Source organism: Carassius auratus, chromosome 29 (genome assembly GCF_003368295.1).
Source record: "Carassius auratus strain Wakin chromosome 29, ASM336829v1, whole genome shotgun sequence".
Taxonomy (NCBI): Eukaryota; Metazoa; Chordata; class Actinopteri; order Cypriniformes; family Cyprinidae; genus Carassius; species Carassius auratus.
This window is the reverse complement of record NC_039271.1, coordinates 4132756-4191289: the sequence shown is the minus strand read 5'-3', so window position 1 is coordinate 4191289 and position 58534 is coordinate 4132756. Positions and strand designations below refer to the sequence as shown.

General features: G+C 35.8%; 5 protein-coding genes across 5 annotated transcripts; 1 reads left to right on the top strand and 4 right to left on the bottom strand.

The window, feature by feature from the left end:
* Positions 1–949: 949 nt before the first annotated feature.
* On the bottom strand, positions 950–6113 carry LOC113047894 (synaptophysin-like protein 1). Its single transcript, XM_026209263.1, has 5 exons — positions 5716–6113; positions 4653–4771; positions 3651–3855; positions 3339–3530; positions 950–1942 (listed from the first exon to the last, which is right to left on the bottom strand). The coding sequence occupies exons 1-5, from the start codon at positions 5785–5787 to the stop codon at positions 1811–1813; spliced, it is 720 nt and encodes a 239-aa protein (XP_026065048.1). The 5' UTR covers positions 5788–6113; the 3' UTR covers positions 950–1810.
* An 830-nt stretch (positions 6114–6943) lies between these two features.
* On the bottom strand, positions 6944–21499 carry LOC113047893 (nicotinamide phosphoribosyltransferase-like). Its single transcript, XM_026209262.1, has 11 exons — positions 21369–21499; positions 16716–16872; positions 15724–15827; positions 15501–15629; positions 12008–12166; positions 11623–11759; positions 10736–10961; positions 10428–10547; positions 10187–10327; positions 9736–9870; positions 6944–8909 (listed from the first exon to the last, which is right to left on the bottom strand). Exons 1-11 carry the CDS (start codon positions 21426–21428, stop codon positions 8796–8798), a joined length of 1482 nt encoding a protein of 493 aa, XP_026065047.1. The 5' UTR covers positions 21429–21499; the 3' UTR covers positions 6944–8795.
* Positions 21500–25146: 3647 nt separating this feature from the next.
* On the bottom strand, positions 25147–31705 carry LOC113047892 (uncharacterized). Its single transcript, XM_026209261.1, has 12 exons — positions 31015–31705; positions 30141–30300; positions 29667–29889; positions 29445–29571; positions 28994–29292; positions 28801–28891; positions 28597–28713; positions 28423–28498; positions 28057–28314; positions 27717–27888; positions 27228–27376; positions 25147–27121 (listed from the first exon to the last, which is right to left on the bottom strand). The coding sequence occupies exons 1-12, from the start codon at positions 31393–31395 to the stop codon at positions 26937–26939; spliced, it is 2238 nt and encodes a 745-aa protein (XP_026065046.1). The 5' UTR covers positions 31396–31705; the 3' UTR covers positions 25147–26936.
* A 6534-nt stretch (positions 31706–38239) lies between these two features.
* On the top strand, positions 38240–45024 carry LOC113047891 (phosphatidylinositol 4,5-bisphosphate 3-kinase catalytic subunit gamma isoform-like). The gene is made up of 11 exons (XM_026209259.1): positions 38240–38427; positions 39343–41336; positions 41546–41611; positions 41687–41912; positions 41996–42099; positions 42314–42460; positions 42544–42634; positions 42745–42875; positions 43149–43260; positions 44017–44174; positions 44248–45024. The coding sequence occupies exons 2-11, from the start codon at positions 39351–39353 to the stop codon at positions 44527–44529; spliced, it is 3303 nt and encodes a 1100-aa protein (XP_026065044.1). The 5' UTR covers positions 38240–38427; positions 39343–39350; the 3' UTR covers positions 44530–45024.
* Positions 45025–46435: 1411 nt separating this feature from the next.
* LOC113047890 (FYVE, RhoGEF and PH domain-containing protein 4-like) lies at positions 46436–57673 on the bottom strand. The gene is made up of 15 exons (XM_026209258.1): positions 57559–57673; positions 56116–56407; positions 54958–55050; positions 53723–53868; positions 53495–53651; positions 52167–52305; positions 51899–51957; positions 51401–51547; positions 51026–51198; positions 50918–50948; positions 50027–50110; positions 49816–49941; positions 49517–49666; positions 49282–49425; positions 46436–47089 (listed from the first exon to the last, which is right to left on the bottom strand). The coding sequence occupies exons 1-15, from the start codon at positions 57639–57641 to the stop codon at positions 46829–46831; spliced, it is 2085 nt and encodes a 694-aa protein (XP_026065043.1). The 5' UTR covers positions 57642–57673; the 3' UTR covers positions 46436–46828.
* Between the last annotated feature and the right edge of the window lie 861 nt (positions 57674–58534).

Genomic DNA, 58534 nt, shown 5'->3' with positions numbered 1-58534 from the left:
TATGGAATAAAGAATATTAATGTAAAAATGTAAATTAATTTTAAAATAATAATAATTATTATTATTGATCGTTGTAATAATTGATTATTATAAATTTATCTCATTTTATAGTTTACATTTAAATAAATATTAATACATTAATGCGTTCATTAAATGAATAATTCATTAATAATTATGAATGTAATTAATAGCAATTTAATAATAATAATTATAATTATTTAATAGTAGTTGTACTATTTACACTAATATTACCTTTTAATATTTATTCATAATTCATATTACTTAATATTTGTTCTAAATTATGTAAATAATAAAATGTAATTCATTTATAAACAACATAAGTTACAACTATTAATAATTATAATTTTTATCTTTAAAAACTAGTAATAATGGTTTCACTAACAACTACTAATAATAATATTTTAAATGTAATGAAAATAATAATTAATTTTATTATTGATTCTATAATTACTAAGTTGTTGTTTTAAACATGTTATTGTTTATATAAAATGTCATTAACTCTTTCCTAAAAAGTCTTGTATTTTATTAAAGGAATTTATAAAAATTGCTACTGTTTAATTTTGTTGATTATTGCAATAATAGTAGTTTAAAATCCCTGTTTAATACAGTTATAGTTGATGTTTTAATTGTGATTCTCACATGATGTGGGTTTCAGTCATCATTGAGGTGCCGATTTTTGATCCTGTAGGTAAATAACTTAATTTAATTTCACAGGTTTCGTTACACAAGCAGTTATCATGAGAAAGTCATCGTCTCATCATCACAATAAATACATACACACTACTTTTGAATAATGAGTGTGTGTGTATTTCTTTAAGAGTTCTTAAAAGATGAACAGCTAGGAAAATCAGACAAAAAAAAAATGCCGTGCAATAAACATCAATGCATTATTTAGTTATTATTATTATTATTTAATGTACTACAGGCTGAAGCACTTCACAAAAAATAATTTTAGAAATGATTATAGGAAATAAACAGGTCAGAGTCGGACAGTCATGGGTCAGATCACCTGTAGGACATGAAAAAACACTTTTAATGCGTTCAGCCTACTGCTGTGAACTAGCCAGATAATGTTTAATTTGTTCTTTTGACAAATGCTGATCAGTGAAGTCACAGGATGAGCCGGCAAACAAAAGAGCCATTATACCAGAAGGAAGCCAGGATTTATTTGGGGAAGAAATCACACTTTCTCCCCAGAAGCACAGAGTCCTGCATGTATACAAACACTACCAAGTGCACTTCACAGTCAGTTTTATTGACCAAAAATGACATAAAAAAAAAAAAAAAAAAAAACCAAGCACAACAAGAACAGAGAGAAAACCATTAGAAATGTGATCGATGCTTAAAACTGCATAAAACTCCATAGATAACCATTTAAACGCAACACCTGAACACAAACGACTGGAAAAGACTGGAATTTGGTTTGTAAATGCAAAAATACACAGAAATGTTGCTATGCAAAACTGAAATGTATTGAGGTTGACAAATCGAACAAGATTTTATACTTGATTTGACAAGAATAGATCATATAAGTCCAAGTACATTCAAAACATGTTTTAGTTCCATTAAAAGTTCAAAAAAAGCATGCTTACGAAATATAACTAAGGTAAAAAAAAAAAAAGAAAGAAGATATTTTTTTCAAGTACACAAGAAGTTGAAGGTGTAAAACAGAACAGGAGAAGAGAGAAATATCACACATGAGAGTCATATGATATTGGTCTTCCAGGAGCATCACCGGTCACTGTGTAATTTTCATGAAGGCTAAGGTGTTCTGCTGTGGGATAATTGTTTAGTTGGGGGCTGGATTTGGACCTCGTCCCGCCGCTTGCTGAGCACTGACCTTCTGAGAGTGCCAGCGCGTCTCCTTATACACAAACCAGGCGTTCCCAACCCATATGATCAGATTCAAGAAACCAAATATCTGTAAATGAGGTTAGGAATCGGTTATTTATCATTTACACTTACCGGTCAAAAGTTGGGAATAATTGAATAGTTGGCACTGCATTTATTTGATGAAAAATTACGTTAAGTAAAAAAAAAGTTAAATATATTTTACAATTTAACATACCTGTTTTCTATTTGAATATATTTTAAAATGTAATTTATTTCTGTGATCAAAGCTGTATTTTCAGCATCATTACTCCAGTCTTCAGTGTCACATGTAATGATTAAAATGATTAAAATGTAATGTCACATGATCTTCTAATTTGATGATTTGCTGCTCAAGAAACATGATTATTATTTTTACTTTTGTGGAAACTGTGACTTTTGTTTTCAGGATTCTTTGATGAATAGAATAGAATACAATAGAATAGAATTAAAATTACAACTATCTTTACTGTCACTTTTGATCAATTTAATGCATTCTTATTGAATAAACGTTGTATTTATTTATTTATTTATTTATTTTTTATTATTATAATTACCCCAAACTTTTGAATGGTAGTATATTTCAGTTTCCATGAAAATATGAAGCAGCACAACAGTTTTCAACATTGGTATTAATCAGAAATGCTTCTTGAGCAGCAAATCAGTATATTATAATGATTTCTGAAGATCATGTGACACTGAAGACTGGATTAATGATGCTGAAAATTCAGCTGCGTATCACAAAAAAAAAAAAAATGTTAAAGAATATTCAAATTTAAAACAGGTATTTTAAATTGTAATAATATTTCATAATTTTACTGTATTTTTGATCAAATGCAGTCTCGTGAACAGGAGAGACTGTTTTTTCAAAAACATTTAAAAATCGTAATTATTCCAAACTAATGGCCGCCGGACTTAAAAAGCATCAAATGCCAGTGAATAAAGTCCTGTACTACATATGCCAATTTTAATTACCCGTATTTTCCCGACTATAAGTCGCACTTTTTTTCATAGTTTGGTTGGTCCTGAGACTTATAGTCAGGTGCGACTTATTTATCAAAATTAATTTGACATGAACCAAGAGAAAACATTACCGTCTCCAGCCACGAGAGCGCTGTTCTCCTGTAGTCTACACTGAAGACATAGAGCGCCCTCTCGTGGCTGGAGACGGTAATGTTTTCTCTTGGTTCTAAATAAATGCGACTTATATATGTTTTTTTACTCACATTTTGGACTGATGCGACTTATACTCAGGTGCGACTTATGGTCCGAAAAATACGGTAGACATATGCCACAATAAGGAAGTAAAATGCATTACAAATGCAAGATTGCATCTCAGTGTTAGGGATAAGTACCCTTTTTTGAGGTAAAAAAATAAAATACAGAAATAATCGGCATGATAATAAATAGTGAAAGAGAACAGCTGATTGGTTAGTGTAATTGCTTACCACAGATATATTGAGCGAGCGCAGGCTGGCGTACTCAGTGACTTCACATTTGACATCTTGTTCCTTACAGAACGCCAGAGTGGATTGAATGCCAGCCGTACCAGTGGCGTCCTTCACCGTCTGCAGCCCTCGAGCCCAAGCAGACGAGCACACCAGCCACAGGAACGCAAAGATTGCTGTCAGCGCGAAATCCTAGCAGGATAGAGACAGAAAATTACAAACATGCACAGAAATTTCCCTTTAAAAGCATCTGCGATGTGATATACAAATGCATATTGCATTCAAGCTCATCTGCTATATTTGCATACTCACAAACATAGGGCCGAAGTCTGAGTCTCGGTACACATGCATGTAGCCCAGATAGACCAGCAGAGCCACCATTGAATATAGGAAAGCCAAGACGGCCACAGCCACGAAAAACTCCACCGAAGACGACGAGTCTCCTACGAGATGGGTTACAGGAACTGTGTGGTTGCAAAGAGTGGTGGTGTTCTCCACCAGCAGCTCCTGGTTTAACCTGCAAAAGAATGTGCAAATAAAAAAATTAGCATTGCATCACTTGCTCAGCAATGGATCCTCTGCAGTGAATGGGTGCCGTCAGAATGAGAGTCCAAACAGCTGATAAAAATCCACAAGTAATCCACAGCACTCCAGTCCATCAGATAATGCCTTGTGAAGTGAAAACGATGTGCTTGTAAGAAACAAATACTTCATTAAGATGTCACTTCTGGCAGAAATACGAGTCCATAATAACAAAAATCCATCTTCTGTCGTGTCTCACATCAAAATCCACCCACATATTTGTTTAGAGTTGTAAACACTGCTTGATCTGTGCAGATTTCCCTCCTGATTTTAGACTAGACTCATTTTTCCACTGGAGGAAGCAATCTTACAGATAGCCGGCAATATTTAGCTCTCTCTTAATATTGGATTTGTTTGTTACAAACATGCAGCTTTTGGCTTCACAAGTCATTAACTGATGTACTGAAGTGGTGTGGATTATTTTGATATTTTTATCAGCTGTTTGGACTCTCATTCTGACGGCACCCATTCACTGCAGAGCATCCACTAGTGGATGGCCTAAGGGTGAGTACATTTTTCATTCCTTGGTGAACTACTCCTTTAATATTTTGATTATTTATATTTTTCCAGCATTTATTTATTTATGTTCTTTGTAATTGTTATATATTTTCAATATCTAATTTTATGTTACCTACAGTCTTTCTACTTGACAATTTCACATTTCATTCAATGTGTTGTTTGCCAATTGCTTGTGAAATTTACTAGCAACTTCTCAGTGTAACTGGGTCCAACCTGAATGGGTAGGTGAAAGTGGCACTGAGGGTTTCATTGCTGCTTCCGCCGCAGAAGATGGAAACCACATTTCTGCCAGTATAACCTCCACACGTCCCGAATGCAAGCACGGCCGAGAGCTGGAGAAAACCAGAGCATTATGCATGAAACGCTGCATGCAAACAATAGAAGCATGCAATCACGTCTTCAGTTTCCTACATGCACAAACCTGAAGATGCACTGCAGAGGCTACCATGAAATAAGCTTCCTTCATGAATCATCTGACATACTAATCTGATCTTGTGCTCAGTTTTAACCTTGATTCCCTCCGCTTGGGTTTAACTCTTAGAAGTTAAATGAAGACCTGCTGTTCATTTTCCAACACCAGATGTTTAGTTTCGCTGTGTGATACATCCTGTTTACCAGCTCACTCTCAAGAAGCAATTAAAACAAAACAGAGAAACTTCTCATCTGTCCCACACTACGATTTACACTTTATAGACAACAACAGCTGAGTCAGTAACTCCATTTTCCCTGCCAATAACAAATTCCTTTGAGGAGAGAAAGAAGGCAGGAACTTCATGTAAGTAGGTGGCTAAAGAAAACTCAAGACATGCTGAGTTGCTGGTGAAGGGAATGCGCAAAAAAACATATGCAAAAGTCTGATAGATGACAAGTGGAAATGCTTCTTTTGCAGGTATATATATATATATATAGCATTTAAAAAGTTTTCATTGCATATTATCAGCATAACAATTTGAACTAAAAAAAAATTACACTTTACATAATTTCTTAGTATGCACTCAAGCAAGCATGAACAAAACATGATGAAACTTCCCTGGTTTAAAAGAAAAAAGTGAAAATTAAACATTTTGTAAAATAACTATGCATATGAGAAATACTCACATACTCTGTGTTTTGCAAGTATTAGTGGTTGGGACTAAAAATGTTTAACTAGATAGACTTTCAACTATACTTTGCATGGAATAGTGCATTTTTAGCCAGGCCTTTGCCCTGCTTCTGAAGTTAATGCTAAAAAAAAAAAAAAAAAACGAGCTCAACAGATTTGGATTTTCTTACTTACCCACTCCACGAGTTTAACAAAACCCAGAGGCTCTTTAACGGGGGTCAAATTTAATCTAAATCCAGTCTGCATCTCTTTGCACCGACCTAGATATCCTCCAGGAAGAAATAAAAAGGAAGGGGCTTGAATCTCGCTTGCTCAAGTTTTCATAAAAATCTGGAAGTTTGACAGAGTGACGTGGTTCTGTGGTGGAAAAGATGCTGCTCCTCCCCCGCGAGGAAACTCGAGTACATCCAGATGAGGATAGAAGCGGAGTTTCGGATCTAGTTCAGATTCTATCAGACAACATATGGTATTTCGTAATAGATGTGGTTTATCTGCAGCTGGATACGTCGTCACGAGGCGATAGTTTCGAGTGAATGGAGCGCGCTCCCGCGAACAATATTTCAGTCATATGATTGTTTTGAGACGCTGGAGATGGATTTTCTACATTCCTGTGCCCCGATATAAACTCAATTCTCTTAAAGGAACAGTACATCCAAAAATTTAACTTGTAATTTGAATGCCAAGGTGGGAATTATGGTGGTCTAAATATATGTAGTCTTTTTACAAGTAAGTGCAGATACACATATATGCATCTATAGACACCAAACAAGTTTTATTACAAAGTGCTTAAAGTTCGCTAAAGGAAGTTACGTAATAGTTCGCGAATTCAGTTCAGTATCACGAAATAAGTCTGAAGTTTTATCACACACGCATTTTTTATCATTTCAGTAGCAACTAAAGTTATATTATAAAAATTTCTAAAAGTTTGCTACAATTGCAAAAGTTGGCTTATGGAGCAATCGCAGTATCGTGATCGAACCCTACATAATTAAATATTATAGTAAAAAAAATAAAGTATTCATTTACATTTACATATTTCAGGGGCATTTTTTATAATTTCAGTGACCACAAAAGTTAGATATCAGCAACAGTTCACGGTTATATAAATACTGTACTGTATAAATATTTTGACCACTTATATTTATTGTATACATTTTTTGTTATCATATATATATATAGATATATAGTATTAATAATACATTTTTATAATTTTTAGCTAACTGTTCTGGGGCAGAAAAGTATAATTCGGTTATCTACAGACAAACCGCAAATAAAAAATAATCTATCCATTCGTAATACAGTTTAATGTATGTACTTTGTGCTGCTACCAAACAGCTTATTTTTAAAAACAAATGACCGTGTGTTGATCACTGCATCCAGAGAAATAAAACCCAAACTCAAATCCGTATGATATTGCTTTTTATTGAAACTTTAACACGAATTTTCCTTTACACAGTTTTAAATTCGTCATCAAAATGAAGTGATTCATTACTAGTTTGAAGGCTAGTGCATTGAGAAACTGTTTACTGTCCTTACAGCAGCTATAAAAGGGAATGGTTTCATCTTTTCCGCTATTCCATAAAAAAGGAAAAGAAATAATAACAACATTTCAGCAAAATTTCAGGATACACTGTTGTCGTTGTTTTAATATCCTGTCAAAATGGCATCAGTCATCTTAGTTTTAAAATATCCCAAGAGGTTGAAAGAAAAATGAGACCCAACATATACATAAAAACATCATTGAAATTATAAGTGTTGTCAATCAAACATGTACACACACACACACACACACACACACACACACACACACACACACACACATGCCAGAAACTGTGTGAGCAACATCAGTCTTCCACAGAACGTAACGGATACATGAATTTTCTGTTGGTACAAAATAGACATTAGACAAAAATAAGAACAGATCTCTATTTGCACAAATAAGAAGCCAGCTCTCAAAACAAACGCCTACGCCGATATATACGAGAGAGAAGGCAGTTTGGCCACATTATTCTGACTGTGGATATTTACTACGGTAACTGGCGCTATTTACGTATGTCATAAAAAATTATTAATGTGGAGTTTGGAACTCTAGGTATAGAAAACAGTAAAACTAAACTCTTTTAAAATGATCCCCACTGTTTATTAAAACTGGTGTTTTCAAATAAGGAGCTGTAGTGAGTAATATAAAAAAAATAAAGATTTTTTTTTTATTTTTTTTGGTTGACTTAAGTATGTCAGGTTTACATTGATGTAGCATTTAACATGTTGGGAAAATCTGGATAATATTCTCCGCAGACCTGAAAGGGTCTATTATATTTGGATGAATCCTGTCAAGAACACGTCTAAATCATATTTCACCCCTAAAATCCAAAGAAGTATGAAATTATATTTTGCATAAAGGAAACAAAACCTACTTTTAAATTAAGCCCATAAATTCCCATTACTACTATAATGCAATGGCATTATTATTATTTATTTCATTAGTTACACAGTATGTTTGCTGTACAGCCTTTAATTTATGCTGATTTAGATTTTTTTTTTACTTATGGAAATTAAACAATTTACAGTAACAATTTAATATTTCCAGAGAACGATTAATGAAAATTACCATTGAAAATGTCAGAAATTACTGTTAAAAATAAAATAAAAATATCGGCACACAATAGAGTAATGGGTATTGGTGGTAAGATATCCTTAAATATCATGAAAATAATGCAAAAATGCTAATTTCTTTATGCAAAATGAAGTTTCTCTTTTTCGTCCTCTTGATTTTAGGTGGAAATCTGACCTAAACATGCCCTCTTAGGTTTCATTATTCAACTAAAACCAGAAATAACATAAAATAAACACAAGGCCAACGAAAGTATCCCTCTAGTTCAGCCGTCTCCTTTGCATAAAGGAATAAATCAATCCTTTATAATAAAGTGATAAACCCTACACACAACATTCACATTCAACAAACACAGAACGATTACCATTCAGTCCTACAGTCAAGCTAAGCGAAATCTTCTCGCGGTATACGCACACATAAACGTCTCCATTCCTGCAAAGACGTGTGATCAGTAGCACACTTGGTCAAATAGACAGTTAAATGATTTAAATAGCATGATAACTGCTCTCATCTGCCGTTAGAAAGAGACACTGAAGCGTAGACAGAAACATAGAACAGCTCTGCACACTGAACGTTGGGGTAACTGTGTGTCCTCACGTCTCTCGGTGGGTGTGGGCAGAGAGAGGGCTGATGGGAAACACGCTCAGAGCAGCAGTTCCTCCAATTCGCTCTCCTTCAGCTTGGCATTGTCTCTGACCTCATCGAAGGTGTATTTCTTCACAATCTTCCCGTTCCTGAACACAGTGTGCAGCAAGTCCTGCGAGGGGACAAAGGAAAAAGTCAAAATGAACTCGCAAGATGACCATATGCAATTATCAGGATTTTAAAATCAAACTAAATTACTACAGTGTCTCACAATATCAAAAATATATATTGTTTTAAATCATTAATAAAGTATGCATTCGATTGCAAAACAGGGTTAAAGCAAGTTTAAAATACTTAAGACATGTTTTATTAAATATGCATGTGTATTGAAACTAATGTATACATATGTAAAAAATTATAGGTTAAACGATATTGGATTTTGCTGAAATTATGTGTTTAATAAAAGCCAATTAACAGCATCTAAGCATGTTAAATAATGCTATTTCAGAGAAGCAACAAGAACTAATGTCAAATTAAATGTTAGATACAGTTTATTATATATTTTATACGTTATTATACTTTAATTATAAACTATTCTAGGACTCTTATTTTGAAATGCCAAGTGTTTAACTACTTTCAGCTGCTCGTTCAAATGAGGGAGATAAAATACACATCCATCTATAACATATTACGATATAACATTTTAATAATTTATCAACAGTAAATAAATGCATATAATTCATTGGTTGCAAACTGCTCTGAAAATGCAGAATATTCAATTAAATCCTAGCCTTTTGAAGTTTATTAAATCACATTAGACCTCTTTAAGACCTCTTAAAATAACAGTTAAGACCTTTGTTATATCATTTAAGATATTTTAAACTTCCAGGATCAAACTCGATTAGGACTTGGAAGTGAAAAAATATTCTTCTTCTCATTTGTATGAAGTCAAATGTGTTTAATGAATACATTTTTTGGATTAATTTTTAGTGATGTACCTCTCCGTATTCCTCCAGATCACCCTTGCCCTCTTCCAGAGTAACGAAATTTCCACTAGGCGTCCTGTGAAGAGAAAGGCGACCTTTCTTTGACCTCTTGTTGTGGTCTGCAACAGGGTCTTTGAAGACGTTTACCTGAAATTAATAACATCATATTAATGAAAAATTTATTTTCTCAATATTGATGTACATATATATATATATGGTATTTATTTATACATTACATGTCCTGTAATCTACTTTAATTTATGCTACATGTTACGGTATCAACATTTTACATTCTTAGTGTTAAAAATGAGAATGTTTTATGAGAATCACCATTGACATTACAAGAATTGTACTAAAATAGCTTCATTTTCTTTATGCACATATATGCATATAAAGATGAAGCATGTAACTGCACTGAAACTATAGAGTCACTGCTATAACGCTCCCATTAGTCGACACTTACGCCCAGTCCGTTCGTCACCACATAACTGCACTTAAAAGAGCAGTTGAGCAGATCTCGAGTCACTTTCTGCAGCAAAGCTCCTCCTGAGCCAAACGAGATGTTCTCAATGCTCCATCTGTGCTTTTTCATGCCCTCCACAATCTGTATAACACAATAAAACAGGTAAAGGACGAGTTTAAACCCTCAGGAGCTCGTATACCATACAGTCATGGTTCTGTTGTGAGATGGACAACATACACACCTCCTGTAAAGTATTGATGTCCACACCGTCACCCTGAATGACTCGGATGTAGGGTGGAAGCACCTTATAGCCTTTAGAGTTCTCAACTGGATGAAATTTCCTTCCTAAAATTTCTAGGACCTGGAAAATAAGACTTAATAGACTTAATGGACATGCATATCACTCTACGCTTTGAAACGAAGTAAAGATTTGAGACGAGCTGTGTAAAAAAAACAAACACAACCATATCATGAAATAATATAATATTAAAGCATGATTAATCAACTGCCGGTCACAGCTGATATGCTTTTTGATGCAACAGTGCTTACCTTTAGCACTGTGTCTAGAGGGTTTCCCGAATCCGGTCGGACCACCAGCGGGGCGTCTGCGCTCCTCATCTCGATCAGACCCCTCAGGTCCTCACCCCAGATCTTCTCGCAGGCGTTGTAGATGTCGTAGCTGTCGCTGACGATAGACACGGGGACAGACGGGAACTGCTTGATGATGTGTTCAAAAGCATCCTTCTCATGGTCCTTTCCCCAGGCAGTGATTGTGCTGCAACACAAAAAACACAATTATTATTATTATTACACCGTTTTATTATCACTAATACCACTATTAGCTTAAGAACTTTTTCCAGCAATTAACTTCAGATTTAAAAAAAATTATACATTTAATTATTCACATTTAACAACATAGCTTATCTGACAGAATTACAGACAAACTATATATATTATTACTATTATTAAATATTCTTAATCTTATGCAATTTTCTGGCAAATCAATTGTGTGTTAGCATTACAGGTTAAAATAACACTATTTTAATTAAAAATGTATAGTATATACAAAATTTATATTAAAAAATTGCACAAACTTGAATGGTTTCATGTTTTGATATCTACCACTAGGTGGCAGCATTGTACAATGTATTGCATGTCAAAACGACTACATTTCAAAAGCACTACTGAAACTATTGCAAATGTGAGAAGAAACACTGGTCTTTGCTAATTACGTGACAGGGGGCTGTCAGCTCCTGGTACAGGGCAGGGAATGAGAAGTGTGATGATGCGGCACCAGCTAACCAGAATGCATTGGGCCACATCATCTTAAGAGTAAAAGGAAACCTTCCAGGCAAGTTCACATTACTTCTGAGTGATCGATTCCTTAAAGCTATGTGATTAACTATCATCAAGCTCTTAGCTCCAGGTTGTTGCACCTGTGTTCTGCAGCTGGTACTGAGAAACCAGGAACCGGGTCTTTGGTGCCGTAGTACTTCTTGATTACACAGATCCCGGCCACGGTGTCTGTTCCTTTGAAGTTTACCAAGTGTGCAGATGCACCGATACCAGCCGTCTGAAACGGAAACATAATTAAAACGCACAGCTAGTGCAGAAACAAAACCATCAGACTACAGGATGGAGGATGTGCACCGTATGTATACATTTCTTGGTATTTACAATTTAAATGCTATGACATTTCTGAGTTAGAGCTTCATCTTAGACATTCCAAGCATGTTCTTAAACCAGATTTGTAGGGTTTGGTTAACAGTAAACAGTCTCTCTGAGCTTTTAGCACTAGTGTAGCAACTCATTAAATGTCACCTCTTGTGATGAAACCCCTCTGTAGCCGAAGTCGTGCAGTTTATATTCCAGTCCTTCCAGGCTTCCTGACGTCTCCATGAGATATTTGGCCAGGATCTTCTTCTGCTCTCTTGAGTTTGTCGCGACGGTGATGGGGTACCAGGACTGAACCAGGATAGTCTGTTGAGAAGACAAATTTCCATCATTGTAACAGTTTCCTCAGCTATTAACATACATGTGTGAACACTTCCTGTGAGTTTTCCCCCTAATGCACCTCGTCTTGTATCGTCACATCTGAAAGTGACAAATATCTTGGAACTCAAAAACAAAAAAAAGTGTAGTCAAGCTTGAACCTGAATCTAAAAATAACCTGAATCTCGATGTGAGCCGAGAGCTTTGGGAATGTGTCAACACAGCGACTGCACACAGGGTTTGCTGGACTCAAACAAGAGGATGTCAGGCAGAAATGCTTTGTTGAAGACCAGCCGGTCAAGTCAATATTATCATACTGCAAATATAATCTGCTAGGATCTGGCGCTCTTTGGGCACAAGAACATCCCAGTGTCCCAATCACATGGACTCAACTCATCTGACGTGAGATTCTTGTACAGTGATTTTAAAAGCAATCACTGTTTTGGAGGGTTTTCTGTTCTGAATTGGTTATAAAACCTCCACTGTCCTCATTTCTTACTGATATTTTTAATTGTCAATCAAAGTCACAACCCATTTTACTTAAAGTAATGCATTTCTAAGTGATACATGATATTCAGTGAAAAAAAAATGCTGGATGGGATTTGATTTTGTCCATTAGGAACTGATTGGATCATGAAAAGTGGGCATTAAGTCTCCAATTTCTAAAAACAACCAGAATACATTAGTCAATAGCTCAAATAACCTAATACAACTGTCAATCGAAAATAAGAGAAAAGAAAAATGCACTGATGAAACCTAATAAGATGTTAACATTAATGAATTAAATTAGTAATGATAACAATAATTGTTATTATTAATTCATTATAATAAAAGTAATAATTATTACATTAATAAAAGTAATTACACATAATTTAGATTTTAAATTACAATAAATTATTTAAATTACATATTGAGTACTTCATAACAAATTAGTAATAAAAATTATTATTAATTCAATATAATAAATATAAATTATTATTAAATGTATTATATATAATGTATGTATTATATATATATGACATATTGTTATTTTTAGAGTAAAATAAATTATTTAAATTATATAAAATATATATGGTTGTCCTAATTTTTTTGCTATCAAATGTCTTTTTTGGGGGGAACAGATTTCTAAACTAATTACAAATCTGCAAAAATATTTGTCACGCTGAATTTTTATACAATTAAAACCATTTTTACTCAAATTGGACACTTGAAATTTGGTGTGAATAAAGAAGCTAGACCGATAAACACGGACTTGAAATGATTAATCTGCAAGCTAGTCCGAATTTATCTGACTGCAAAGTGATCCAAACAGCTTTCTCACACTGATCTGTGGGTTTTCAGCACCTCCAGCAAGTAAACTTTATACTTAATGTCATTAAGTCTGATCAGCGCAGCCCAAAATCTGTGTTTGTGCTCAGATGTGCATCCTGCCGTCAGAGATTATCTTCAGTGCCAGGGTCACTTGTTTACATGCATGTAAAGCCAAACTATGATGCAACGTGTCAGTATGTGACGATCACAAATAAAGAGATTCTCTCCACCTAAACAACACAAAGGATGGAGGTTTAAGAGAAATATTAAATACTTTAATTCTCAGTAAAATGTCGTCTTCGGAGTCGTAGAAGTCTACTAAGAGTTCAGCGACTCGTAAGCCTCAGTGCCTTCTCATGATCATCATAAAGAAAGTAGACACGTGTTTGCCATCACTGGAGAATAGATATGTGAAGACAGTGTGTACTGAGAGCCAAGGGCATACAGACACACACACACACAGTCTAAATTTACCAGCTAAGCATGACAACATATTTGCCATACATTCAAAGCCCCCCGAGTCATCTGTAAAAGCACTCAAATAAAGCTGATTTGATACTCAAAATGCAGAGAGTAGAAGGAAAGCTAGCGATCGTTCCCTCGACTGTATACGTGGATGTCAGACTGTCAGCATGATTCAGCAGGTTTGAAGGTAAATATTAACGAGGGAGTTGTGTGGCATGACATGTCACTTTTTGCACATGTTTGGAAAACACTGTAGTCATTAATTACAGAGAAAAATGTCAACTACAAGCCCAATTATATACAATTCTTCAGAATTATGAACCAAATGATGATTGTGCTGCCAAAATGCGCACCTTACTGTTTACTCCACCAGTGATTCATGAAATCTGTGTCCCGCAGCTAATATACAGTGCCAAAGGAATTTAGATTATCATGACTGAATAATTCCTCTTTCAATTTGCCTCTACAAAATGGTTAAAATGGCAATGCAATTTACATTAAGACTTTTAGCAGAAGCTTGTATCAAAAGCAACTTGCAAATGAGGACAACAGAGGAAATCAAAACCAGGGCAATAATATGTTAGTTCTGTGACAGGTCTCGGTTGGTCTAGTGCAGGTTTTGTTTTTAATAATAAATACAAAGAAAACAAGTACATCGTATAGAACAAATTGTTAGTTTTAAGGATTCTGGAATTATAATCTCCATGGATTTTTTAACTAAATATTCCTGTTGGCTCATAAATCATAAAACAGAATACAAAAATAAAAAAACAACACTGAATTTGTGAAAAAAAGTAACTTTTTATACTATCATCAGTAATAATTAATTTACTAATTAGTAACTAGACATGATTTTTATCATTAAAATGTAATTAAACCCCTCAAATTGAATCCAGAAATACCAATGGAATTCAATATTTAAGTATTTATACAGAATTTATACAGAAAACACGTAATTTAGGCGAAAAAATAAAATATTCCATAGTGCCTTGTTATTGTAAAAATGTAAAAAATAAAAATAAAAAAAAACTATTTATTATATTATTATTGAATTCATTAGAATAGACTTGATTCTTGATTTTCTAATTTTAATTCAAACATACTTTTGCTGGACAACAATTGCATGTAGTGTAAAACTGATCTCTGAATAATGTTTTATCTTTCCTAGACACTCACAAGTCATTAATACAATATAAGACACATTTTCATGCATGTTATCCATCTATAGATGGATAATGTTACCTTTATGTTTTCTAAATCAGTGGAACTCAACAACAATGTTCAATACATAACAAAAAATCTGTTCATTTTTAATATAATTAAATTTTAATAAAAGTCTCGAACACATCGGCCAAGCAGAAAAACTGATCGGCCGAAGCCGATATTTGAAAATGCCAAATATCGGCCGATATATCGGTGGACCACTAGAAACTAATGTCATCTATATGTGATCCTTTGGGAATTAAACACATACTGACAAAATGTAAACTTAGAATGTAGAGTGAGTCGCTTTAGATAAGTGTTTAAGTTTAGGGTCATGCCTCACCTCTACCCAGTTAGTGAGCCAGTAGCACTCCGGATCTGTGCTTTCTACGGTGAACAGAACATTCCCACGCGGGATAACGCTTCCCTCCGGCACAGCCTTGATCTCGATGGGCAGGTGACCGTTGTATTTCTGCAGAGATGCAACATAAGTGACGTGACTGAACATCTCTGATGAATGATCCCTAAAACATACAGAAATGTCACAGAGGGGAGCTTCAACGTACCTCCAAAATGTAATTCCATCCTTTTTCATTGAACACGTCATCCTGGAAGTGTTCCCTGTACACCTCTTTTGCTTCCTGAATCTTCTCTTTTGTGACGACCTGTCCTGTGAGTGCAAAAAGAGACGGGACAACTGTGAGACGAGAAATAACACAAACCTCAAGGAAGTGGCTGAACAATTCATGAATAAAAAGACACGGTGTCACTGTTTGTGAGTAATTGCACATTTTCCAACATACTTGCTTTATTGCATTAAGGGACTCTTCCATGAGTTCATTGCTGCTTTCTCACAAAAGTACATTAAAAAGATTTCACAAACTGTCTTAAAGGCACAGTATCCTCAAAAATAATATTTTTTTATGTATTCATTTACTCATTTACTAGATACTGTGACTTACAGATGGGAACTAAGTTTATAGTATCTAAGGACATATGTGCTTCTTTAGGAAATAGTAGTAAAATTCAAGCAAAAAAAACTGGAGACAACAACAGAAACAGAAGTAGTGCAACTTTGGTATTTATTAGTCTACCATAAATGCATGAATCTGTGACCAGGACTGCTTCGGGAAGCTGTGTTTTGTGGGTGAGAGAGCAGATGTTCAATTGTCTCGATTAATTTTATCACACGACTTTTAAAGCCTTCACTCTATCGCACCATGAAATCTTTTTCAATGTAAAAACAGACTAAACTCCATGCGAAAATGAGACTGCTCAAACTCAAACCAGACTGCTAGTCACAAGACTTAACCTCAAACCGCTATTTTTTTAGCCTAGAACTCTACCATCGAGTTTGGTCAGTTAACACTGGCTCCCATCATGAGAAAGTAATTTTTTTTCCTGTTGGAATAAACAATGTTATTATTTTTCAGGCTGCTTAAGAGAGAACTGACTACAGCAGGCTGCATTCTTGAGTGTGAACAGAACCCAAAATATATTATTAAATATTATTATATTTTGCAACTCAAATCAATGCTGTCAGCCACATCCTACATACCTTTTAAATATCTTTGGAGAATGTACTGAAGCCCATAGAAGACCGTTTTGTCGTATTTGACTTTTCTGAGCTTGGTAGGTTCGGTCTTCGTCTCGCGGCACTCAAAGTAAGAGTACACCTTGCTGGTGTTGGGTGGATACTGTTTGTAATGTGTGACCTGCAAGAAAGAAATTACAACACGTTACGATTCATAAATAGAAAAATCCACAATCCACACAACAACAACACAACATCCTCTGGCACAGCTGTGATTTGGTAATGATGTCAACAAGCCTAGGTGCATCTTAGTCCACAAAGTTTTCTGTAAATCAGACGGTTATTGGTTATGATCTAGTTGATCTACCAACACTGATGCGTTAAAGGTACAGTAAACCAAATAAATGAAAATGTATCATTAATTACTCACTCTCATGTTGTTCCAATACCCTAAGACTTTCATTCATCTTTGGAACACAATTGAAGATATTTTAAATTACATCAGAGAGGTTTCTGTTCCTCCACAGACAGCCTAAGCATGCATGTCACGTCGTGGTCCTGAGAAGAAGCTCTTGTGAACGCGCGTTGGAAAAGACAATACTGAATATAGTTGTTATAAAGCATTCCCATCACTTCAGATAATTCAAGTTGAACCACTGGAATAACATGGACTACTTCTGTGATGTTTTCACTACCTTTCTGGAGAAAAATAAGAGCAAACGCTGAACAAAGATGAAGCTTTCTACAGTGCATGTGTAAATGGGGTATACTTTGAAAGGCTGCACATTCAACTTTACGTTTACGCTAGTGTCCGAGTTAAAAACTGAAATATACTGAAGTATTCTAGACTTGCCAAAATACACAGAGATAAAAAATGGGGTTAAACAAGGGCAAATATTGGTGGTGCTAATACAAGATGGAGGACTGATTAAATGTTTACGCCAAACTTGTGGAGTAAACAATTTCTTGCCATGCATGTTAAATCTTTACTGTCAAGCCCTAGATAAAATAGGACATTTTTGTAAAGATAAGAACAATCATAAAAGTGTTAGGAGTGTTTGCAAAGACACTAGTACCACAGAAACTGCATTTTTCAGTTTTAAAAGTTAAAAGAAAAAGACCCACACAATTTCTAATCAAACATATGAACTTGTGAATTTGGAGTGCTGCACTCAAATGTGCAATAAAAGGTTGTAGTTATTTAGACTAAGCTGCTTATTTGTTGAATGCTTTTTTTAGCAACGTCCTTGCGATAACCAACAAGATTCTAGAATCGTGATAGTGAGTTTTGCACAAGCAACTTTTTTTTTTTTATTTTACTAGGGATGCACGATAAATATCGGCCGATATTTAATGCACATTTAAAGCCGGTTCTGTAATCAGCGGTAAATCTCTAAACGTGCGTGATTTCACATGGAGCAGCATTTACGTTGTTCCCTGATAAGCTGCGCAAACGGCTCTGTGTAAAGGCAGCTCCACGTGAAATCACACAAATTACGGAACCGGCTTTACAGACAAGATGCGTCTTAAATATCAGCCGATATTTATTGTGCATCACTAGTTTTTATATAGATACACAAAGAGTAAAATAATCCTGTTTGCCCTCTTGCTCTTCAAAGAGTTGTGATATAAATACATCCTATGTTGACAACATGACTACACTTACACAAGATATCAAAGACAACCTACTAAGCTCACTTATATTTTGTGCATGATGACCTTTCCCTGGCACTTTTTGGCTGATCTCTTGCATACAGGCCAGCCTGAGAAAGGTTACACCCTCATGGTTATCCTGCCTGACAGCTACTGTTGTTACTCCCTGCACCCCAAGAGCAAATTTCAGGCAGCTTTTCCCTCTCTGGCTCAAAGGGCAGTTCGAGGTTCCCTTCTGGAACAGGTGCATGTGGTCCATGCATGCGCAACAACTGGCTGTGTGCACAAGGGACACGAAATTGCCAGAGTAGGCTTCAGATCAAGGCCACGGAGGCTGTATAAGAAGCTATTTTATGGTGTGGCAAACTGAAATGAAAGTGAAACGTTGTAAACCGGTTATAAAATTGAACAAGCCAGATTTTAACCAGACCTGATCCGATGTTCCCAAGCGGACCAATTAGTCAGTTATGCCTAAAATCTCCTGGACAACATAAGCATGCCATTGTGATGTTGACAATTGAGGATAAAGGAGGAAAGATGCAATACCAGATAGAATTGTTAACACAAACCCAGCAAACGTCTTCTCTGATGCCAAACTTGATGTGCGTAGCGACTGGTCAATCAACATTACACATGCAGCAGACCTTTCCTATTCATCTTCTCCACAGGGGTTTCAAACGATTCCCCAATAAAGCCATAAACCATCGAGCTCTAAAATGATTCACATTAAAGCTTTGATGCGAAGCAAACTATTCGAGGAAGTACAAAACTTTATGAGCAAATAAGCTACACAAGAATTAGTCAAATCAAAACTATGATAAAATATAAAATTGTAAATATAAAAACAGCGTGAAATTTCAATGTGTTTTTTTTTTTCTCCACTAAACAGCTGTTAGATATTTTTCTACTTTCAGCTTAGCAACTGAAGAGTGACTGTAAACTGAAAAGAAAACATAAACTTACATTAAGTATGTTTACCTGCTGTCTATTAACATGTTTTATGCTTAATGCAAGGTACAGTATTAAATCTGAAACCTTTATAAGATTCATTTATACTTCAGTACAAAAAAAGAGCTGAATTTTTATTCAGAAACTGATAGTACATTTTTACAAGCACCTACAAATAAAAGGCAAGCAACACTTTGAATTAAACCTGAACTTTTGAAGTATAAAACAGAACTTTCCTCCCAATCCGATTATGTTTGTTTTATTTTTCTAGCACAGTTTGAGAGTGTCACCCATTCATTATATCATTTGCAAAGCTTCATGGGAGTGGATGGTTGCTGTTGAACTCTGAACACTTATTCTTCAGGTTTCTAGAGAACTATATATGATTGCTGAACAATCGTATACTCTCATTTACTCAGAGCATTAGACCGTTTCTCATTTCTCAACCCCTTTCTCATTCCTGGTGTCACCTTTACTTCCTTGTTCTACAGCTACTTGATTCTAACAGTTTCACCCCGTTTCTATCAGAGCCATAACCTTGAATGGAGAGTAAATGCCGACCGTTAAACGTCAGGAGTAGCATCACAAGGTCAAAAGCAGAGCTCATGGACACACTCATAAAACAAGTCTCAGAAAATCAACATACTATCAAAAAGACACACGGAAAATAGAGTGTAGTGTTGACTGAGTAAATAATGAACAACCAGCCATTTTCCACCCATGATCTCTTCCCTCCATTGACATCTGCAGGATCCTTAAGTAATGAAGCATCCCTTAAAAGGCTAAATGAATGTGTCATCAGCCTCAATGCAAAACACGAGAATCCTATTACATTCGTGGTGGGAGGATAAAACACAAAGGCATCCACTCCCGTCCTCTAGCAGCACTGGTGAAAGAAAACACTGATAAAACCTAGATGAGACCATATCCACAACATAACAGACACAACAGCAGTCAATGACGCCAAGGACAGAGAGCACTGGGTTAAAGTGAAAAGTGACCTGAGCAGCAGCTTCAGGACGGCAAAGTAAAAATGGCATACAATTAATAATTTAAGATTTAATAAAGATATAATGGTTATAAAATACTTGCTTTTTTCATTTCTTAAACCGAATGATAATCACTTTGGTTGCCTTGTATGTTGGAAGGACTCAAATACAGTTTTTGCACATGATTCAGCATCTTGTTACGTCACACAGCACTTTAGATATAATGAATAATACATTGAAAATACATTTTGGGTAAAAAATAAAATAAAATACGACTTTATTCAGCATTGTCTTCTCTTCCGGGTCTGTTGTGAGTTGTATTTTAGATATTTATAAAAAAAATTGTCATACAAATCTATTATAGCCTAATTTTGGTTTTCACAATTATTAACTTTGGTATATTATAATGACAGTGATAGACTACACATAAGGCCTTATGTGTGCACTACACACAGGACATGGGCTACTACTATATGTCATATTCATATAACGTACAGAATGTACACTGCGGTCCAGACTATAAGCATATAAATAATATTTCATAAAACACATCGCATCGTCTTACACCACAATTACAGTGAATCTGTTGCATTCTGAAACCGGATTATTTCAGCAATATCTGAAATGGAGTCAACCCGGTGCTGTTCTTGATTAAATCACGTATAATCACTAATAGGTTAGATCTAGTAGGTTAGTAGCACACCCATCAGCAGGAGGCTAACGTTGCATTCATTTCCTGAGAAACCAAGCGCTTTCAGTTTTGCTTTTGAAGAGAAATAACGTTAATACCCCACCAGGGCCCGTGACTCCCGCCCTTTAGGTGTAATCCACACTCTCATTTGTACGTTATCCGTTATTACCGACATAAACTTACATATTCTACTCAGAAGAACAGCGATGCAGATGTACCTGTCGTTTATCCTCACACACACTCGGCCTACCGACCTGACTGATACCGATTTAAACGTTAACGGCCTGAAGGATGAAACAACCTTCACTCCTCGTTCACTTTCCCTCATTCTCCTGTCACTCACGGGTTCACCGGTATACAACAGCAAACCGGGCCGGGCGGGGGCTCTCTGCTCACCTTGTAGGAGTCGGTAGCTAACAAGAAATTGAAGTCCACGGCGAGAGTGGGCTGCTCCATCTTTCCCTCGACGCGCTGCTGTCTGTCAGTCTGTTGTTCCTTCTCCAGCGCGCGGACTCAACCAACCCCCGTCGCTGAGGAGGGAGGATGACGAAATCACAGTGGGCGGGACCGAATGGGGTGGACTGGCCAATCAGGGAACAAGGTGACTTAGACGTCATTGCAGGGGGCGCGGCAAGGTGATAAAACAGAAAGTTAAATTAAATTAAAATTACAAAATTTAATTAAAGTTTAATTTAGAAAGTTCTAAGAGAGAAATTTAATAATTTAGAAAATCCTTAATTTTATGTTTTGCTTTACTATTTTTTTTTATTATATATTGGATATTTATTTTATTTTTTACATTTAGTTTTCGTATTCATTTCCCTTATTTATGCCTTTTATTTAATTTCTAATTTGCCTTTTATTAAAAAGATTTCCTGTAACGGAAGTTGTATATTTTAAAAACATTTCTTTGACATATGTTTAAAGGACGTCCCTGTATACTATATATATATATATATATATATATATATATATATATATATATATATCCTGGGACCCAGGCATACACTTCTCTGTAAAGGAAATCATATTTTAGTGAATTTGTCTAAAACCATAAATGCCATAATTTGGATGTCCTGCATAGAGCACAAATGTTTGGGGGTTTGATCATAAATCATCACAATCCTCTCCTTGGTCTTTAAATATAACTGATATTGACTGAATTATCAAGTTTATCACTCTTAGGGGAAATATGATAATGTTTTGCAGTTATTTGATAATTTTTAAATAGTTTGTCATTAATAAATATCTTTAAATAAAATGTTATGCGGTTTCAAATCGGAATTTGACTTTTTGTTACGAAACAGGGCATCATTTTTATACATGTCCTCTGTAGAGGACACCAGGACAAACAGCATGTTAATCAGCCATTTTGGGGAAACACAACAAGTAAATATGGAAATAAATGATAGATTAATATTCCTGTGAAATATGAGATCTTCTTAATATTATACTAATTACAATTCCATTATTGCACTTCTTTATTCATTATGGTTTGCTCCAAGAACACATAAAAATGCTAATTAGATGCAATATATAGATACATTTTATAGAATGGGAATACCAGTTTATAGACATTTTAAACAATATTCCATAAAGTACAGTAGCATAATCATTTTGTCGCATCTTTCATAGCAAAGTTGAGCAATCTTTGTGCAAAGTTTGGTTAAAAATAGCCTGAAACCTAAAAACTGATTGGTGGATAATTTATTTATTTATTTTTCCTACATGCCTTTTCATGTCTGTTTTTTTTTTAAATAACTTAGCCCTGGCGTCCTCTACAAAGGGCATAGAATAAAATATGAATAAAATATATTTTTTCGGAAGTGTTTCTTATGCTCCAACCAGTGTAATGACTGCTGCTAACTCAATGGAATTTATTTGCCTACTGTATGACTTTAAAGGGAAGGTCTGACCAATCTCTGGCTGAGCTGACAATGACGTCAAGACAGGACCCACCGCCTCAAACTCTGTTGTAGCCGCTTTCTGATTGGCTATGCGCAAGGGTATGTAAGTGACGTCAGTTCTACAGATCAGTGACTGCAGTTACATATAACGGACAGAGGGGGAGCCACAGAGGCCATGGAAAATACCCATTGACCTTAGTAATAAATGAGCAAATCTGCAGATTTTGTTGGTTACAAACATTAAGGAAATGCATTAGTTGCTGATCCAACTTTTACAGCCGATTGGACGGTCAGACGCTTTAAAGCATGGGAACAGCAACTGGATTTTCTACCTTTATTTAAATAAATAAATAAATATGATGATGATTATTGTAATATATATATCTAATATAAATCTTATTATAATATCAATTTAATTTATATTATTTTAATATAATATAGCCAAAGGCCAAACACCAACATCACAGTTGCTGACACTATACCATAATCTTTAAAGAAGATAAAAAAATATATACTACAATACTTGCCATCACTATCATATAATATGTGGATGGGTTAACCTAACCTAACCCATTTGTTGAGGATGCTTGGAATTTTCTTTATACGGAAGTTCTTAAAGTAATTGATAAACATGCTCCTTGGATATCAATAAAGGTTAAGGGCCGACACTTACCATGGATTGATGCAGACTTATTAAATCTTTTTAAACAAAGAGATAAGGCATGGGACAAGTACCGCCGGTCAAAGGACCCAGTAGATGGGGCAGTATATAAACAATTAAGAAATGCGTGTACGACAAAAACTAGAAATGCTAAATCAAATTACTACAAAAACTCCTTGTCTAATAGTTTAAATAATCCTAAGAAGTTCTGGAAAAGTCTTAATGCATTATTAAACAAGTCCACTAAAACCACTCCTACCAAAATTATAGTTAATGATGAGGTTATCAGTGATCCTTCCGCGGTTACCAATGCCTTCAACCAACATTTCTCCTCTATTTGTAGCTCACAATTTTCTTATTCTTCCTTCTCTAGTTTGGTAGATGAGCCTAACAGTTCCTTTTCATTTGCTACTATAAATCCTACTGACGTTCAACAGGCAATCTCCGAACTAAAGTTAGGTAATGGTACTGATCCTGACGGTCTGGAGATCAAGTTTATCAAGCTTGCGTCTCATGTATTGGCATTTCCCCTATCAGATTTATTTAATTTATCCTTATCCACTTCTGTGGTTCCATTAATGTGGAAATCTGCCAGAGTTACACCAATACATAAGGGTGGTGATGCACTTGATCTCAATAACTATAGACCTATCTCTATCATCAGTAGTATAGCAAAAGTGTTTGAAAAACTAGTATTCAAACAATTATTTAAATATATTAATGAATTCTCTATTTTGTCACCAAATCAATCTGGTTTCAGACCAAACTTTTCTACAACTACTGCTCTTCTAAAATTTACCAACGATGTTTCATCTTCTCTAGATAATAATATGTCAACCGGTGCAATATTCATAGATCTAACTAAGGCTTTTGATATGGTCGATCACTATTTGCTTCTTGACAAATTATATGCAATAGGCCTGTCTAGACACTCTCTTCTTTGGTTTAATTCTTATCTCCATTGTAGAAGTCAGCGTGTTTATGTTAATGGATGTGTATCGCAGTCCTTAATAATGGAGAAAGGTGTTCCCCAAGGCTCCTCATTAGGGCCTCTCTTATTTTCTTTGTTTATTAATGACCTTCCTCTAACTTGCTCAGACTGTTGTATTCATCTATATGCAGATGACACAGTGATTTATACATCCAATAAGTCTGTTTCTAAGATTCAATCCTCACTGCAAACTACACTGTAAAAAATAATTCAGTGGCTTAGTAAATTTCACAAAAATAAAGAGCTATATTTACTTAATAAAATCTTTTGAAATCATTTAAGTGATATTTTGAGTGGGTCAGGTTAAAAATAATAATTAAAAATCCAACAAATAATTTCTCTAAAATTTACATATATTATTTAAGTTTATTTAATGAAAATAAATAAGTATTTAACTAACTAATTATATTTTTAATATACCCTCAATATTTCTGGTGAATTCTAATATAAATATTTGATAATTATTTACTTGTACTGATCTGTTTTAGAAACTAAAATTATTAAGTATTTCCTACCAATTTTCCTAAATAAAGTTCCAGCTTAAAGCCTATCTTTCAAGTTGAAGATCCCTGTGAATGAACGTGTAGATAAACAGTGTAGGAACTCGACTTGCGTGAAGAAATGAATCATAAATGTGCATTAAAACAGTTTTTTTAAAGAAATTGTGAATAAAATTACTTCCGTTGTGAAAAACGCTCTGATCGGAAGTGACGCAACGGCAGGTAAACATCGTCTCTTCGTAATGGAGTCAGACAGTGAAGAGGTTGCAGCAGGGATAAATGTCAGCTCTTACGATGGGCCATTGCCGTATAATTACGAGCCGCCTAGGCGAGAGAGGGGTCAGGCAGAGTTAAGGGGAAGGGTAAATGGACAGAGGCGAGAGATAGAGTTGTGGTGTGAGGAGAATCGGTTGAGAATTGGGCAGGTTTCTTGGTGAGTGACCACAGGCTAATTGTGGCTAACGTTCTCTCCATGTTTATCACATTGCAGTATCTTTAATAAATCATATTTAGCAATATTGCTGTCGACTTTGTTGTTTTTCAAGCATCCATGTAGATTGTCACCATCTATGCCAGCAGCATGTCTTAAATAATTAATTTAGATCCCAGATTTTAAATGAATGCTGTAGGGTGTAGGCTATAGCTTACATCTGTGATAGAAATTCTGTGCATTTCTGCACAACATAGTTTATCGTGAAATTTTTTAGAAATTGCTAGCTGATTTTTAATCAGTAACTGCTTTCAGACCTAGGTGTCCGCATGTTCTGCTTCTGCAGATGTCAAGCGTTTGGGCCGTATATCTGCACAACATAACCGGCCAGCTTGAATTCCGAACTTAGTCGGCTGTTATACTACTCACCTCTTAGTATTTCCGATGGACATTATGTAAATGAGCTCACATGTTCTGCGGAGTACGTGTATGAAAGCAGTTAGTGTTCCGGCTAGGACGGGAATATGCTGTTCATGTAAATAGTCACTGTTACAAGGATGTTTTATTGTCACGTGGAGGGATACTGGTTGTAAGGCATGCAGATAAATGCATCTAATTGACAGCCTATACTGTACAGGGGGTGTGTCTTTTTACAGTGCATATTTACCTAAGTTTTAGGAAGTAAGTAGTCTACATGTCGTTTCTTACAAGGTCTTACACCAACCACTAGAGCTACAAGGAGGGAAGGAGAGTGAGTTTATCTTAGCACATTTGTTTAACAGGTGCTTGTGTGGTAGATGTGAGGCTATGCCATCTGCAGTGGAGAGTGTGTGCTGTAGGGAGGTCGACGCCTATTGGTCTCTTGTCCAAAACCTAGATCCCCCAGAAGACATTACCTGCCTCACACTCCATCCAGGGTTTGAAGCATCCTGTCTGAATCCTTTTGTGCTGCAGATAGCATACATGAACTTCAGACAAGAGCATGGCCCTCTTCAAGCCAGCAGACCAGAGTAGGTTTTGAGCAAAAATTATTTCACACTGCAATTCAAAGAAACAGCTTTTCTACACCAAAATAGTAAATCCTGTTAAGCAGGTTTTTAACTCAGTGGTTTCCATATACTTACTATAAAAACAACTTTGGTGTTGTGTAGTACAGTAGAATATCAGCCAACAGGACATGCAATATTTACCATTGGAATTGTTTACTATGAAAACATGGTATGATCAAAATGTAATTATGTCCCAATCTCCACCACAGGCAGTTCCGATACACAGCATACAGGCAGGTTGTCCGCTGGGCGTACGGAATACTAGGCAGGAACATTAGAAAAGCCATACCTTCATGTGTTGTGTCAGAAATAAGGAGGCAGTTTGCAGAGGAGGGACAGACATACAAAGGTTTCCAGTGGCCCCGCTTGGAAGATGATTAATAAATCCACAGTGAAACAAACTGTACTGTTAAAATTGATCTTTTATTACATGTTAAAACGTGAGTGTCGTGCGAGATGGAGGCTGACTGCCTCATCCTTGGCAACCTTCTGGAGGGAAGAGGTGAGGGGGGGCGGTGCAGCAGAGGACAAGACGGCACTGCTTTCTTGTAGGGCCTGTGGTGACTTGCAGTATTCCTCTACCAGAGAGACCATAAGATTTGTTGCGTATCCTTGAGAAGAGAAATGTTTAGAAAACATTTAGTAACATGGTTGACTCACATAAAGAAGATAGATTCACACAAAAAAGATATTGAAAAACTAAGTGAAACTACTAACCGTAAGATGGTTTCTCCTTGATGGGGTGGACTACCCAGCCACCTTTCCGAAACCGTGGGTAGCGAACAGCGTAGCGTCCCTCACCCTCACTAGTTCGCGCTACATCTCGGTTGCCATTACTATTGAAATGTAGGGCTGCCAAGAGAAGTCTGTACGAGATAAGTAGATAGAACATTAGGTCTCCAAAGCTAACCCAATGCAGTGAAATGCAACAGAAACACATGACATTAATGTTTTCAGTTCAAATGGGTCTAAGACAATGACTCATCTTTGCAATTATTTTTTTGCAAACAATATGTAATGCTGTTATCAATCTATAACATTTTGGTCTGCTATGCAAGACTGCATTAGTTTTTAGCCATATTCATTCTGTCATCAGTTACCTGCTACAAAAGGACAAATGTATTGCAATATCGTGAAATTGAAAAAAAAAACAAACAAAAAAAAACTAATTTTATTAGTATCGATACTTTTAAGTGATAACACTACCTGCTGTACATCCCAAGAAAAGAAAAGCCAGTGTGTTTGGGAGCAAAGTGCAGAATGAGGGAATGGTAGGCCTCCAGGGAGAATGTCTGATGCTGAGGTGACAATTGTCGAATATCCTTTACCAGTGCTTTCCTGGCAGCTACACTCTCCAGTTTAGTGGCTGCTGGTGATCCTGAATAAAATGTATTCTGTCATATAATCTGTCGCATTTCATAACACAAGTAATTACTAGTACACATGGGGTTACGTATTGATAAAACCAAACTAAAATTTACAAGCACTGAAAAAAGTTTAGCCTCAAAACATTTGACATCTTTTAACATGGGCTATTATGTTGTACCTGGTTCCAGCCACTCCTTGTTTCTTGCCTCTCCTTCCAACGGTGGATGTGCGCAGCTGGTAAATGCAGGAGTGCTGTGTTCATGTATGTCCTGTACATGATTTATCATACTCTGCCATTTTGCCTGCATCTCATCTGGATCTCCTGTAGGGGTGGAAGCTGCGGTCCAGTAGAGATGGTTGATGATGGCTGGCCTCCACAGCTTCAGATCCTCACAGTCCCTCTCTTTTGCAGCAGCATCCAGTGCTTTCTGTACACCTGTTCCAGAGCAGACAAACAGAGCAGAGCATACTAATTATTAGGAAAGTGAATTTAACTACAAAAAACAAGTCTGTTATATAGAACTACCAACATCACAATACATACTTTTCCCAATATGCCAGACGTCAAAGAAATGCCTTGTTCCTTCTGAACACATTTTCTCACGTACCCACTTGGCCACCTAAAACACAAATTGATTTTATAGAATGTAGAATTTATTTTGAGTGATACTGTGCCTGTCAATGCTGTTCAGCTTTAGATCTCTCCTAGCATCATTACCTGCCGATTTCTGTCTGTTATCAGAGCAGATACTTGCATGTCTTGGTCCATCAGGAACTGCATACTTCGCTTTAGACCCTCTAGCTCACACCAAGAGCTGCTTGGGACTTCTGAGCTCTGTAAAACCCACTGATTATTACTGAACAGTAACAGTAATATCAGTAACTAAATCAGACACAAGATTTCTGTGTGACATCAACTTACTTGGACAAGCTGAACATCCAAAACTTTGTTAATTCGATCCTCAATCAAGGAGTAGCTACCATATTTGGCACAGTGTCCAGGAGAATCTGATCTAAGAACGTCAAAAACAGTTACATTTATAGGTTAATGCAAAAACACATTGACCTGTTCTTGACGTGACGTGACATCATTGACGTGAGCTAGACCATTCTACCTGCAGTCACCAGACAGGATCAATCCACCCCCAGTCTCCTTCAACTCCCTGATGATCCCCCTCTGCTCAGTCCTCCAGGCCTGCACGATGGTAGGGATAGTGTAATAGCGCTGATGGCGGAAAAAAGTCCCGGGACTTATGCACTGCAGTCCAAACAGCTTCAGCATCCTGATTGTCTGAGTAGCCATGCAACCTGAGAAGTGGATGGCACCGCTGAGTAAAAGGTTGCAGGCAGGCATGTTTCGATGCACCTTCTCTTGGTTTTGCCAGTAACGCTCATAACCACAAGTTCCGCAGGCCTGAAAGATGATAGAAGATTCAATACTCAAGCAGCTTTAAGATGAGCCAGTAAAAAACCTGTATAGTTAAGACACAAATAATTAATATACATACTGTACATTCACAGACTATAATTCAGCTCCTCACACACAGTTGACAAATAAGACATTACCTGCTTGACTTTTATGAAAGTTCCTTCCGGGTGCATTATGTGTCCCTGGGTTTCCCCGCAGCATGCAGAGCAAACCGTGAACAAGGACAGCAACTGCCTCTGGCAAACAATGAACTTGTCAACAGCACTGAAAACAAGAAAAGGAAAACACACATTAATTCTGACTATGACATTTTTTGATACACAATCAGAAACAGTTTCCATTAATAAAAAGGTTTTTACTTTGGGTCACTGAGAGCTTCCAGCTCTTCTGGTTCCTCCTCAGAGGACTCGCTCAACATCTCCTCCCCTGGACTCCATGACATATCACCAGAATGATTGATGATATCAGAAAATGACCATTCATCATCACTTTGTTCAGGACTGGCCAGTGGAGTTGATCTGCGATGCTCAAACCTTTCGGTTTGAGTCCCCACATCCACCATCTGAGGCTTTACCTGAACACCTTAGATGAAAGAGATTCATCTTAATAATTGTTCACCGTTGTACATTCATTGGTAACAACACATGCATCTAATGCAACCCAGTAAAAAATATATTTTTCTAACATTATGAAGTTCTTAATTTTTAATGTTTACTGTCTGAAAAGTGGAAATGACAAAATAGTAACCATGGAGATCATGAAAATCTTTGACATAATCCTTATTTGTGACTGTATATGGCATGTATGGTGAATGTTAGATATAAGCTATCTACCTAAAGAACGATGTAAACATCTTATGTTGCACTGTGATCCACGATGGACCACTTCTGGCTCAGGGTCCACTGTAGAGATGTCTCCATCTCCATCATCTTCAGGATCTGAAGTGGCAGTTGCACCCGCCCCGTCTTTGCTGGCAGCACTCTCTCCCAAAATCTGAAAACAGACCGAAATCACAACTTTGAACTTTAAAATATGTAGTCCTTTCATGAAAATCCCCCATTCATGCATTATTTAAAAGACTGCTAATCTTTTCAAAATCTTTTCAAAGTAGTCCCGAGCTGCATTCCCTCGCATGTGCCTTGTTGATACCAGTTTCGATTAGTCAAAGAAAACCAAGGCAACTCCGATGTAACTAAGAAAACTAATATTGTATAGAATTAACTTGGATGCGTTTCGGAGACGGTGAAAAGTGCGCGTGACCGGTGGCTCTCTTTCTTTGCTCGTTCTTTCAGTTAAACATGCACCCTGTCACAAGGGCAGCAGTTCATCTACATTACTCACCGATCAAATAAGACTTTGGCGGGAAAGAAAAAAAATCAATTTGGCGGGCGCTAAAACAAGTTAAATGCAGGAAAATTCATGCGTGAATTTAACCGAGAAGTAATATGCGAATGCGACCACATCAAATTTTAATTAAAAAATTAAAAAAATTCTGGAACCCTGTCTTAATAGCTCAATAAAATAAGTGTCAGGAGGCTCATGTGCACACTCACGGGGTGTAACAAGAGTAAGCTGACGGCAGCTAGGCGGGCTTTCGTGCCATGCCAAGACTAATCCATTATAACGTCAAGAAAAATAAATTTGCAGAAATTACATGCAGAGCTACATTTCGCTGCAACAATTTGTATATGGTATTATAAGACTTACTGTGCAAAGCTCCCGTTTTCGACGCGCAGATTCTCTCCTAGTGCTAACATTAACGTTAGACTCTTCACTCCCGCCAGATTTTGCAGGTGGACTTGCATGCACCGATGGCACAGCTCCATTTGCCAGCCTAACCCACTCTTTTCGTCGAAATCCCATGCGAAATTCCATAAGATCTCCTTGGTTGTAGCTGTCCTGTGTGAAGTGTTTTTCACATACCACCGTGTGTCTTGTCAACGAGGAGGCAGCGAAATTGCTTCTCTTTGCCTGGACGAAACGTATCCAAGCACGGAAATCTTTGTGTTTCTTGTTTGGAAATCGGTGGACCCGATGGCCAGACAAGTTGGAGTTGTTGCATCCAAAACAAACACAAGAATTCACCATTGTGACAACTCAAACCTACTATAACTATAATAACGATAACGACAATCTCTATTTTCTGTTTCCACCTCTCAGACTACGTAAACCCACACTGAGAACGAGGGCGGCAGCGCCTATGTTTGCCTGTCCTTACGTCATATGACGCGTTCTCTGGGAAAAGGCGGTTTTTTGGAGCGTAGCTTAGAATAGGCACACTTTTTTCCTAATTTCTGCCCGTGGGTGTTGTAAAACGTATGTATTCTTATATATGTCTTTTTAGATTTAAATTTTCATACAATATTCTGTATAAATTAAGTTATAAAATTAAATTGAAAGATGGCCTTTAATAAAAAACGGTTTAAATAAATTAAGTAAATTTCGCGGCTAAAGTGATCACGTGTGCAGCTCCACAGGGAAAAAAAATCTGCTTTCCTCAGCAGAGACGTTGACTAGCCATACTCCTCACAACTCCTGGTAAGTAAGGTTAGTCAGCTAATCCTACTTACGTTTGTAACACTTTATTATAAAGTTAATAATTATTAAGCATTTCCTAACAATTGTCTTTGTATTTTACGTCATCTTCAACAAGTTTCGTAACTTAATCGAGGTCACCTGAAGGACGGCAAGACCCGCACTCCTCTCATATCGGGGTACGTTATGTAATTTAGCCAGCTTAAACTAAATATGTTTGTGATGTTTAATTCAGAAGTTAATTATTAAGGATTTCCTAACAATTGTGTTTGTATTGTGCGACATCTTAAGAAGTTTAACGAGTTTCGCGGCTCAAGCAAGAGGCACCTGTCACTGAAGGACTGCTTTTCTCAGCAACGACGTGAACAGCATTACTCGAATTTCCTGTAAGTAGTCATTTTATAACGATGTATATTTGCAATACTTTATTCAAAAGTTGATTAAACATTGACCGTGTGTACGTGTACATAACAGTGTAGTTTTCTAAGTTAGTTAGTGGGGCAGCGATATGTATGTTAGGGTTTTTTTTTTTTTTTTTTGGAGTGGATTAACTTTCGTACTATTTGGATCACCGTTTAACCGCCATTTGAAAGTATAACGATAAGTGTACCGTGGTCCAGCAACTATAACTATACATGCCCAATGGAAAACGATTTTGTATAGGTTCCCCTTTGGGGTCAGTGGCTTGTCAAAAGGGAACACATCATTTATGAACTTTCAAATGACATTCTGTCTTGTAAAAAGCTGTCACGTTGTTGTAAAACATCATAATTACTATATGAACTCAAGTATGAGCTCTTAAATAACCACTAAAAATACCATGCAAAAGTATTTAAAATGGCGTGGACATAACATAGACTGGTGCGTTTTAATCAGCTCCCACTATAGGGAGTCAGCCAGTTTAAGGCCTGCTCCGTTGTAAAATCATTCTAGTGCACTGAAACCTAGATCACATACAATATCGGTCAAAAGTTTGAAAACAGTAAGCTTTTTAATGTTTCTAAAATAAGTTTCTTAAGCTCATTAAGCTTGCATTTATTTAAAAAAAAAAATAATGCAGAAAAAACAACCGTCTATTATCCCCCCCTACCCTCTATGGCTATTTGGCTGGTAATTTTTTTAGGGTTACTCGCCAGACTGATATAATATTTATATATACACACACACACACACACACACACACACACACACACATATATATATATATATATATATATATATATATATATATATATATATATATATATATATATATATATATATATATATATATACACATACATACATACATATATACATTAAAGCCGAATTTTCATTCCATTACTCCAGTCACCGCAGCTGTTTCAAAACAAATCCAGACCTGGTGGGTATTGAAGGACAGCGGAGGCTGGGGGAGGGGTACATTGTTTTAATTTTAATTAAAGTAATATTTTTGTTCCCTGAAACAGATCAGTTTAATTTTGCATCCTTAAATAGTTTGATAGAAATTTCCAAATATATTATGTGTATTATAAATAAACAATTTGTTAGTCAAATACTAAATTGTTTTAGTGGAAAAAAAAGATAAAATATAACTGTACATTTTAGATAAAATTAACTGTTGTATTTTTAGTCAATTATTATGTTTACATTTATGTATTTGGCAGACGCTTTTATCCAAAGCAACTACATTGCATTTCAAGGTACACATTTACAATCTTATAATATTCAGAGATTTTATTAAGTTCATAAAGTTAAATATTATTGTAATATTTACTAAGCCACAGAATTATTTAGAGGGTTAAGGGTTGAGTGTGAGGGTTAATGCAATGCATATTTTTTTTCAAGTAGTGCAATTAAACAAGCTTTTTTGTTTCAAAACCATTAGTCATTTTACTTAAATATTAAACATGTTTATAAAGAAATTGGTTGAAATAATGCGGACCTCAATAAAAGCCTATAGCATTGATTTAAAGCATAGAAGCTCACAGTTAGTCTCTTTTCATTTTTCTTTTAGGTTTATTGTTAAAAATAAATGTCCCTATGTAGAAAATTAACCTGTCCTCTTGTTAAGAAGAATGCTGTTAATTTTTGCAACTCCTCCCCCTAGTAAACTTTGTTTGAGATTTTACCTATCATACGGTCCAACAGAATGTTTGCTTCTTCAGGTGCTATTTGTTTTGTGTATTTATCGCTTTTTGTAACATTCAGGTTTGAATGTTAGCTCTAACCAGTTATCTTTAAAATTTGCCTGTAGGGTTCAGCTGATCTACCCGTCTTCGTACACGCAGAGTTGGCAGAGGAGGTCATAAAAATCTACATCCTTCGGGACAATGATGGGGCAGTCAGCGATGTAGGAGTTGTGATTGAGGGCATCACTGTCCTCCGCAGTCTTGGGAATCTCAGCAGAGCCTGCTGCTATCTTTTGGGAGTCACGTATGCATTGGATTTGAGATATCCCAAGACCCACAAATACAGGTCCTTCTCAAAAAATTAGCTTATTGTGATAAAGTTCATTATTTTCCATAATGTAATGATAAAAACTAAACTTTCATATATTTTAGATTCATTGCACACCAACTGAAATATTTCAGGTCTTTTATTGATTTAATACTGATGATTTTGGCATACAGCTCATGAAAACCCCAAATTCTCAAAACATTAGCAAATTTCATCCGACCAATAAAAGAAAAGTGTTTTTAATACAAAAAAAAAAGTAAACCTTTAAATAATTATGTTCAGTTATGCACTCAATACTTCGGGAATCCTTTTGCAGAAATGACTGCTTCAATGCGGCGTGGCATGGAGGCAATCAGCCTGTGGCACTGCTGAGGTGTTATGGAGGCCCAGGATGCTTCAATAGCGGCCTTAAGCTCATCCAGAGTGTTTTGTCTTGCGTCTCTTAACTTTCTCTTCACAATATCCCACAGATTCTCTATGGGGCTCAGGTCAGGAGAGTTGGCAGGCCAATTGAGCACAGTAATACCATGGTCAGTAAACCATTTACCAGTGGTTTTGGCACTGTGAGCAGGTGCCAGGTCGTGCTGAAAAATGAAATCTTCATCTCCATAAAGCTTTTCAGCAGATGGAAGCATGAAGTGCTCCAAAATCTCCTGATAACTAGCTGCATTGACCCTGCCCTTGATAAAACACAGTAGACCAACACCAGCAGCTGACATGGCACCCCAGACCATCACCGACTGTGGGTACTTGACACTGGACTTCAGGCATTTTGGCATTTCCTTCTCCCCAGTCTTCCTCCAGACTCTGGCACCTTGATTTCCGAATGACATCCAAAATTTGCTTTATGCTATATTATAATGCTATATGCCAAAATCATCACTATTAAAACAATAAAAGACCTGAAATATTTCAGTTGTTGTGCAATGAATCAAAAATATATGAAAGTTTAATTTTTATCAATACATTATGGAAAATAATGAACTTTTATCATAATATAAAAATTTTTTGAGAAGGACCTGTACTCACTTGAGTTGTTCCAAAAACTGTTTCTTGAGCTGGATCCTCCAAAACTCTCTGTTAATGTTCAGAGGTTAAAAAATTATCTTCTTGCACAGTAGTGGTTCATGGTCATCCCACAGAATGGGTATTCCTGATGGAAGTGTTTCTGTTATCGGATTAATTCTGTTGAAGGGATAGTTCACTCAAAAAGATGATGTTGTCATAATTTACTCTCCCTCAATTTGTCCCAAACCTGTACGAGTTTCTTTCTTCTGTTGAACACAAAAGATATTTTAAGTGAAGTGACGTGACATTCAGCCAAGTATTAAAGAGTGTTGGTTAACGCTGTTAAAGGTTGCCATTGACTTTGCATAGTAGCCTTTTTTTTTTTTTTTTTTTCTACCATGGAAGTCAATGGCAACTTTCAACTGTCTGTTAACCAACATTCATTAAAATATCTTTTGTGTTCAACAGAAGAAAGAAACTCTACAGGTTTGGGACAACTTGAGAGCGAGTACATTATGACAACATCATCTTTTTGGGTGAACTATCCCTTTAATATTGATGTAAGTGTTGCTTTTTTTTTATGGTTTAATGAGTGGTAATGAGTGTGACTGCAAATGGCTGGTATGCACCAGGAACAAAGTAAGATGTCATTTCTCTTACGGCTATCATATTTTACATGTAATCTACTTGAATACTAAGATGGATGAAATGTTTCATAAGGTTTAATCATTTCCCTTATGGCTGCTTTACAGTTTTTAATTTTTGCAATCTACTGGAATATTAAAATGGATACAATGTTTCAAAGGTTGATTTTAGACTTTGTCTGATGTTTAATTGATAAATAAATGTTTAATAAAAAATGTGTTTCTTTCTTTATTTGGTTTTATTATATTAATTGTAAAGGGTAAATGGTGTAAAAAAAAAGTGAATGCAACATTTTGATCATTTATAGTCCAAAATTAAGTTAAATTCACTTTTACATGTAGTAAACGTAGCACATTTGTTTGGTTAAATTTCATCCAATATTTCAATTATATCTACTCAATATTTTTTGTTTATTTTACATAGAATTACAGTTGTGGTGTTTTATAATTTTGATTATATCTAATTAATTTTATTTCTCATATAAAGTTATTCAGTTATTCAGATTTACTTAATTTTTTTACTTACAATTACTCAATTTAAACAGTACATTTCATTGATTTCACAGCTTTAAAATTTACTCAATTTTTTTGAGTGTAAAAATGTTTCACCAAAAAAATTGAGTAAATAATAGTTAAACTTTTTACAGTGTAACTTTAATACTATTCAACTTTGGTTCCAATTTAACCATCTCTTATTGAATAAAAAAAAGTCATATAGTATACTCTTCCCCACCAGATCAGCTACACAGAATCAAGTTAACAATTTGTCACTCAGATTTTTAGACGATACTCAACTATTACAAGTTGATGAACTTAAATATTTGGGCATATGGCTTGACTCACAACTCTCTTTTAGATGTCATATCAATTCTGTTGTAAAAAAGATTAATTGTAACTTGCGAATATTGTTTCGCTCTATTAACTGTTTTACTCAAAGGATTAGGTTACGAATTGTGTCGCAGTTAATATTTCCCATACTAGACTATGCGGATGTTGTCTATCAAAACACCTCAGAAACAAACTTGAAAGTATTGAATGTTATTTTCAATAATATATGTAGATTTGTGCTAAGATGCCCATTTACCACTCATCACTGTGAAATGTATGACTCACTGAAATTATTGTCACTAAAGGCCAGAAGACAGTATCACTGGTATCAGGTCATTTTTAAATGTGTGCATTATGATTATCCTTCTTACCTAAAGGAATACTTAATTCCCTATAGACCCAGCTATAGATTAAGACATACTGAATATTTCTTCTTTACTGTGCCCAATATTCTCAAGGAGAGTGGTAGACGTGCATTTAAATTTAAAGCCCCTTCAGAATGGAATAGTCTGCCAGGGTCTCTAAGATCTATTACTTCCCTGTGTTCCTTCAAAACATCTCTTTTTGTTTACCTGCAAGCAAATTGTTGCTGTAAATGTTTTCCTCATTTTTGACGTTTTTTTTTTTTTTTTTTTTTTTTTTTTTTTTTTATTTCTTTAAATGTGATTATGGGTTTAGGTGTGCGAATGTATACATATTTAAGATACATATGTCCTATCCTTGTACTGTCATTCCATATTTATATGTATGAGGGGCGGATGAGGTGGGATGAGGAGAGCTTTTGTGTGTATGAATGTATATGTGCTGTATTATTTCTATGTTGTCTCGAGGACCCCCTTGAAAACGAGATGCTTCATCTCAAGGGGTTATCCTCAACAATAAAATTTCAAACGAGTGGTATGTGTAAATGAGATGTAGAAATTTCAATGAATAATTCTAAATTATAAATGTGTGCCTCTAACACACCACCAGAGGACATCATTGCTCAAGTAATTATAGTGAAATGTTGGCTTTGTGCAAATGAAATGTCTAAATGGACTTAAAACTTTAATTTGATCTTAAGTCTTTGCTTGCATCAGTTTTTGTGTTGTTGACATGTAAATAACTAAATTAAAACACAAATCTCCCTTCTAAAATTACAAATTTGTCTAATAAGAAATACTATAAAAAATTGACAAATAATGCTGAGGGGTTGTTAATGCAAAGCCAATCCAAATAATGCGTCAGTGCATGATATAAATTAATAATATAAGGTCAGGGCCAAGAATATAAACAGTTCTTCATTACTTGAGTGAATGAGCTGGAAAGCTTGATGAATTTAAAATTAATTAAAGAACAAAAACAACTTTGCATTTTAAATCCGTATCGTTATAATATCGAAAACCCGTCTTATCTATGCAAAACACCATTGCATTAAAAAACACATGCTATTCTTCAGTGTAGAGAGTGACACAGTAAAAGCGTCAGACCAATGGGAGCAGCCGCTGAATCCGTCATGCGTCTGATCAGATGTGGAGTTGAGAGGAAACGCACTTCTGTGAAAGATCGTGTTTCTTTTGGACTGTAACTGCTGATATTTGTGTTGACTGTACTGAGTTTCATTGCATCCATGCATACATTTTCACCCGAACGCCTTCAGGGTCATTGGTTCTGCGTTTGCTGAACGGTGAGTTTTAACGATTTTCTTCCGGCAAAACCGTTACTTCTGATCTGTCAGTGTTACAATTAGTTTGTCTTATTATTTTGTGTAACAATAACTTTGCACCATAGATGAATATCTTGTGTTTTCATTCTAAATGACACAATTTTCAGTGTTATTATTTTAAGAAACTTCCGTATTTGCTGTGTGTTTCTACAACATGGAAATGTTTCTTTCAGTTTACTCTTGCAAACTGGTCAGTGTAGGAAACAAATTGATTGCAGTGACATTCCTATTGCGTTATTTGCTAACTTAATTTTTATACATATATACATATATACATATATATATATATATATATATATATATATATATATATATATATATATATATATATATATATATATACACTTTCACTTTATGAAGGGAAGTCATCAAAGCAGGAAGCAAAAGTGTGGTAAGCCCTTCAAACATCATCAACAATATATATATATGTGTGTGTGTGTGTGTGTGTGTGTGTGTGTTTCTTTGTTGATGATATTTGAAGGGCTTCTTTTGCATAAAGTGAAAGTTAACTCAGATTACATAGTGTGTTACATAATGAATAGGTCTGGAACTTTTTTTTTTTTTTTTTTATCTAAAAGCACACATGCACCTGCTATATAGTTATTTTTAAAAGCTGGTGTCTCTCTCTCTCTCCATATATATATATATATATATATATATATATATATATATATATATATATATATATATATAATATCAGTCACGCAGTCATTGCCAAACATTCAGGATGGGTGTGGGGTTAATAGTTAGAATAAAAATTGTTCATTGTCAAAATATTGTGATGGTGGCCTATGGTGGCTTTTCATATATATGCACGAAAAAAAAAAAAGCTGCCCTAGTCCTTTGTGTAAAAAAAACGTACTTTTTCTAATTTAGCATTGGTTATGGAACACCAAGCCAGTGATGATGAACCACCAGTAGTTCGCAGAGAGGAAAATAAGAGGAGAAGAAGAAAGATGAAAGCGTTTACGTCTGCCTCCGCTGTATCGACGGATCAAATAGCTGTAGAGTTTGTTCTTCCCACCAGCGATAAAAACAGCAAGGACTCAGACACATTGCACTTGGACGTTACTGGCAACTGGACAGTGGAGCAGCTGAAGGTTCAGATCTGGCACAGAGCGGTAACCACTAAGTTGTGCCCTGAATTTTACCAAAAATACTCTCCGGACCACTGCATGCTCCTCTACCAAAAGAAAGGCAACTGGTATGAGATATACGACAAGCAGCAGGTATTCCAAACCCTTGACTGTATCAGATATTGGAAAGCATTGAGAAAAGAGGTCGGTAAGATTCACCTGGTTGTAAGAACGCAGCCTTCTGAGGATTCGCTTCAATACCAGCGGTTTCTGAACCACCTAATTGGATATGATGTAACAGATGTCAGCAACGTCCATGACGACGAACTGGAGTTCACGCGAAGAAAGCTGCTGACCCCTCGGAAAATTGAGCTGTCTGATCGAGATCCCAAACTTTACTCAACGGATCCCTGGATAACCTCAAAGCCTCTCCCTGAATACCTGCTGAGCAAAATAAGCAACAATCACATCCTGGTTGTGATACACAAGGACACAACAAGCCAGACTATTAAGGTGTCTATAGATGACACGCCTGTCCAGGTTCTTCAAAATTTCTTCAACAAAATCACTAAAAAGCGAGCACTTTTAGGCATATCGGAAGATGTCAGCGAATCCGATTTTGTCTTGAGGGTTTGTGGGAGAGAGGAATACCTATATGGCAACTACGCCATCAAAGATTTCCACTGGATCAGACAGTGTCTTAAAAATGGTGAAGAGATCCATTTGGTTTTAGAGCCTCCTCTAGACCCAGAACAAGACGTGGTCCAAAAAGAGGAATGGTCTCAGGTCGATGACTGCACGGGTGTCGCTGGTACTCATGAACAACTGACCATCACTGAGAAAGACCACGAGAAGGTGTTTACCATCTCCCTTTGGGACTGCAATCGTAAATTCAGGGTGAAGATCTTGGGGATTGACATACCAGTGCTGCCACGTAATTCCGAGATGATTGTGTTTGTAGAAGCAAGTATTTTCCACGGACAACAGCTGCTGGCCCAAGAAAGGACAACTTCCAAACCCTTCACCGAGGAGGTGCTCTGGAACACCTGGTTGGAGTTTAACATAAAGATCAAGGACTTACCCAAAGGTGCCCGACTTAGCCTGCAGGTGTCCTGTGGAAAAGCGCAGACTCAAACGTCCAAGGAAAACGAATGCAAAAACAAGAGCCGCTTGCTATACTATGTCAACCTGCTAATGGTGGACCACCGCTCCCTGCTCAGGCAGGGCGAGTTCATCTTGCACATGTGGAAGATGCCTGAGAAGAGTGAAGACAACAGCAGCGTTAACGCAGACAAACTCACGTCCGCAACCAACCCGGACAAGGAAAGCTCCATGGCTGTTGCCATTCTCCTGGACAAGTACTGCTACCCAGTGGCTCTTCCCAAGAGCAAGGATTCTCCCGACTCGGAAATGGAAGGGGAGCGAGGACAAAGAGAGATGCCCAATCATTTGCGCAAACAGTTCGAGCAGATTATTGCCACCGACCCTTTGCATCCGCTCAGCTCTGAAGACAAAGAATTGCTTTGGCACTTTCGGCAGGAGTGCATGAAGGATCCCAAAGCCTATCCGAAGTTTCTTTCCTCGGTTAAGTGGGGCAAACAAGAGGCCGTTGCAATAACGCACTGTCTCCTGGAGAGGAGTACCATGTGGGACCGAAGCTCGCTTGATGTGGGTTTGGCGTTGCAGTTACTGGACTGCCACTTCTCTGATGAAAATGTGCGCACATTGGCCGTCCGGAAGTTGGAGACTCTTGAAGATGACGATGTCCTGCGGTATCTTCTGCAGCTTGTTCAGGTGAGGCTCGGGTATTCAAAACACACTGTTGTTTTTGTTTGCATAACTGCTCAGACATAACAACTCGACATTAACATAAAATCTTCAGCTGGCTATTAAAATGAGCATGCAAAGTGAATATTTACATGAAATGAGCCACGCCATGTAATGTGACGCTTTTGTGCAACTCAAAGAATCTTAATTTTCTTTGCTGCTTATTTGTTTTGTAGGCTGTAAAATTCGAACCGTACCATGACAGTGCACTCGCCAGGTTTCTTCTCAAGCGTGCGCTTCGAGTAAGTCAGAACCTCATCCGTCTACCGTGAGTTTTTAAAGTGTTTTTGGTTTAACCTATTGTGACTCCTTCACAGAGTAAGCGGATTGGCCATTTCTTATTCTGGTTCCTGCGTAGCGAAATCGCTCAATCCATGCACTATCAGCAGAGGTATGCCGTAATACTTGAAGCTTACCTCCGTGGCTGTGGTGAAGCCATGCTCCAGGACTTAAGGAAGCAAGTGGAGATGACAGAGGCCTTGCAAAAAGTCACTCGTGAGATTAAGCAAATGTCGGCTGAGAAGTATGATGTATCAGCACAAGGTGACAACAACAGCCAGTATTTGTCCCTAGCATATGGCAGTAGGCCAGTGCAGTACACATCTAATGTTGCGGGAACACTGTAGTTGTTTTTCAGATGCGTCAGAAACTGGAATGTCTGCAGACGTCAGGGTTACCGGACAGCTTTAAAGTACCTTATGACCCAGGCTTACGGGCAGGGGCACTTGTGGTATGTAAAACCAAACCATCTCTTCCATTTTAGTTGCTACTAAGCTACAGTGCTTCTAAGTTCTACACATGCTAATTGGCCCCATTGACCACAAGTGTTGTCAGCAGCTTGTATTGAACCCTGAATATTTATTTAACATCCTCTAAAAGTAAGAAACAGTTTTTTTATTAACAGTCCTGGCTAATGCACCCTTTACTTAATATATTAATTGTAGATCGAGCAATGCAAAGTGATGGCATCCAAGAAGAAACCATTGTGGCTGCAGTTCAAACGAGCTGACCCGACCACCTTGTCACATGACACAATTGGGATAATCTTTAAAGACGGGGATGACCTTCGTCAGGATATGCTGATATTACAGGTAGACATCATTTAAATGCATGCTAGTAATCATGACCGACATTATCAGTGGTGTCTTTCAAATAGGCTTTTTTTCCCTCACAGATTTTACTCATAATGGAGTCTATTTGGGAGCTGGAGTCCTTGGATCTTTCCTTGTTACCATATGGATGCATTTCCACCGGAAATAAAATTGGTAGTTGTGGTTGATGTGTTAAGCAACAGCAATTAAAGATCTGTAAATGCATCCCACCTGCTGTGAGTCCGATAACATAACATGTTGAATTCCCGATCCTCCGCTTCTAGGAATGATTGAAATAGTGAAGGATGCCACTACCATTGCTAACATTCAGCAAAGTACTGTCGGGAACACCGGAGCTTTTAAAGATGAGATCCTCAGCCAGTGGCTTCGTGAAAAGTGCGTGAACGAGGAGAAGGTATGTTATTTCCATTTATACTGTTGAATGTGCTAAAGAGGAAGGAAACCGGTCACGTCCTGGTGCATTGGTGTCTCTGTATGAGGCCTTTGTGGAGACTAAACACAGCACCTACACATCATTGTGCTATTTTTAAACAGTCTATCTTGACTTGTGTACCATCGTCTGTGGGTTTGGACGAGCTCATCTTCTGATAAGGGGTTAGATCATACGTCAGATGTTTGCTGAATGCAAATGTGAACATTTTTTTTTCACCCCATACCACTTCTTCAGTTTCAGCAGGCTGTTGAACGCTTTGTGTTCTCTTGTGGAGGGTATTGCGTGGCAACTTATGTCCTGGGCATCGGTGATCGTCACAATGACAACATAATGATCACAGAGACAGGTAATTATTGTTATTGCAGAAACCTCTACTGCTGTTAAAAGGAATATTCCGTGCTTTGTGAAAGTTAAGCTCAGTCCATAGCATTTGGGCAGTAGTTCCACTCATCCCTCCTTTAAAAAATAAATAAATAAATTGGTTCACTGTGAGGTACTTACAATGGAAGCGAATCAGTTTTGTTATTATTAACCAAAACTATTATCTGTGATTAAAATAAAGCTGAAATAAAATAATAATAAAATAAAACAATATTTATGTTGTATGAAATAATTAAGTATAACCCCCCCCCCCCCCCAAAAAAAAAAAAATATATATATATATATATATATATATATATCTTTTAAGATATGTTAATAAGATTTTGGTGTGAATTTTTTTTATCATTTATTTACTTTTTTTCTGTATAAAGTTATAACCAGTATTACAACATTAAATGTCATATACTTTAAAACAACAAATTGACTGTAAAAATTCAGATTTAAAAAGCTGTACAGCTCAAATAATACACAAGTTTTAACAGAATAATTGTGTAAGTGCTGTTATATCATATATAAGCTCCAAAGTGTGCATCCACCAAAAATGGCATTTCCATTCACTTGCATTGTGCATTGATACTGTATATGCTTTATAAAAAAAATGATGCTTATTACAATTATGCAGCAAATGCTGACGTTTGAGCTCAACTTATCTTGAAACCTGAATTTTTCTTTAGTTAACCAGTTCAAGAAGCAATAACATAATGCATGTGTTTTCAACTAGGTAACCTCTTCCACATTGATTTCGGTCACATTCTCGGAAACTACAAGAGTTTTTTGGGGATCAGCAAGGAGCGAGTTCCTTTTGTGCTGACTCCTGATTTCCTCTATGTGATGTGCACAACGGGCAAAAAAAGCAGCCCTAATTTTCTCCAGTTTCAGGTACGTTCATCTTATTTCACCTGTTAGACTCCTCTGCTGTGACTAAACGTAATCTCCCTCTTCCTCTTCACAGAACGTTTGCCTGAAGGCATATCTGGCTCTGAGACACCACACCAACCTGCTCATCATCCTGTTCTCCATGATGCTGATGACCGGCATGCCTCAGCTGTCCAGCAAGGAGGACATTGAGTACATACGGGAAGCGCTGACAGTCGGACAGTCAGAGGACGAGGCCAAACAACACTTCTTGGACCAAATCGAGATCTGCAGGGACAAGGGTTGGACGGTGCAGTTCAACTGGTTCCTACACTTGGTGCTAGGCATTAAACAAGGTGTGGAGAAACGTTCAACTTGAAGACAAACAGTACATTTATGTGTTTTTTTTTAAATTAATGGCACTTTTTAAAGTGTTCAGTTGCTGTATTTTTCGAAATTTGCTTTTTAAAGACCTAAATTATATTATTATTTAATGCACGTACATCATGCATTATGTTGTTTTTAATACTTCTTGCTGTCTTTGTACTATCTTGCGCTGTAGTGCAATACCATTTTGAATTGGGTCTGTTTAAATGCATTAAAAGGCTATAAATAGCCAAAGTCAGTAGAAGAGCTGATATTTTTCACTGGTGTATGTTTAGAGATGGACCACCAAAGAATTTTATTTCTGTCTCTAAAATGACTTGGACCTATCAGCGTGGATGCAGCATTATGCAAAAAGTTTTATTCACAGATGTCATGGCTGAAATCTCTTATTTGCATTTAATTGTCACCCTTTAAATAATTTATTCTGTATTTAAAAGTGTCTCATAATAAGGTGTGATAAAAGGCATAGTATGTATCTGGTCATGCCATGAAACCAAAAAAAAAAATATATATATATATATATATATATATATATATATATATAAAATAAAAATAAAGGTAGGTGGAAATATTGATTACAATAATTATTAACTATAATCTTTAGTATTTAGTATATATTTAATCAGCTGGAGCATTTATTTTATATATGGATTGCCTATGTCCCACATCAACATGAAATATTTTTTTTAAATACTTTTTAAAAAAAAATACATATTTAATAACTTTATATTAAAAAGCTTTGTAAATAAACCGTGTCAATGTGTCTGTCGGTTATTCAGCTCAATTTATTTTTTATTTTAACAAAAAAATGCATTAAATATATTCTTTATATGATGCAAAGTCAAAGGGGTCCAAAGTTATTATAATTTATTTGTTTGTATCCCATGCACATTAATTATCAAAAAAACTATTATTTTGTGTTTTAAAGAATAAAATAAAGTCGTACTGGTTTGCAATTACATGAAGACGAATAATGAAAAATGGCATGATAATGGTTTTGGCCAACTATACTTCTTCATGTTTCTGAGAATTTGCAGATTTGTTTTCTACACCACTGAACATGTAAGTGAGAAAAACAAAACTGTTAGCAGAGTTGTGTTCAATGTAGTAGCTCCAGTTTTTCTCCTTCACGAGGACAAATAGCTTAAAGCCATTCATTCCTAATGGGGATGTCCTTTCCGCTTCAGAATATTTACCTACCGGAGAGAGGTAAATGTTTCATCTGCACTGGGACAGTAGTTCTGGAAAGACACCATATTTCTCGCAATTCTCGCAAAATTTCAGATATTCACACCAAATGATTCTGTGAATTACATTAACATTTTCTCTGCATGATACAGTATACTATATGTTTACATTTTTACAACGTTCATGCCTGAATGCAAAGTCTATAATGTTTTCAGCTGAATATTTATAATATTATTTTTGGGCTTTTTTATATTCTAATGATGCGAAAACTTAAGACTGGCTGCTGGGGGAGTTATGTAGTTGCAGTGTTGTTCTTTTCACCATTTCTGTCCCCGCTTAATATTAATTTAATAAAATATTAGTTTTGAGTTGTAGCTGCGGTCACACATTAGAGGATTTAAAACCATTGCACAAAGTCAATTTCAGGTTAGATTTCTATATTTGTTGCATTTTGAAAGGTCACTTTAATACAGTATTTTTGTATTTTTTCATTAGCTTACATTGTCCAGATCACAAAAACATTTTTTTATGAGAAATAATGTTATATGTTTGTTTACAGTGTTAATCATTAAACCAGGTTTCCGAATTGCTTCTGTTTTCAAATTGTTTTATAAAATTGTAGAGGGGTAAGTGTTTTCTAGCTTGTTATTTAGGTGTTCAAAGTGGTTTCTAGGGTTTCAGATGGTAGCTATAGAGAGGTCTAAGGATCAAGTCAAAGGAGCTTAACTTTTAATAATTAATTTTAATGTCAACATCCTGGTTTACAAGAAGCAATAAAGTGCATAAATCTTAGGGACAATGACAAGCAGCATATAAACAATGCAAATTTAAAATATACATAATACATCATAAAGAGAAAGTCCAATACATCACAAAGCACAATTTGGACTTGCCTTGCTGGAATTGGTCTGCGAACAATCTTTTGAGAATATAATCATTTAAATAATCACACTGAATGTTTTTAAGAGTCTGATTGAGGTTGACATCTTAAACATGAAATATCAATCAGCTGACTGCGCATAGGTTGCATGGGAAAAAAACAATTTATACACTCCCAAAAACATCCCAATCTGTTACGTAAGTGTTTCTACGCTGAGTCTGTTTCAGGTACCATCAGGCATGTCTTCATGGCAAACGTTGGCAAAGTCACCATCGTCTGGCGTCTGGCATTCTGGCATTTCCCCGATCACGGCTTTGGATATCACTCCCAGCCAGCGCAGTTTCACTTCCTCCGTGTCTGCAGTGAAGTAGTGGACAGATTTGGATTGGCGTAGACGGAAGCTGGTGGGAGGATGATCCACAGACCTTTGGACGTCCTCAACCTGGTACCCCAGGAGCGGGATGGTACACTGGGCTTTGACATCCTGGGAACAAGATCCCCAGAGAGAACAGAGTCATTCAAAGTCAATATTAACAGTTCAAAGTAGAAGTTACTACGGCTAGGGCAATGCTAAGGTGTTCTGAATGGTTGCTAGTGTTTCAGAGGTAGCAAGGATGTTGTGAAGTGACTCCTGAGGTGTTCTGAATGGTTCCTAAATATTGCTAAGGTTTCTAGGGTTTATATGATAGCTAGGATGTTGCTTAGGTGTTCTTAGTGTTTTCTACAGTGCTGCCTGCCCTTACGAAAAATATGTTTATTCACGTGTGCTATTAGTATACTTCTTTTAAACTTAAAATTGCAAAGTATGCTTTTAGTTTACTTGAATGTTATTTAAGTATACTCGACTTATACTTACAAAAATTCTAAATATATTTGAGCTATACTCCTAGAATCTGTGTTTTCATTGTTATACGCTAGAGGGCGCTAGTACACATCTTCTGCCAAGTGGGGCCAATTTGTATTGAAACGGTACACTTAATACAAGTATAGAACACTGATATTTGTATACTTTTTACATAAAGTATACTTAAAATATACTTTTACTTAAGTATACTTAGTAAAATAAACATGAAGTATACTACTTTGTCGTAAGGGTAGCTGTGAGAACACACCATGAGTTCAACTTTCATTTCGTGAACAGAACATTAGTGTATTTAATTAATTCACCGGACCCAAACATACGGAGGTTTCAAATGCACTGGCTCAGTTAATATTTACAGTATAGTAATAATGGCAGTGTTGATCTTATTTGCATTTGAAGTGATATTATAAATCCTGCAAACATATAGAAGGTAATATTTGGATTTCTCTGGTTCTCTACAAGTATCCTAGCTAGGGATGGGTATTCTTAAGGTTTTAACGGTATTACTACTGTTACCGATACAGCTTGACGGTCCGGTACTTTAACGGTATTCTTATCGGTACTTTGTGTTGTGTGTGTGTTTTTTTTTTAAGAATAAGTTGAGAACAGAATTAACATTTCTTTATTTTATTTGTTTATAATATGCTTATGTAAAATTAATAATGGGCTTGTCTTGGACCAGAAGTGCTAGGAGGAGTTGGTTGGTTCATAGCTGCAGCTTAAAAAAAAAAAAAAAAATTATATATATATATATATATATATATATATATATATATATATATATATATATATATATATATATATAATAAAAATGTTGCAAAATGTGGCAATTGGCCATTTTGTAAACTAACTTGAGGTGCTGTGCATTTAAGTTTGCCAAATAAATGTTTACATTTACATACTGGTTTTCCTTATTTGGAATTTTAAAAACAAGTAGAAAATATGTTGATTTCATTCTCATTTTTCCCAAAAGAAATCAACAGAATTTCTACATAAGGTTAGCAAACCAGGGAGATTTTCCATTTATTTTAAATGACGTGAACAACGTTGATTCAACATGATTTTAGCATACATACCTGACGTGACGTAGATGGGGCAACAACCAGAGACGAGCTAGCTAGGCAGTCGATACACATAATGCACTTTTGAAAGATGCATTGACAGATTGCTTGTGTTTCCGCCCTTACATGCAAATATTGTTTTGCACTTATGACAACGAGGGTTGTCAGCATTAACTCTAGTGAAGTATAACCACACTTTGGAGTTTACGTACAGTTAATGCATGTGCGTGCGCTCGTTGTGGTGTGTGTGTGTGTGTGTGACTGACAGACAGCCTCCGCGGCGTGCATGAGAGTTCACGCAGATCTCACGGACAAACGTCTTAATATGATCGCAAATTAGAAATGTTTGGCGAGATTAAATGTGCACGACAACACTATTAAGCAAAAATACATAGTGCATTATTTTTTTTCCTCCAGTACCGAAAGCAGAACCGATACCGTCAGATCTTACTGATACTACGGTCTTTCATAATTTAGCCCCGGGGCCAGTTTAATACCAGGTTTCGGTACCCATCCCTAATCCTAGCACACACTCGCAAGACTGGAAATCCAAGATGGCGGAGATATGCAACTAGCCCATTGTTAAGTGGTTGTTCTGAGTGGTCGCTAGGGCATAGTTTGGTCAAGCCAACATTAAGTGAAGCAAGTTACAAAATGTGTTTTTAAGGAGTATTTAGAAGCATTTTGTAGCTTTTTTCATATTGCATCATTGAAGGCTGATGCATGTGAGCTGGAAAGCACTGCGTCTCTCACCTGTGGAGCTCCATACAGGTAAAGAACCAGTGCATCATGCTGTGGAACAACACACCAGAGCCTCTGACACGGTTTAGTTCGGTCTGTACTGTACTGCAGGAAGCCACACAGGAAACTGTTTCCTGAGACCTGAGCTGCTTCGATCTAGTCAGGCCAAGAGGAGAGGAAAAAACAATCAATATTATTTCAAAAACGGTTCATGCAAACAGAAGAAAAACTCTAGTCTAAGACGTACCTCAAGAATTCCTCTTTTCTTCCCGCTGACTGGTTCCTCGGTATCCACTCGTCCGGTCAGAATGAAGAAACAGTCCTTACACACCTTGTTTAATTTGTTGCCGTCGTACCTGAGCGATGCCTTGTAGTCCGAACATTTATAACACACAACCTAAGATACATTTCAAAACATTATTTATTTGGCGTACAAAAACAAAACAAAATAGAGTTATGGCTGGTTTATAATTCTTATCTATTTAACACATTGATAAAAGTCAACAGGAAGTGCTCGTTCAGATAAATGTATGCATGCAAACTCACGTATCCACATGCCCTGCAGTGGTGTCTCCTGCGGGTCAGAGGGTTGAAAGGCTCCTTGCATTTCATGCACATGGTCACCTCATTGTCCCGAATCCAGCGCGGTGCTCTCTTCCCCAGCTCCTCTTTCTGAAAAACACACGAGCACAGAAGATTTCCCCCTTGACTCCCAGCACAGTTGTCTTTATGCATGACCTTTTCTCTTTCTACTTACAGAAACCTCATCCACCACTTCTTTCGAGGCTGATTTGAACGATTCATTCTTCTGCTGAAAGATTTCAATGGTCTTCTGGAATGCCTAGAACAAACCACATTGAAACTTTACTGTGGAAGCTTGTTTCTGCCTCCAAATAATTGCAATTTTTATATAAACTCCTAATCGAAGGATATATACTCATATTTGTGAGAAAAACATTTATATATATATGTAATTCTGAGTTTGTCTCATAATTCTGACTTTTTTCCCCTTGCATAACTGCAGGATATAATTCTCGCAATTCAGAATAAAAGTTAATTTAATTCTGAGTTTATATCCCACAGTTCATTGTAATTATGATAGAAATTGTGAGATTTAAAAAAAGGGAGAAGGAAAAAAGTCACAAGCTTGTTTCCGCCATGTATATAAAAATTTTGTTTTAAGGTAGTTTGACTTTTTATTTCACAATTTTGACATTTTCTCACAATTCAGACTTTTCCTCCCTCCACTCATAATTCTGAGCTTGTAACAGATACATTAATAAATGGTATATAAACAGAAATATGAGATATAAATGTGCAATTCTGAGAAAGAAAAAAAAAGTCAGAAAATCACACATTTCTTCCAAGTAATGAAAAAAAAGATGATTGTATATTCATTATAGCTATGAATTCAGATTTATAGCTCAAAATGACTTTTTTTTTCTTTCAGAATTGCGAGAAAACAAGTCTGAATGGTGAGATATAAACTCTGCGAGAAACAAATGTGGAATTTCAGAACCGTGAGTCTTAATTACCTTTTTTATTTTTTACTCTGGGGCGGAAACAAGCTTCCATACTTTCCTAAATCTTACATTCAGATCATAACTGCGATTTAAAGCAGCTTTGAGCAACACAACAACAGTGATACCTTGATCCAGTCCTCTTTGTCTTGATCCGAGCTGTGAACACAGAAAGCTACAGTCATTATGAGCTAAAACAGAAGCTTTGTTTCTGATCCACACTGTTCTGCTCTCACCTGGCCTGCAGCTCCAGCGTTCGCTCTTTCCCCGACACCTGGAACGTGTGAGGATAGTCGTCATTGGAGGTCTCGAGCACCTTCATGCCCTTGATGCCCACCCGCGTGCGCACGGTGAACCGCTGGCCCACCAGACTGAACTTGGGCACGCAATACAGCAACATGTTGTTAAACTGTGAAAAGAGACGGATGGTGTGGTTTTAACTCCCAAATGATGGCACATGCTGCAAAAAAATTCATTTTTATCATGTTTCTCAGCAGTCGAGATACATTTACTTCAGATGCAAAAATGACATGAATCTTGTTTTCTGAAAAAACATCAAAATCAAGCGAGATCAAAAACCAGTTAAAAATACACAGTACGAAGCAACTAACCAGGAAAAGGTATCTCTCCATGGACGAGGTGTTCCTTGCAGCCAGCTTTAGGATTTGTCCTTCTTTAATGAGCTCGTTGGACGGGTTAACGATGTCCTCCTCACCTCCCAGCATCTCATAGATCTCCATGAGCTTCTTCAGGTTCTCCTGAAAAACATTTTAAAAGAATAAAACCAATGAAGACTTTATAGAGAGCAAAACACTAATGGCTTGTAGAGCCGGACGGTTGGTTGGTGTTTTAACACCGTGCTAGCTTCTAAGGCTATTTTCATGATGAAATGCTACAAAAGAGCAATTAAATAATCTATAACAAGGTTTGCTTTGGATGCAAACTTTCAAATGGGCTCAGAATTGACTCTTAGAAATATATCTGAAATTTAAAAAATAGTTGCAAAGTTGCAATCGAAGCACATTTGCATATGAAAATCATAAACGCAGTCGGGAAACAGGCCATCTTGCTCTGACTAATCTAGCAGGTTAAGTGAAAGTGTCTCTCACCATCTTGCGGATGGCCGTGTTGGAGTGTGTGGCAGCCATTGAGATGATGTTCAGAGACTCTGGAAAGGAGAAGGAGAAGTGATATCTCATCCAGTTATGGAACTGAAAACAGTCGGGGAGCCAAACAACACTTTCACTTAATCTAAAACGTTCACATTCTTGTGCAATATACGTTTTCTGTGCTTAAAACATAAAGACACGGTCCTTTTAAACATATAGGAGGGTATTAGAAATTGTGAGGAACCCATGTAACGCATGCATCTCTCACTCTCGGCCTGGCTGCGGTCGGGGTCGTCCTCCGGGAGTTTCTTCAGATAGTCTTTGAGCAGCATCTCGTAGCGAGGAACGCGCTGCACCGGCTCCAGCATGTGATGCTGCAGAGTCAGGTTCCCACACGCCTCCTGACTCTAAACACAAAACATCAACATCATCATCATCATCTCAACCAGAAATTATACATTAACATTCAATCTATGTGCTGTTTAGTGCATACCGCACAATACATATTATGCACTGCCTCCTGTGTATGCTATTAAAAAGATTATAGGTAATAGTATAAACATTACTAAGAGCACTTTTACCCAAACTAATGTTTCCGGTGCATTCATCACAGTTGAAATGGAAGGTGCGCATTGGGGGATACAGTATTCTAGGAAGTGTGCTATAGTTATATACTGTATACTGCACATATTGGGAAATGTTGCATGACATCTTGGATTTTTATACTGAAAATTGGTGTACAACAAAATTGATATTCAATTTTTTTTTTTATTATTATTTTACACATATAAAAAATTTTAAAACATATTTTATATACGCACATATAGATATATATATATATATATATATATATATATATATATATATATATATATATATATATATATATATATATACTTTCACTTTATGAAGGGAAGTCATCAAAGCAGGAAGCACAAGTGTGGTAAGCCCTTCAAACATCATCAACAATATATATATGTGTGTGTGTGTGTGTGTGTGTGTGTGTGTGTGTGTTTCTTTGTTGATGATATTTGAAGGGCTTCTTTTGCATAAAGTGAAAGTTAACTCAGATTACATAGTGTGTTACATAATGAATAGGTCTGGAACTTTTTATTTATTTTTTTTATCTAGAAGCACATGCACCTGCTATATAGTTATTTTTAATATATATATATATTAAATTAATATTAATTAATATATATACATATATATAACGTTTTCATTTTGTTATTTCATATATTTTAATATATTTAACTAGAAAATCAGACCAAATTATTTTTATATTATTTTTATGTATTTATTTGAGATATTTAGCTGCATAATCAGACCAAATTATTTTATATTATTTTAATACTATAATTAAAATATACAAAAAATATAATTTTAGATATTTAACTGAAAAAATCTAACTAAATAATATTTTGACTATTTTTATATATACTTTTCAACTGGAAGATCTTAAATATATATATATATATATATATATATATATATATATATATATATTCCGATTTTCAGCTATTTAATTTTGCCTTTAAAAGAGGCAGAATAAGTGTTGAGGCAGGTGTTAAAGGGGATATAATCTGACATATACACCTGTATGTCCTGAATGATGGCATTAAACTGTGCCGATCGCTCCATCCACTGTTTGAGCAGGTCCATGGCGCTGTCGAAGTTTTTCACATACTCTGCATACATCCTGAGAAAGGGTGCGAGCTGTGCTAAGATGTCCCCGATGCGGGGCGTGGAGTCCCTGCAGGAGGACGGAGACGTGAGCGAGAGTGAGAGATCTGAGAAGAAGTGTGAAGATGAATCAGCGCTCACCACTGGCTCATGCGCTTCTCCAGATCCGGCAGGAGGAACTGGCTGTGGAAGGTGTGAATGGATCCCACATTGGAGAAGATGGACTTCACCACCTCCACAGGAAACGTCCCCTTCCCAGCCTCCTCAGTGAGTCCAGCGCAGAACACCTGCAGAAACACAGAATACACTTCACATGTGTACACACTCCTAAAAATAAAGGTTTTCTAAATGCCATAGAAGAACTATTTTTGGTGCCCAAAAGAACCTTTCAGTGTCCATTTCTGAAAATAAACAATTTTATTAATATGAAGAATATTTTCCATTATAGAAAACATTTTGTGCAATGATGCAATAATTGTGCAATAATTTATTTTCATTAAAAAAAATAAAAAAAATAATTATTTATAATTATATATATATATATATATATATATATATATATATATATATATATATATATATATATATATATATATATATATACTGTACATTGTATTACTTTTTAAATTAATAGTTTAATTAATTGAACAATTGTTCATGGAGCCATGCATGATCATATTAAAATTAATCATATAAATAAATTAAAAGTTTAAAATAATAATTTAATTAATGTAATAATTATTTATATATTTTTACAAGTTTTCAAGAATGATAAAGGTTCTTCATTGAGCCATATGTGATCATAATTCAATTTTTAAAATCATAATCGTCAATTTTTTTTTTTTAAAGGAATAACTTAATAATTTATTAATAATAAAAAGGGACATTTTTAAATGTAATAATTTTGGCAATTTAATCATTTTAAAATGATTAGAGTTTAAATTTAATATTATTAGAGTTTAAATTATTTAATAATTTTTATACCTTTAAAAAGGTTTCATTGATGTTAAAGGTTCTTCATGGAACCATAGCTTTTTAAATATATATATATATATATATATATATATATATATATATATATATATATGTATATACATGTATGTATGTAATTTAATCATTTTTTAAATAATAATTAAATAATGATATAACTTTAATAACTTTAAAAAAAGTTCCATGGATATTACAGCTCTTCATGGAACCACAGATGTTAATTTTTTAAAAAATATTAATTTAACCAATTAGATATTTGTTTAAATTTATTATTAATAATTTAAATGATGCAATCATTTTTAAAAAGTTTCCATGGGTGTTAAAAGTTCTTCATGGAGCCATCACTGCCAGTGATGAAGCTTTATCTTTGAGAGTATTTTTCTGACCTGGTCCAGCAGATGCAGCCGGGTCACGTACGCCCTCTCGGTTTGCAGGAGCTCACTCGCTATCTTATAGAGCTTGAGCTCTTTGATCGGCTCCTGTTGAAAACAGCCTGTTATTTATTCCCTCTGGGTTACTGAATCTGAAAGCGTGACATGTCTCTGTGGTAATGTAACTTTGGTAATGTTTGCTGCTGGAAAGCCACTAACATTCAAACTAAAACACAACTGTCTGAGTGGAAAAAACAGGGTCATGTGGTCGGCTAGATGGGCCACCTCTGATAAAAATATCTTGATAGCAGTCACACAAAGACTGATGTGCAGCTTTATTTATTCTGTAGTTCAATATGATGAACAGTTTAGCTAGTATTTTCCAAAAACATGACTTTAAACCTGATGCAATGATGCTAAAGTATTGTAACTGGTTTTCAGGATGCAGTTATGTGGTTCCCACAATACTGTTTTCAGTCAAGAGAGTCCACATCCCGAATCTCTCTGATATTTTGGTCTGTAGATACAGCTTGCATCCCTTTTTCAAGAGACTGCACAGTTCACATTACATTAACATTTTGATCTGATTGCTTCCCATTCATGTCTGTACCATAAGATGTGTGTTATTAATAAAAATGAACACCTGCAGTAATAATATAACTTAATAATTTACATTTATTTAAATAAGTAATCGTTTAAATAAGGTATTCACTTTTTACAATAATTAATCCAAATACAATTTATATGATTAAATAGCAATAATAATAATAATTTTATCCTCTCACAGAACGTCTTTAATATATTACAATAATTTATGAATTTACGTCTCACAGGTAAATGTTCAGTAACTAAAAATAAATAATTTAATAATCAATAAAAACAATTATTTAAATAATGTACATATGAATCATTTAACAACAATTTTAATAAGTTAAAAAATTAATCAGTTTAGCTATTGATTATTTACAGTACCTTTTGCAATGAGTTTAAGACCAATGCAATTTGTATTATCTTAAAAATAATAATAATATTAGTACATTTTCACCCATTTTATTATATTGCAGCCGAAAACGGCTTTACTTAGCATTAAATGTGCCATTAAATAATTCTGTTGTGATATTACGAACACAAAGTATAAGTGCTAGTGCTAGTGATGCTAGTGATCTCTCTCACTCGTTTGTCTTCATCTTTCTCCATGTTCTGCGTCTCTTCATTTAGGACGTTCTCCTGAGTCTCGTCCTCGTGCTCCTGTCGATCACTGTCCCTCCCGCTGGATTCTGAGGGAGCCGGGAGATGTCCAGACTCGGTGTGACCTTTGACCTCTTCTGACCACCAGCCCGACCAGATGTGCCAGCCGGAGTCCCGCGAGGACGTGTGAGAGTAGACGGCGTCTGAACGCTCGGGGCTCAGCGGGGCTTGGATGAGGCGCTCAGCGGGAGAACAGTCTGATGAATCTTTGGTGCCGCTGGAAGAGACAGAGAGAGAGAGAGAGAGAGAGAGAGAGAGAGAGAGAGAGAGAGAGAGCTTTAGGTGACAAACACCGTCTCGAGCAGCGCTTCAACAGGAAGTGAAAGTTTCAAAGGCGGAGCAGACGGTTACAGAGAAAAGAGAGCGGGAAAATTTCCCCTCACTGTGTGAAGTGTGAACGTTCAAAACTAGTCAACAAACTATGTTTCTCGTTAATCATACAATTCTTACTAGATATCACAAATAATACACTGAATTAAACATAAGATTTTGAAATAGAAAGACTGTAACAGTATTTTACGCCACTCTCTGGTGAGCACATGTATGACAGACAGTCAGCAGAAGCTAGAGATGAAGGTTTATAATGTTGTTTTGCATCGATTCACTCCAGAAAGCCTCTATTCTGCTCCTGGAGCACTTTTTGTGATGGATGGATGGATGCGCTGTTTTGAGCTTGACCTCTATTCACATATAAAGCTTGGAAGAGCCCAAATATGTTTAATATAACTTTCTGAAAGAAGAAAGTCATATACATCTGGGATGGCTTGAGAGTGGGTGAGTAAATCATGGCGTCATTTTCATTTTTGAGTGAATATTTACTTCAATATATATATATATATATATATATATATATATATATATATATATATATATATATATATATATATATATATATATTTTTTTTTTTTTTTTTTTTTTAAAAGCATCCCAGGACCCTTGACCGTTTATATATAAATATATAAATATATATATATATTTATATTTATATATATTTTTTATTATTATTACCTCTATGTGATAATACTGCATTAATTTTTTTTTATTTCAACTTAATATGTAATTTAAATTAAATGGGAATTGTTTTTATATAAAATATTTTTTTTTAAATTACATTAAAAAAAGTGTTGTTTTTTTCCATACTATTACACAGAACTTATCACTCAAAAAAAAAATAAAAAAAACTGGAAGTGGAAACTTCCACTGGACTACTTGAGATGGACAGACGAATGAATGAATAAATACAAATGACTTCCCGATTGTTTATTGTGTAAAACAGTGAAAAAAAAAAGAAGTACCATCAGCTGTTCCCCAGTGTTTGTCTAATATAGTTTATGTTTCTGATGTACACACAAATAAAACCCCACACACCTCTCGTCAATATTTCTGTGGTATTTTGAGATCACTGACGTTCTTCCTTGGGTTATGTCTGTCATAATATCCTTCTCATCCATGATGTTTCCAGCTCAAATCTTCACTGGACACTCGGACTACAATAGAAAATAAAGACTCCATAGATGCTTTATAACAGGTGTTTTTTTTTTTTTATGACCAGGAAGTAGTTTTTTATTCTTAATAGAAACACCAGGGGTCAGTTTAATTCAATAAACTCAGTGTAATCAATCATTTTTTAATAATTTCATCATTTTAAACAGTATTTTTTTTTAACAGTAATCAAACTCACATACAGGTAATTGTAATCAAATAAATAATTATTTAAAAATGATTATATATGTAATGATTTATATATATAATTTAAAATATATGTAATTATATTTATAGCTATTTTTAATCATTTTAAAATAAATGATAATTTTAAAATCAATCATTTAAATAATTTTGAACAATTTGAATATTTAAAAATATTTTAGAATTTCTGTCCTCTTCTTTCAAATTTTAGATCTTATATTAAATATGGTGAGAAGCCTACACAAAACGTCTTATAGGCACATTTCAATCAACTTTTAGAGATTTCATTAGATTTTTACATTTGTAAGCTTTAAAGGCACAAATATTCCACGTTGTCTCTTAATAAAAATATATGAATTATATTTACACAAGAAATTGTGTTTTAAATGTAAAGCATATCACGTCGATGTCACCATTTGCCATTTCACCTATAAACACATACACGACTACTCGTAATTATTATTATTTTTTTAGTTGAGTTTGTGGGTAAAACCCACGTTGAACAACCCACGTTATCTGAAACATCACTTCCTGTGTTCATAAAGCTGCTATACAGCCAAACCAAAGCACACTACTAGAAACTTTTCAGAAAACCTCCTTTGAATGTCATTAATAAAAGGAGACGGAAGTTCACACAACACACACTTCTGCAAAGCCA

Excerpts from the sequence above, each read along its gene's own strand:
- LOC113047891 (XM_026209259.1), top strand. The coding sequence starts at position 39,351 with ATGGAACACCAAGCCAGTGATGATGAACCACCAGTAGTTCGCAGAGAG. Across the intron at positions 41,913-41,995 it reads GTATGATGTATCAGCACAAG|TTGTTTTTCAGATGCGTCAG; the intron begins GTGACAACAACA and ends GGAACACTGTAG. Across the intron at positions 44,175-44,247 it reads CTAATTTTCTCCAGTTTCAG|AACGTTTGCCTGAAGGCATA; the intron begins GTACGTTCATCT and ends TCCTCTTCACAG.
- LOC113047890 (XM_026209258.1), bottom strand. The coding sequence starts at position 57,641 with ATGGATGAGAAGGATATTATGACAGACATAACCCAAGGAAGAACGTCA. Across the intron at positions 53,869-54,957 it reads GGCTGCATCTGCTGGACCAG|GTGTTCTGCGCTGGACTCAC; the intron begins GTCAGAAAAATA and ends GTGTTTCTGCAG. Across the intron at positions 47,090-49,281 it reads ACCTGTATGGAGCTCCACAG|GATGTCAAAGCCCAGTGTAC; the intron begins GTGAGAGACGCA and ends TCTTGTTCCCAG.
- LOC113047892 (XM_026209261.1), bottom strand. The coding sequence starts at position 31,395 with ATGGTGAATTCTTGTGTTTGTTTTGGATGCAACAACTCCAACTTGTCT. Across the intron at positions 28,714-28,800 it reads TGGATGTTCAGCTTGTCCAA|AGCTCAGAAGTCCCAAGCAG; the intron begins GTAAGTTGATGT and ends TGGGTTTTACAG. Across the intron at positions 28,499-28,596 it reads TAACAGACAGAAATCGGCAG|GTGGCCAAGTGGGTACGTGA; the intron begins GTAATGATGCTA and ends TTTGTGTTTTAG.
- LOC113047893 (XM_026209262.1), bottom strand. The coding sequence starts at position 21,428 with ATGGAGCAGCCCACTCTCGCCGTGGACTTCAATTTCTTGTTAGCTACC. Across the intron at positions 15,828-16,715 it reads TCTCCAAAGATATTTAAAAG|GACAGGTCGTCACAAAAGAG; the intron begins GTATGTAGGATG and ends TTGCACTCACAG. Across the intron at positions 10,548-10,735 it reads CTCTAGACACAGTGCTAAAG|GTCCTAGAAATTTTAGGAAG; the intron begins GTAAGCACTGTT and ends CTTATTTTCCAG.
- LOC113047894 (XM_026209263.1), bottom strand. The coding sequence starts at position 5,787 with ATGCAGACTGGATTTAGATTAAATTTGACCCCCGTTAAAGAGCCTCTG. Across the intron at positions 3,531-3,650 it reads CAGACTTCGGCCCTATGTTT|GATTTCGCGCTGACAGCAAT; the intron begins GTGAGTATGCAA and ends CTATCCTGCTAG. Across the intron at positions 1,943-3,338 it reads GCTCGCTCAATATATCTGTG|ATATTTGGTTTCTTGAATCT; the intron begins GTAAGCAATTAC and ends CCTCATTTACAG.